The sequence below is a fragment of the Cynocephalus volans genome, chromosome 13 (genome assembly GCF_027409185.1).
Source record: "Cynocephalus volans isolate mCynVol1 chromosome 13, mCynVol1.pri, whole genome shotgun sequence".
NCBI lineage: Eukaryota > Metazoa > Chordata > Mammalia > Dermoptera > Cynocephalidae > Cynocephalus > Cynocephalus volans.
Genome location: NC_084472.1, coordinates 13,865,988 through 13,938,076, shown reverse-complemented (window position 1 = coordinate 13,938,076; position 72,089 = coordinate 13,865,988).

The window sequence follows — 72,089 nt, the reverse complement described above, 5'->3', positions numbered from 1 at the left end:
AGGCTTCCAGAGCTTTCTTTATAGGTGGAGTAAAATGTTCTCTTCCTGTTTAATAATTCTCCTGTATCATTATTGGCATGTTCTTTATCTTTGGTGCTTTGTTGATTAACATTTTGCAGAGAGAGAAAAATGCATCTAAGGTTTTGTTTCCCTTCTAATTACAGAAATCCTGCAGCTCAGAGATGGCATTCACTGTGGGGCTTTTTATGCAGCATTAATCTTGTGTCCAGTTTCTCCTGGGTCACTGTGTGTGGGCAGTGCCTGTTAACCTTAACAGGAACCAGGGGAGCTGTGGTTGCTGAGCAACGTCCTGGGGTTGGTGCTGCCAGCTGCAGATTAAAGACAAACGCAAGTGAGAGGGTCCTTGAAATCCTCACTTCTAATGTGCAATTGCCAAGACCTGGAGGTTTTAGATCTAAACTTCATTGAAAACATAGCAAGAGGAAATCTGGTGTCTGCATAAATGAAGTGATCACTTTCTGTGTTCAGAAAAGTTTCCTACTGGGTAGAAAGTCTTGGCTGTTTTAAGAGAGAGGTTTGAGAATTTAGTTTGAGTAAAAAGTGTTTTCACAGTTTTGTTTGTGTAAAGTTGAGAAAGCTCCCAGTTAGGAATAATAAGCCAACTGTTTTTATTAGAAAAGTAGTATGTTTCCGAATGCACCACTCAGGAGGATCAAAAAAGATGCAAGTGTTTATAAATACCTTAATTGGTCCCAACAACACAGCCAGACTGAGGCCTCTGAGGCCCTAAGCAGAAAAAGCATTTCTACACCCAACCCTAACACATGTAATTTAGGACGAAATCAATATTACATGGTAAAATAAGTGTAGGGAACTCAAATAATTTTTTTTTTCTAGAACAAGTATTTTAAAGTTTTTTTTTTTTTTAATCCAAAAGGTCAAATTATTTAAAAATAATTGGGAGAGGGATGTGGGGTTGTATTGCTTTGCTCGCACACATACACAGTCTGCGTTTTGGGTAATGTGGGACTAAGCGGAGAGCCTCTAGGAGAAAGGCATTTATTTTCATACTAGGCACACAGGCGGAATTGCCCGATGGCGAAATGGGTCCTTGGGAACTGTATCAAAATGAAGCACAATGCTGTCACCTGGTGACCACATCCTGAAATCACAGTAATATCATCTTCTGGGGCCGCTTCCCTCCCTTTCCCGCCTCTCTTCCCCAACATTAGGTGACATCGCAGAATTTTAGAGCTAGAGTGACATGAAAATGAGTCACATTTGACTTTTCCAGTTTAAAGATGGGAAATCAAGACTGTAAGAAGTTAAAGTGACACAGTGGGCAGGTGGCCCTGGGTATATGCCTAGTTGAAGGTGTGTTAGTGGGAAGAGAAGGCACCTGGAGCCAGCCGGGTTGGATTTAAATGGCAGCTCTGCAATTTACTGGCTGTAGATCATGGGCAAATTTTTGATCCTTGCTGATCTTCAGATTCCTCTTGTGTAAAATGAGAATTCCATCAGAGTATACCTCATGAGATTTGGGGGAAGAATGAATGACATAATACACATAATTTACCTGGCAAATAATTACATTTATTGTTGTTATGGCGGTGGTTGTCACAATTATTATTATTGTTTTCCTGGAACCTCCTGGCTTCTCGAGGACCATCTCTACATATCAAATTGCTCTCAAGGGACACGTGTGACTGGTCATAGCCTAGAAGCAGAGCCAGACTGGTGGGAGCTCTGTGGGACCACAGAATCTGGCCCCAGTTGGAAGGCAGCTGAGATAGCACTTTGGATTTGAGTTGAGGCTCTTTTCTCTGTGGGATCCTGAGCATATATGTGAGCTCAGGGTACCCCTGGCTGCTGTTGCTGCCTGAGCCCCTCTTGAAGGTACTCCCCAAATTAGGGGGTTATTGATGCCTGCATGGAGTGAGGAACCAGGAGGTCACAGGAGCTCAGAAACCATAATTTTCCCGGACTTCCACTCCACTAGGCTGGGGCTGGAGCTTTACCAGCCTTCGGGGTCTACCCTCATGACCATGTTATGTTTCCTTCAGAGCCGTTGGCCCTCCCACAGGGCTGGCTGTGGCTACCACAGAGAAGGGGAGACGTGTGGGGGAGAGAGACAGAGACAGAGAAAGAGAGACAGAGAGAGCCTAGTGAGAGGCAGAAGCAAATGGATCATTGGTTAAAAGCTCAGGTCTTGCGATATGCAACGTAGCAGATGTTGGCTGTGAGGTAATCTGGGCAAGTTACTTAATTTCTCTAAGACTTTGTTTCCTCATGCATAAAGTGGGATAAAAGGTATAATATTGCTTACCTTCTTGGAGAACTGTGAAAAGTAATTGAGATAATCCATGCAAAGCACATAGAACAGTGTCTTGAACATAATAAATACTCAAAAACTGTTGGCTCTCATTATATATATCTATATCACAGAGTGCTAAATCTATTTCTAACAGCCTCTAGGCAGTGCTAACATGGTTATAATCAAGGAATTATTCATGATACTCATGAATCTCACTTTTTCCATGATGTATTATCATTGGTGGGTGATCTTGGATGGCTTCATACACTGTCTGTATTTTCTGAGCCAAAACGATGACACAATATGCGTGTTCTTTTAGGGTAGGATGTTTGAAAATGGAACAGTGCCTTAAAATCTGGGATGCATGTTTTTTATATTTCATTCTGCCTACTTGCACTCAAATTATCAAGGTGGTAAATAAGATCAAGCAATAAACTAGAAAAGTCTCTGTATAATCCTACAAATATAGGACATTTGAAGTAAGAGTAGCAGAGTAATGGTTTCAGAGCATCTTTTCTTTCTAGCTTCCTCAGCTACAGTGAGCTTTCTTTTTTTTTTTTTCCCTGAATCAACTTTTCATAAAAACAGAAATCCTGAATCTTGTGGATTTCTGAAACTACCAGAGAAAGATATGTAGGCCTGAGTTAGAGCCATCGAGATACAGTAAACCTGGTATATCCCTAGGTTTCTGGGTGAACACAAGAGAAGCTAAATATGGGCAATTTAAGCAGCAATTTCTTCTTACCAAATCTACGGCAGGGGTGGAGAGCCAGCTCTGAACAGACAGACACAGACGAGGCTAGGCAGGAGGGGGATGGAGTTGGCCATGAGAACTGTCTGCTGCCATCCATGACACTGCGTCCTCCAAGCTCCAGCCATGCGGACCCTCAGTGATGCCACTAACCTATGCTTCCCACCACCCTCTCCAGAACCAAAGCTGTGGGTGGAATTTGTGATTGGGTGAGACAAGCTCACGTGCCACCCAATGGCAAAGACAGAGAAGCTGGTCCTTCCTTGGGAGAGGAAGCCTCTTACCAAGAAGACTAACACAATGCGGGGCTTTCCCTGTAATGCTCAGCAAATCCTTATAGATATTCCCCTCTCCTCATTAAAATAGATTCTGTTAACTCGTAATATATGACAATTCTCACTCGTGGTGAGTAAAAATCCACCACTATACCACAGAGAGTGATAAATATCTTAGCGAGGGGGTCTGTTGCTAGGTTACACAGTTGATACTAATGAACACTAATTTTTATATTTATGAAAATGAGGCCTCGACAACTTTCTTTAGAATCAAACTCCACACAAACAAGCTCTCTTCTGCTACATGTGCTCCCACATCTCCTCTTTAGTCCACATTCACAAGACAGATGAGAACACGAGCACAGAGTGTTGGGTTCTAATCATGCTCTGTGTGAAAGAGGGAGCCATTCACTCTCACAGAGACTCAGTGTCCTCAGTCAGCAAACGACACGATTGAGACATGCCCAGCAGAGGACAGAATGTGGTCAGACCAAGTGTGGTAATGAATTCAAAGTGCCTGGAAAGTTTATAGAACTGTATAAATATGGGATCATATGACTCATGAACAGTTGTAATCAATGATGTAAAATGAAAAAAAAAAAAAAACCAAAACGCTATTTCCTCCTTCCCCTTTAGGGAGACACCAAATTACTCTTGATTTCTGTCATTGCTCTACTTTACCATCTCTCTTTTAAGTTCTACATCTGAGCTTTGCAGAATTTCTTGGAGTCTCAGCACTTCAGGGCAGCTAAGGCGCTTGTAACTATTCTCTAAACTGAAGTACCTGTGAATTATTTTGTTTGGATTCAGAAGTGCCAAGACAGAGTGACCTGCTCACACTGACGTTAGTCGCTCACTCAGCAACATTAGCACCGACAAGTCCAACCAGGCACATTGTGACAACCTGCTTTAAGCCTCCTCTGCATTTTGTGAGCTTGTGCAAACATAGCCTGGAGAGGTCAAACATGGGAAATGTAATCTAACCATCTGAGCTTGACATGTACTGAGTTTCCGTTTGTGTCATGTTGGTTCAAAGGCTGTCCAGGAAAACAATCTAATGTGTTTGATCCTTTTTCTACTTGTCAAGGACCATAGAATATGCCAGGACTTATTTAAAGTTAAAACAATTTTTTCTATTTGTGGTTACTTTAAATGCCTGAAGATGAAAACTGTTTCACTCTGTAAGGAATGCTGGTAAAACTCAGGTTTGCAGGGGAATGCCCCTTTCATGCCAATTCTGTTCCAACTACATTTATAGAGCTCCTGTTATGTATTAGACCTGGGCTAGGTGCATCACATCTGTGAGTTGGCTGTTGGACAGAGCAGATGCTGTGGCTGGTTACAGCTGTATTGAGTTTGCTTGAGATAGGAAGAGTGTCTTAGTTCATGTTTTCCCGGAAGAAGACGCTGAGATGAGGATTTGATCAAGTGTCATTTATTTGGAAGGTGATTTCAGGAAGCAGCAGTAGGGGAGTGAAGAATTTAGACAGGGAAGGAAAGGAAGCTGATAAAGGATGTATAATCTAACAAGTTCCTACTGTGGGCAAATGGAGCTTAATCCTGCTGGGAATCTCTGGGAAACAGACGTGTGGCTCATAATGATTTCACCACCCATCACTGTTCCCTAGCGGCTGCTCCCAGGGATGGATATTTCTCCAACTTTGCCACCAGCAAAGATTGCAGGTGCTGGCAGTTCGAAGTAAGTCCAGCAAGCATGGAAAGGAAGCGCCTAGGTCACGTGGCATGCTACACAGCAGCAGGAAGACCAGAGCCACATCCTTTGGGGGTTCTCCAACTGTCCCAACCTAGAAATCAAGATTTGGTGGGAGAGGGGTATGCAGATATTTCAGCAGAGAATTAAATGAAAAACATTTTTGAATTAATTAATTTTATTTTAATTGGCATGTATCGATTGTACATATTTATGAGGTACAGAGTTATATCTCAGTACATGTATACAATAAATGATGATCAAATCAGGGTAATTAGCATATCCATCATCACAAAAAATTATCCTTTCTTTGTGATGAGAGCATTTGAGCTCCTCTCCACCAGCCATTTGAGAACATACAATAAATTATGGTTAGTTACAGATGCTCAGCACTACTGTACACCACTAGAACTTATTTTTCCTGTCTGGATGTAATTTAGAGTCCATTAGCCAACTTCTCCCTGTCCTCCCTTCCTCTCCCCTTCCCTGTTTCTAGTAACCGCAATTCTACTCTCTAGTTCTGTTAAGTTGAACTTTTTTTTTTTAGCTCCCACATATAAGTGAGAACATGCAGTATTTATATTTCTGTTGCTAACTTAATTCACTTAACATAATGTCTTCCCTAATTCATCCATGCCGTGGCAAATGACAGAGTTTCATTTCTTTTTTATAGCTAAGTAGTATCCCATTGTGTATATAGACCACATTTTCTTTATCAATTCATTTGTTAATGGACACCCAGGTGGCTTCCATATCTTGGCTATTGTGAATAGTGTTGCAACAAATGTGAGGGCTGAGATATCCCTTCGGTGTACTAATTTTCTTTCCTTTAGATAAACATCCAGCAGTGGGATTGCTGGATCATATGGTAATTCTATTTTTAGTTTTTTGAGGAACCTCCATATAGTTTTCTATAATGGCTGTACTAATTTACGTTCCCACCAGCAGCATATAAGAGTTCTCCTTTCTTTGTATACTCATCAGCATTTATTATTTTTGGTCTTTTTTAAAATAGACATTCCAACTGTGTTGAGATGATATCTCATTGTAGTTTGATTTTCATTTCTTTAATGTTGAGCATTTTTTCATATATCTGTTGGCCATTTGTATGTCTGCTTTTGAGAAATGTCTATTCAGGTTGTTTTCCCATTTTTTAATCAGATTTTCTTTTTTTTTTTTTTGCTCTTGAGTTATTTAAGTCCCTTGTATATTCAGGATATTAATTACTTTTTGAATGAATACTTTGCAAATATTTTTTCACATTCTGCTGATTGCCTCTTCATTCTGTTGTTTTGTTTTCTGTACAGAAGCTTTCTAGTTCTATCTAATAAATACCATTTGGCAATTTTTGTTTTTGTTGCCTGTGCTTTAGAAGTCTTCTTTATAAACCTTTTGCTCCTGGAAAGGGTACTTGGGAGCTCACATTTTTTTCTGCTGGAATGGATGGGATTGCTGGGGCCATGAGTGTGCCCTCAGGCCCCCGGGTAGAGTGCCAGGGTGCTCGAAGGCTCCCTACTAGACTGTGCAGGGTCATTGAGGGTTGTATGTAGGACGTTGGGCCTCCAGGAGGGGCACTGGAGCCTTAGATTCTTCTCTGGTATAGTGGGCAAGGTTGCCTGGGGCACCTGGGAGAAGGTTAGGGCACTCAGCAGCTTCTTCAGTGTAGCAGCAACCTGGGTGGGGTGGTCTGGGGGTTAGGCAGGACCTCGGGCCCCAGAAGAGGCACTGGATCAGTCAGCAGCTTTTCTGCTGGAGTGAGCAACCTTGGGCAGGGTCACCAGAGCCATGGGCAGGACCTGAGATCCACAAGAGAGGCAATAGGGCGATCAGGTGTTTCTTCACTGGAGTGGGCAGGATTGCCTAGGGGCAGAAGAGTCTTTGGGCCCCTGGATAAAGCACTAGGGCACTTGGCAGCTTGTTGCTGAAGTGGGTGACACTGGGCAGGGTTTATGGAGCTGTGCGTGAAACCTCAAGCCCCTAGGAGTTGCACTGATGCACTCAGTGCCTTCTCAGCTGACATGTGTGACCCTGGACAGGGTCACTGGGTTCGCAGATGTGCTGGGGCAATTTGGCTGTTTTTCTGTTGGAGTGAGAAGGGTTGCTGGGGAAATGGGTAGGCCACAGACCCCTAGAAGAGACACTGGTGTGCTCTGCAGCTCCTTAGCTATAGTTGGCAACACTGGAAGGGGTCACCAGGGAAATGGGTAAAATCTCAGGCCCCAGGAGAAGTGCTGGGGAATTCTGCAGATCCTCACCTTCAGTGGGTGACCTTGGGTGGGTTTGCTGGGTCTGCATTCAGGATCTCTAGAGAGAGTCAAAACAGCACTCTGCAGCTCCTGAAGAGAAAGAAGCAAGTTTAAGAAGGAAATGTAGAGTGTATGCAAACCTCTAGCTCCAGGATCAGTACATCTTAACCCTGAACCACTCTGTGGGGACAGGGAGAGAGGAAAAGTGGGCAGAGGGATGGAAAGTAAGAGGGGAAGGGGGGCTTTGAAGGGAAAAGGGGAAGAGAAAGGTTTGAGCTCCGCCTATAGGTTAGAATGTGCCAAGAAAAGTCTATTCTAATTTTTTTGTGTGTGTGTGGAAATTTTAACCCTAGATTTATAAAGTGGTGTAGAGGAGTTTTAAAAATTTTAACATGCTTTAAAATTTTTTTTTCATTGAGCTGTGGGTATCCTTTGATATGTACAGAGGTGGGATTGATTTCAATCTCTGTCAGATATATACAAAGATAGAATTTAAAAACTAGATAATATCTTCACATGGTTGAATGTGTATGTGCATGTAGATAAATACAGGTGTTCACTGAGAGGTGTTGCTTTCAATCTGTTCTCATCCTCTACTCCCCACCCCCACAGGTGGCCACTTTCATGAGTCTCATATATACTTGCAGAGTTTCGTTATGCAAATGCAAGTGAATATGAACACATTTTTTGATTTTAATCCCCCAAAATATGTTTAAAATGAATACTACTAATAGGTAATGTTTCATTAAATATTAGCCCTATACCAAGTATCCATTTTATATTTATCAGACTCATTTTACAGATAGGGAAATTGAGCACAGAGAGTTAAATAACTCCCAAGATCATAGATCAGGTAAGTAAAGGAGACAAAATTTGAAAACTGTTGGTGTCCAGAGTCTGGGCTTTAAGCCATGATACAATACCACCCCTTAGGAAACAATTAATGTTGATAGTGAGAATATTTCTGTTATCTCTGAAGGGATTTTCTAGTAACCGTCTGCCCAGAAGCTATTCCTTTACAACCAAAACTTTTAGTACCACATAAGTCGTTATTCCTAGTGTCTTAAAAATAAGTAAATTCAGTTCCTGGCCATAGAGTCACCTGCTGGCTGAGAGGCCCTTGCTCTCAGAGTTTTCTGAGGGATTTAGTGAGTTGGGCCAGAGATGTGCCAGTCTCTGTGTGAGACCATAACTAACCATGAGCTGTGTTCAACGCGTGGAAAGAGAGCTTTATAGTGTGGTTCTATTATCTTCCACAGGATGAAAGCCAAATTCCTTGACTAACTCTAATCACCTTTAACTGCATATTTTGCCAGCAGCACATTGCTAAACATCACATTTTGACTCTCACAAGCTATCACAGCAATGTTCTTATGACACCATCTAAATGTTCCTACCTTTCTATTTAACGTTTCAGAACTACCCAGGAATTACCATGTCTTGCTCGAGAGTTTTTTTTCAGGTGTGGTTGAGCAGAATCTTAGACCTCATGCTCTTGAAGCTGACAGCAATAGACAGTTACAGCCGAGAATTCAAGAGAGTTTGTAAGGCACTACCTGGGTCTGGTCAATCCCCTAAAGTACAGCAGCGTTACACTTGCTTCTGATCTGTTCACTCACACAATGCCCTGGCTTGCTGGCCTCTGCGAGCTATAGAGCTGAGCACTATAGGCTGGTTATGGAGAGGTCTGTACTTGAAAGTCTTCTCACACTGCCTTGATCCTAAGATTGTTAGTGAGTTTGGTGGGCAAGGAACTAGATTCACTGTTTCCATCTCCTCTCTTCCCATATCACCCCTAATCCTACTTTTGGCAACCATCAGAGTGCCCTGCTCAGATTTCCGTTCAAGAGAAAACCCACTGTGAGGAACATAGAGAGTTGATAGACTCCAGCTGATACACCTGTGAGATCCACGCACTGAGGCCACACGGGGCTCTGCTGCCAGTGTCTGGGCATGATGGGTACTGAGCTTTGGCAATTTCTGCCCCATGTGGGACTCTGACAGTTGGCACTCTTATTCTGGGGGTCCCAATGGCCTGGCTGAGGCTTTCCCAGAGCTGCAGGGCAGATTGAAGCTCTTCTTACTCCAAACTCCTTCCTTCCCCCTTTTTTCATGGGTGTCCTTCTGCGTCAGAGTCTGAGGCTCTCCTTGAGTCAGATACAGCAGGCTACCTGTTTTTGTAAATAAAGTTTTATTGGAACACAGCCATGCTCACTTATTTACATATTGTCAATGGCTGATCTTCTGCAGTTGAGTGATTGTAGCAAAGGCCATATGGCTGGCAAAACCTGAAATAGTTCATCTCTGGCCCTTTATAGAAAAAGTTTGTTGATCCCTGTTCCAGAAGAAAACAGAAGGCACACTCCAAGAGGTTTAGTGAAAATTATTCAGTGTTGAAACTATTTACAGAGGTGTGGACAGGTGTAAGGTACCATGAAGGAGTAAGGTACCAGAGGCTAATGACAGCAGGAAGCAGTTAGCACTCCCAGGCCTGCAGGCCAGGAGGAATCAGTGTTACCAGAGCCTGGCAGAGCTGCAGTCATGGAGGGAGGGCCTAGGAAGGGAGAAAAGAATATGTAACCCGACTCTGTCTTAGTCTGCTGCAGCTGCCATAACAAAATACCATATACTGGGTGGCTTAAAAAACAGAAATTTATTTTTTTCACATTTCTGGAGTCTAGAAGTCCAAAATCAAGGTCCAGCAGGGTTCAGCTTCTGGTGAGGCCTGTCTTTCTGGCTTGCAGATGGTTGCTTTATCCTCAAATGGCCTTTCCTCTGAGTGTGTGTGTGTGTGTGTGTGTGTGTGGAGAGAGAGAAAGACAGGAGAGAGAGCGAGAGAGAGATCTTCCTCTTCTCTTCTCACAAGGCCACCAATCCTATGGCATTAGGGCCCCACCCTGTGGCCTCACTTAATCTTAATTACTTCCTTACTCCAAATACAGCCACACTAGGGTGAGGGTTGCAACATATGAATTTTGAGGGAACACATATATTCAGTTCATAACACCTCTTTACCCCTCATCTCCTGAGGGTGTCTCCCTGTCTCAGACCAAGGAGCCCAGAGCATGCAGTCTACATAGATCAGCCTCCTGGCCACAGAGTGTGGAAGAGAGAGATGTACTATGGGTGGGAGGTGGGGAGGGAGAGAGGTGAACAGAGACCACCAGGACAAAGGGAGAGTGCAGAAAGTGTAGCTGAAGGAAGACAGGAAAAGTTGCCTGCAGAACATATGCCATAAGGAAAATGAGAATGTACCTTGTTTTAAAACTTTAAAGCACACTCTTACTTAGTGGAAATACATCTAGAAACCTCAAGCTTAAATTTCTCATAAAACTCATGGACCTAAAAATAGCCTTTTGGGATCTGATCTATTGGTAAGCAAAGGTTCCCAGCATTTCACTTGCAATTAACATTAATTGCCTCCAAATTAATTATAGGTCCATGGTTTGAACAGCGATTCTCAATTTTTCAGGACACTTATAAAGTGCTTGTGAAAAAGTATGGTGCTAAGTGTTCTGCAGGGCAGAGGGGTTTATATAAAATGTTTTATGAGAATGGTACCCAAATGCCTTCATCGGGGGCAGTACTTGGAATATAGAGTACTTGGATAGTATATAGGAATACAGAGGTGAGATAAATCCCTTTTGATTGAAACAACCAATAAAAGCATGTATTTTTCATGAAGGTAACAAAGTCCTTTGGTCCTTTGGTGATTATATGAGCCTAGACTCAGTGTAGTTACTATCTATATCCACCAGATGGCAGGCATGACTTGGGGAGAGCCTGCAGAAGCCACCACTGGATTTCCAGGTCTCTAGGCTCAGCCAACTGGGGAGGTCTCTGGAGTCAAAAGAGAGGTTAGTGGGTGATAGCTGAGAATCTGGGATTCAAAAGTAGATTTTCCTATGAGCAGACAAAAGCACCAGATCAGAGGACAGTAAAATAGCTAGGGACAGTCATGGGGGTCTGAGGATGGAGGTAAGCAAATTTAAGCAGAAAGTCTGGGGAGAGGATATAGGGTCATTTTAATATAGAATTGTGGCATGCAGAACAAACCACAGGGGTAAGGGGAGGGTCAGAGCAACCAGAACACCAGATTAAAAAAAGTGAAAGGCTAATAGATAAACCAGGCAGCAGAGTCTGGAGGAAGTGGAGGAGAGGGGAGAGCGTGCCAGGGCAGTGGGAAGAGCAGCTGGGTCTGAGTTTGCAATGCTCATCCTGGGCTCCTACCCGAGACACTGGGTGTTTCAAAGAGAAAGAGCTGCTAAGATGGATTCCCACCTGCTGGATCTTGAAAGAGGAGCAGGGGCTGGAAGAAAGAGAGTGAGCCTAACCCACGGTCAATTCAGGGAATGGCACATACTTCTGATGGGCTGGAGCAGAGCTTTGTGGAAGGAGGAGGGACATGAGGCTGAAAAGCTGGGGCTTGCCAGCTCTGTGAGAATCTCTGACTGCTGAACCATGCGGCACGGGTGACGTGACTGAGGAGACACAGGGCGGTCACTCAGGATGCTTCACAATAAGAAAAATGATATATCCGTGTGCCTTAGAAAGACCAAATTGAAGCTGCGTACAAAATCAACTTGAAGGAGTATGATCTGAGGCAGTAAGGCTGTGTACAAAGCTATGAAAATAATTTACAGGTAGGGAATTAAGAATACAGCATGGCAAGGCTATTTGAAGGGGGAAATATTAAAGAAATTAATGGCTTGTATGTAACAGTAACAGAAAAACATTTATAGAGTATCTTAACACCAATGAAAATATCTAAATATATATGTAGACATATATGTAATTAGATAATCCTCATATAAATTTACAGCAAGAGTTAAAGAAATGCTAATGTTTAGACACATTTAGGTAGTTTACTTTTACTTATTCTCTACCATTGGTTTTCCCTGAGGCGTGGACATAAGTACCTCTCTCCAAATGTTTTATTTTATAATCAACCTCCAGGAGTGTGTACATGACCTTGGTTTACCTCAGCCTCTCAATGTACCTTAGAGGTTTTTGCATCATTAGAATTCCCTGGACATCCTAGACATCTGTCTGTACTTACCCCTGATTCAGACAGAAGTATAAGAGCCTGCCTCCAACCACATGTGACCCACCCTTGCCAGCCCTCCCCTGGACACTTTAAAGAATGTAGTGAAAAGAAAACATTGGGCGGTGTGAAAGATAAACACAGCTGGACATTAGGGAAAATGATGAAATTTTATTGAGTCACTGTTGATGAAATTAGCATGTTTCCTACTCAGAAGCATGCCATCACGGTTCTCTCTATTAAAAGATGACCAATATTGAGTAGGGGTGGGGCAGGCTAGTCACAGTCATTTCTAGAGTTATAAAAATCCATCAGGACGTAGTTTTAGAAGTACATTTAGAATCTATATGATGTTAAATCTCTAAGGCACCTTTGGGATATTCTACTGTTGTCCAGTTTCCTACAGATAGCTCTGGCTTGCCCAAGGGCACACATCTATTGCGTGGAGAGCTGGGTGCGATGGCAATCTGGTCTCGATATCCACCTTGACATGACGCACACAGTCCAACAAGGGGACTGCTCTTTAGTAGTGGACATGAAGAGCAAGAATGCAGGTGTTTTGTCATGTTGGCCAGAGCAATTTACCACTTCATCCCACTGTGGGTAGGAGTTTGAAACATCCACTGCCGCACATGAGGTTTTGAAATTAGAATAAAAAACTGTTTTCTATTGGAGAATATCCGTTTTCATGCTTCTAAGTCTCTGTTTCATCCTTATTCCCTTTGAGGTTTGCTCTTTTTGGCTCTTTACATTTCTGCCATGTCCTTCCCACTGTGTTAGCCAGTGAGTATTCATACCAGTCTGCTTTCCACTGAGCTTAGGGCTGCAATTTATTCTGACCTTTCTCTTCTCCCAGGCTGTTTCTATCTTGCTTGATGTTCAATGCCATGTGTTATATTTGCTATTTTTTCCCTCTTAGCATAAGGAATCCTTTCCTTCATGTCCAATTATTGGCAGAGTATAGACATATTATAACGAGTCTGTTTTATAGTCAACAAAATAGAAATAACTAGAAAAACATAGATGGAGACCCGGTTTTAGGTCAGCCCACGGGAGCTATGTTTTGCATAGCAGTGGCTGCTCTCAACCCTTCTAGTGGCTGCTAAATCTCTATTTTCTTCTGTTTTAACCTTCCTGATACTAACATTTCCTTTTAGGATGTATGTAGCAGATCGGGAGATTAGGGCAGGATGGTTATCTTGCATAATGCACAAAGGGAGAGAATGAATAACAGCAATGTTCAGTATTCTGAAACTAGGCATTGGTCATTTATTTTTATGAGGCTAATTAATTTCCATGGGGAGTTTTTTATGATACCTGAAAGAAAAACAAAGATTAAAACTTGAGAAAGTCTATTAATAATTTAGCTACAGGAAAACCAAAAAAGAAGCACTGGTCAGACAGTAAAACTTTAGGTTCAGGCTCCACTCCTTCTAATTTTGTGATAATTTCCATAGGATTTGGCTGAGCTCCTTTTACATTATCAATTTGCTTAAGCAGATCCATTCATTGCTGACAAAGGCTCAGGGCTGTTCACATGCAGGGTCATTTATGTACATAATTGGCAAGTACTAATCATAAAGGACTAATTGGCTATTGAGGGAGATTACCTAAAGATCTATGGCAGCAGAATTTGGCTAGTTTAGCTCCAATTGCTGTGTGTGCTTGAAAACAGTAGTCGCTTTTCCTTGAAGATATTTTGTTTGTTTCTTTGTTTATTATTTCATTAAACAAACATTTGACTACATACAAATAAATGTATTTATCATATTAATTTAGTGTTTTCTTATTAAGCAATATTTTGTAAGGTTTACTGAGTTTAGAAAAATGTCATCACAAGGAATATGTTAATTAGCTGTAGGGAATTAAAAATCAGGTTACCTGAGTTCTTGTATTGAATACTCTCCTTGTTAGTTGGGGGAGTGTGGGCAAGTCATCTAATTAGTTTCAGCCTTGGTTTACTTACTTGTAAAATGAGAATATTATCTACTTGCTTGCCATCATAGGATTTTGGCAAGGGTAAAGGAAATGATCTGTGTAGAAATGTTTTGCTAAGTAGTAATGTTATGTAATTGAAAAGACATTGACATTGGCTCCTGGTAGCTAAGTTGGATAATATAATGGTGAATTTCTTTTCTAACTTCTATGATTTTAAGCTTATTTGTTCAGTACATTAAGAAAATGCATTTGTCAGCAAAATTATCCATTTGCATTTTAAAAACAGCACCTGGAAAAATATCTTATGCCCAAGTTGACCATAACGAGGCAATGAGGCTCCCAGCACTTTTCCACTGTCAACAGTCACACCTCATGGGCAGAACCAGGGCAAATGGCTTCCCCGGCCCCTTCAGAGATCTGTGAGACTGGTAAGTGTCATGCCTTGTATCCCAGCACCCAGGATGTATCCAGTCTTCAAGAGGCTTAGTTATTGCTACTTACCGACCCATGTTATTGCTCTCACATGAAAGATTTTTTAAAAAATATTTTAACTTGTTTTGTGCAATAAAAAATGCGATCAGCATGATTTTAAAAACGGAATAGACATCTATTATGACCCTGTTGAAAGACTAAATTGATGTCCGAGTGTAGACTTTTACTGTCTTTCTGACAGAAAATGACAGTTGTGGCTACATTCACAGAAGTCATGAATTTACCTATAAAATGATCACATTTATGGCACTTGTAGATTTTTTTAAAGCAGGTGGAGTGAGCAAACCAAGTAAAGGACCGTCCTTCTCACCCACCCTAGCTGAAACTTGCAGGGGCTGCAGTATTTATATGGCTGGAAGGTCACTGAATCCCCAGGGGCTGCTGGGCTGCTGGGCTGCCCCACAGGTAAGGGCTGGGAGACTGAGGTATTGTATTAGTCACAATTCTCCACAGAAACAGGATCAGTAGGATGTGTGTATATATGTGTATGCATACTGGTATTTATTTTAAAAAATAAGCTCACATGATTATGGAGGTGCAAGTCAAAACGCAAAATCTGCAGGGCAGGCGGCCGGGAGACTGGAGACCCAGGGAAGAGCTGATTTTGAAGCTCAGCTCCAAAGGCCGTCCACGGGCAGAATTCCTCCTGCTCTGGGAAGTCAGTCTGCTCTATTCAGGCCTTCAACTGATGGCATGTGGCCTACCCACATCATGGAGGGCAACCTGCTTTCCTCAAAGTCCACTGATTTAAACGTTAATCTCATTCAAAAAACACCTTCACCGAAACATCCAGAATAATGTTTAGCCAAATATCTGGCCCAGCCAAATGAACACATAAAATTAACCATCACAGGTATAATGTTGAAACATTTATGTTGTAGTCCCTTTGGCTTATAATCTGTGACAGTCACTCTGAGGTAGGTGTTGGCTGAACAGTGTCAAGGTTAACAATAAGAAGGCAATGGCTGTGACCATGGGTGACAATCACTTGTCTTCTGACTGTGTGGTGAGGATGAGACATGCACATGATGTGAGGACAAGACTGCCAGGCGGATGCTGAGTCATGAGCAATGACTACAGGTAGATCCTAGATAAAGAGGTATTGCTTGAAAATAATGAGGTGAAATTTCAAACTGTGGCTATAGTAATTTACATTCTCCAAAGCAATTCATGAGTTCCCCTTTCTCTGCATCCTGGCCAGCATTTGCTCTTTTTCTGTCTTTTTGATAACAGCCAGTCTGACTGGGGTGAGATAATATCTCACTGTGGTTTTGATTTGCATTTCCCTGATGCTGACTGACATTGAACATTTTTTCATGTACCTGTTGTTCATTTGTGTGTCGTCTTATGAGAATTGTCTATTTGGCTCATTTGCCCATTTTTAAATCACACCTTTTTTTTTAAATTAAATTTTTTGTGTATTCTGGATATACATTTGTATATTTTGAATATACATTAATCCCTTGTTGGGTGCATAATTTGTAAATATTTTCTCCTATTTTTGGATTGTCACTTCACTCTGTTGCTTGTTTCCTTTTCTGTGCAGAAGCCTTTTAGTTTGCTGTAATCCCATTTGTTTATTTTTGCTTTTGTTGCCTATACATTAGAAGTCTTATGCATAAAATCTTTGTCCAGTCCTATGTCCTGAAGCATTTCCCTTTTGTTTTCTACTAGAAGTTTTGAAGTTTTTGGTCTGACATTTAAGTCTTTAATCCATTTTGAGATGACTTTAGTATATGGTGAGAGATAGAGGTCTAATTTCATTCTTCTGCATATGAATGCCCAGTTTCCCAGCAGCATTTATTGAAGAGACTGTCCTTTTTCCAACTTATGTTCTTGGCTCCTTTGTTGAAAATCAATAGGCTGTACATACATGGATTTATTTCTGTATTCTCTATTGCATTCCTTTGGTCTTCGTGTCTGTTTTTGTTCCAGTACCATGCTGTTTTGGTTACTATTGCTTTACAGTATATTTGAAGGCAGGGAGTGTGATGCCCCTCACTTCATACTTTTGGCTCAGGATTGTTTCAACTATTGGGGGTCTTTTGTTGTCCCATATGAATCTTAGGATTGTTTTTTCTATTTCTGTGAAGTATATCATTGGTAGTTTGATAGTGATTATGTTGAATATGCTGATCACTTTAGGTAGTACAGCCATTTTGACAATATTGATTCTTCCAATCCATGGACATGGGATGTCTTTCTACTTTTTTGTTTCTTCTTTAATTTCTTTTATCAGTGTTTTATAGTTTTCCTTGCAGAGATCTTTTACATCCTTGGTTAAATTTATTCCTAGGTATTTTATTTTATTTTGTTTTTGTTGCTATTGTAAATGGGATTGCTTTCTTGATTCCTCTTTCTGCTAGATCAATGTTGATGCATAGAAATGCTACTGATTTTTTAAAAAATTTCATTTTATTTTATTTTACTTCTCAAAATACAGCACACTTGATTTTCATGCCCCTTTACCTGTTCCTCTCCACCCCCTTCCATGCCCCTCCCCATCGTATCTGTGCACTTGGCTTAAATAGTTAAAGGAATTTTTGTGGTTATTCTGTATTCTTCCCCCCACCCTTTATTTGTTTGTGAGTTTATTCGTTTATTAATTTTTGGCTCCAAATAAGTGAGAGCATGTGCTGTTTCTCATTCTGTGCCTGACTTGTTTCACTTAATATAATTTTCTCTAAGTCCATCCATGTTGTTCTGAATGGTAGTATTTCATTCTTTTTTATAGCAGAGTAGTATACCATTGTATAGATGTACCACAGTTTCCTTATCCACTCATCAGATGATGGACATTTGGGCTGATTCCAGGTCTTGGCTATTGTATATAGAGCTGCAATAAACACTAGAGTACAGGTATGCCTTTGGCATGATGATTTTCACTCTTCTGGGTATATTCCAAGCAGTGGATTGCAGCCCCACGAAGAGTGGATAAGAGTTCCTTTTTCTCCACAACCTCTACAGTACTTATCATTCTCAGTCTTTAGGATGCTAGCTATCCTTACTGGAGTGAGATGGTAATTCAGTGTGGTTTTGGTTTGCACCCGGATGCTGAGTGATATTGAACACTTTTTATGTGTTTGGTGGCCATTTGTATACCTTCCTTTGAGAGATGTCTGTTCAGCTCCTTTGCCCATTTTTTAATTGGGTTATTTGTTTTTTGTTGTAAAGTTGTTTGAGTTCCTTGTATATTCTGGATATCAATCCTTTGCCAGATGTATATTTAGCTAATATTTTCTCCCACTCTGTTGTTTTTTTTTTTTTAAACTCTGTTGATTGTTCTTTTTGCAGTGCAGAAGCTTTTTAGTTTAATATAATCCCATTTGTTTATTTTACCTTTAGTTGCCTTTGCTTTTTGGGTCCTATTCATGAATTCTATTTCCTGGAGTGTTTCCCCTATGTTTTCTTTAAGAAGTTTTATTGGTTCAGGGTGTATATTTAATTCTTTAATCCATTTTGAGTTGATTTTGGTATATGGTGAAAGATATGGGTCTAGATTCATTTGCCTACCTATGATTATCCAGTTTTCCAGCACCATTTGTTGAAAAGGCAGTCTCTTCCCCAGTATGTAGACTTGCTGCCTTTGTTAAAGATCAGATGGCTGTAGGCATATGGGTTAATTTCTGGGTTCTCTATTCTGTTCCATTGATCCATGTGCCTGTTTTTATGCCAGTACCATGCTGTTTTGGTTATTATAGCTTTGTAATATAGTTTAAAGTCAGGTAGTGTTATGCCACCAGCTTTGTTTTTTTTGCTCAGGATTGCTTTGGCTATGCGTGGTCTTTTGTTGTTACTTATAAATGTCTGGATAGCTTTTCCCCTCTCAGAGAAAAATGTCATTGGAATTTTGATGGGGATTGCATTGAATTTGTATATCACTTTGGGTAATATGGACATTTTCACAAAGTTAATTCTTCCAATCCAAGAGCATGGGATATCTTTCCATCTTCTTGTGTCCTCTTTAATTTCTCTCAATAGTGGTTTGTAGTTCTCTTCATAGAGGTTTTTCACATCTTTGGTCAGCTTTATTCCTAAATATTTTATTTTTTGATGGCTATTGTAAATGGGCTAGTTTTCTTGATTTCTTTTTCTGCATGTTCACTGGTGGAGTATAGAAGTGCTGCTTATTTTTATGTGTTGATTTTGTACCTTGCAACTTTGCTGAAATTGTTTATCAACTCTAGGAATTTTTTTATAGAAGCTTTAGGCTGTTCAATATATAGGATCATGTCATCTGCAAAAAGGGACATCTTGACTTCATCCTTTCCAGTCTAGATGCCCTTTATTTCCTTCTCTTCTCTGCTTGCTCTGGCTAGTACTTCCAACACTATGCTGAATAAGAGTGGTGAGAGGGGGTATCCTTGTCTAGTTCCTGTTTTTAAGAAAAAAGCTTTCAGCTTTTCTCCATTCAGGATGATATTTGCAGTGGGCCTATTGTATATGGCTTTAATTATGTTGAGATATTTTCCATCTACACCTAACTTGTAGAGAGTCTTTAACATGAAAGGATGTTGAATTCTGTCAAATGCATTTTCAGCATCAATAGAGATGATCATGTGCTTTTTGTCTTTCCTTTTATTAAGTGGTGTATCACATTTATTGATTTGTGTATGTTGAACCAACCTTGCATCCCTGGGATGAATCCCACTTGATCGTGGTGTATAATTTTGTGTATGTGTTGCTGTATTTTGTTAGCTTGTATTTACTGAGGATTTTCACATCTATATTCATGAAGGATATTGGCCTGTAGTTTTCTATTTTTGATGCATCTTTGTCTGGTTTTGGTATCAGGGTGATATTTGCCTCATAGAATGAGTTTGGGAGAATGGTCCCTGTTTCAATCTCTTGGAACAGTTTGTAGGGAATTTGTATCAGTTCCTCTTTGAAGATTTGGTAGAACTCTGCAGTGAACCCATCTGGTCCTGGGCTTTTCTTTGTTGGCAGCCTTTTGATAACAGCTTCAGTCTCTTTTATTGTTATTGGTCTGTTTGGGTTTTCTATATCTTCTTGGCTCAGCTTTGGTAATTTTCATGCATCCAGAAATTTATCCATTTCCTCCAGATTTTCAAGTTTGTTGGCATAGAGATGTTTATAGTAGTCTCTAATGACTCCTTATATTGCTGAGGTGTCAGTTGTAATATCACCTTTTTCATTTCTAATTTTTGTTATTTGAGTCTTCTCTCTTCTTTTCTTAGTTAGTCTTGCTAAAGGTTTGTCAATTTTATTAATCTTTTCAAAGAACCAACTTTTGTTTCATTGATCTTTAGTATTGTTTTTCATATTTCTATTTCACTTAGTTCTGCTCTGATCTTAACAGTTTATTTCCATCTACTAACTTTCAGTTTGGATTGTTCTTGTTTTTCTAGATCTTTAAGGTAAAGTGTTAGTTTATTCATTTGCCATCTTTCCATTTGTCTGAAGTAAGCATTTAATGCAGTAAATTTTCCCCGTAATACTGCTTTTGCAGTATCCCACAGGTTTTGGTATGATGTGTCACTATTTTCATTAGTTTCAAGAAATGTTTTGATTTCCTGTTTAATTTTCTCTTGGCTCCACATGTCATTAAGTAGAACATTGTTTAATTTCCATGTTTGTATAGTTTTCAGAGTTTTATTTATTACTGATTTCTAATTTTAATCCATTGTGATCAGAAAAAATACATGGAATAATTCCAATTTTTTTGAATTTGTTAAGACTTGCTTTGTGACCTAACATGTAGTCTCTCCTGGAGAATATTCTATGTGCTGATGAGAAGAATGAATATTCTGAGGTTGTTGGGTGGAATGTTCTGTAGATATCTGCCAAATCCAATTGGTCTAAAGTATTGTTTAGATCTTGTGTTTCTCTGTTGAATTTTTGCCTAGATGATCTGTCCAATGATGAGAGTGGGGTGTTTAGTTACCCCACTATTATGGTGTTAGTGTCTATTTCTTTCTTTAGATCTAATAGTGTTTGTTTCACTTAATGCACAGAAAGAGAAATACCACATGTTCTCACTTATTGGAGGGAGCTAAAAATTAATATATAAATTCACACACACACATACACACACACACACACACACAAACCGGGGGGGGGGGGAAGAAGATATAACAACCACAATTATTTGAAGTTGATACAACAAGCAAACAGAAAGGACATTGTTGGGGGGGCGGGGGGGAGGGAGAAGTGAGGGAGGTTTTGGTGATGGGGAGCAATAATCAGCTACAATGTATATCGACAAAATAAAATTTAAAAAAAATAATAATAAAAAATAAATAAAATAAAAAAAAAAAAAAAAAAAAAATAGATCTAATAGTGTTTGCTTTGTAAATCTGGCTGCTCGGACATTAGGTGCATACAAATTTATGATTGTTATTTCTTCTTGATGGATAGATCCTTTCATCATTAAATATTGGCCATCTTTATCTCTTTTAATGGCTTTTGCTTTAAAGTTTATTTTATCTGTTATAAGAATAGCTACTCCAACTCGTTTTTCCTTTCTACTTGCACAATTTGGATATTTGAGTGCTTCAGTTTGTCAGTTGTCTCCCTTAAATTTTCTTCAATTTTTTTGATTCTTTTTTCTTTTTTCTGGTCTGCCTGTGATAATTCAAACAGCCTGTCTTCAAGATCAGAAATCCTCTCTTCTGCTTGTTCAAGTCTGCTAGTTAAACTCTTGCTGTATTTTTTATTTTGTTGAATGAATCCTTCAGCTCCAGAAGCTCAGCTACATTCTTTTTCAAGGCATTGATTTCTTCGTACATTTCTTCTTTCAGATCCTGTATGTTTTTACTCATTTCATTGTGTTGTTTCACTGAGTTTTCTTGAATATCATTTAGTTTCCTTAGAATAGTTACTGTAAATTCTTGGTCTATCATTTCAAAGACCTCCTGTTCTATAGTATCTAGCACTTGTAAGTTATTGATTTCCCTTGGTGGTGATGCACTTTCTTGATTTTTCATATTTCTGGTTTCTTTCCTTTGGTGTTTTGTCATTGTGGCCAGTGGTATCAAAGTCCACTCATTTCACCCTGATGTCTGGCTTGGATCCTGAAGGGTCTGCTGCTTCTGGACAGCAGAAACTAGACTGGATTGGAAGTCCCACCCCACCTGCCTTCACCAGCTGGTCAGATAGCATGTGAGTCCAGAGCCTCTCAAGTTGCCCATGGAGACAGACGGCCTGGGCCAGAAGTCCGCCCCACCTGCCTTCACCTGCTTGTCAGGCTTGGGGCTTGGGAACCCAGAGCCTCTCAGGTCACCCACAGAGACAGGATGGCCTGGGCCAAAATTCCTACTCCATCAGCCTTCACCGGCTCATCTGGCTCAGGGCTTGGGAACCTGTGTCTCTCCGATCACTCAAAACTGAGATGGAACAGCCCGTGCCTGAAGTCCCACCCTGGCCCTGCTTGTCTTCTCTGGCTGGCAGGCTCAGGGCATGTGGGTCCCAAAGCTCTAAAATCTCTCTACAAAATGGGGAGCAACCTGAACTGGGGTCCCATGGCGGGTGACTCCTGTCCATTTCAGCACATATTTTGGATCCTCTGTCACTGCTCCTCAAAAGCTGCAAATTGGTTGCTCTGTGAGAGAGAGTGACACCAGGAACTGACTACTCTGCCATCTTGACCCCTCCTCATCAAAATGCTACTGATTTTGGTATCCTGATTTTGTATCCTGAAACTTTATGAAAGTTGTTTATTAGGTCTAGGAGTTTTTTGGTGAAAGCTTTAGGTTTCTCTCTGTATAAAATCATGTCATCTGCAGACAGGGACAATTTGACCTCCTCTTTCCAATTAGAATGACCTTTATTTCTTTCTTTTGCTTAATTGCTCTGGCTAGGACTTCCAGTACTATGTAGAATAAAAGTGGTAAGAGTGGGCATCCTTGTCTTGTTAGAGTTCCTGTTCCACGATGATGTTAGCTGTGTGTTTGTCATACATAGGCTTTGTTGTAGTAAAACACTTTCCTTCTATACTTAATTTTTTGAGAGTTTGTATCATGAAGGAATGTTAAATTTTATCAACTTCTTTTTCTGCATTTATTGAGATGATCATATGATTTTTTTTCCTTTCATTCTGTTGATGTGATGTATTATGTTTATTAATTTGGATGTGTTGAACCATTCTCACATCTTTGGGATAAATTGCACATGATCATGGTGGATAATTCTTTTTGATGTGCCATTGAATTTGGTTTGCTGGTATTTTACTGAGGAGTTTTGTAGCCATGTTCATCAGGGTTATTGGCCTGTAGTTTTCTTTTTTTGTTTTTTCGTTGCCTGGCTTTGTTATCAGGTTAATGCTAGCCTCATAGTACGAGTTTGGTAGAATTCTGTCCACTTCAATTTTTTGAAATTGTTTAAGAAGTATTGGTATTACTTCTTCTTTAAGTGTTTGGTAAAATTCAGCAGTAAAGCTATCTGGTCCTGGGCTTTTCTTTGTTGAAAGACTTTTTATTACTTATTCAATCTTGTTACTTGTTCTTGGACTATTCAGGATTTCTGTTTCTTTTTGGTTTAGTCTTGGTAGGTCGTATGTGTCCAGGAATTTAACCATTTTCTCTAGGTTTCCAATTTTATTGGCATATAATTGTTCATAACAGTATCTACTGATCCTTTGTATTTCAGTGGTATCAGTTATAATATCTCTTTTTTGCATACCTGATTTTATTTAGTTGAGTCTTTTCCCTTTTTTCCTTAGTTAGTCTGCTTAATGGTTTGTCAATTTTGTTTGTCTTTTCAAAAAACCAACTTTTCATTAGATTAATTTTTTGTACTTTATTTTTAGTTTTAACTTCATTTATTTCTTCTCCAATTTGTATTATTTCTTCTACTTATTTTGGGCTTTTTTTCTTGATTTTCTAGTTCCTTGAGGTGCATCTTTAGAAATCTTTCTGTTTTATTTCTATAAACTTCCCTCTCAATACTGCCTTGGGTGTATCACACAAGTTTGGGTATGTTGTGTTTCTGTCTTCATTTGTTTCAAGAAAAAATGTTTTATTTCCTTCTTAATCTCTTCTTTGACCCGTTGGTTGTTCAGGAGCATATTGATTAATTTTCATGTATTTGTTTAGTTTCAAAAGTTCCTCTAATTATTGGTTTCTGGTTTTATTTCATTACGGTCAGAAAAAATACTTGATATGGTTTTGATTTTTTTGAGCTTGTTGAGACTTGTTTAGTGGCATATTACATGGTCAATCCTGGAGAATGTTCCATGTGCTAACGGAAAGAATATGTCTTCTGCAGCTGTTGGATGAAATGTTCTGTAAATGTTTGGTAGGTCCATCTGGTCTATGGAACTGTTTAAATCTGATAATTCTTTGTTGATTTTCTGTCTCAATAATCTGTTCAATGCTGAGAGTGAGGGGTTAAAGTTCCCTACTATTATTGTATTGGCATCTATGTCTCCCTTTAGATCTGATAATATTTACTATATATATCTGGGTGTTCTAGTGTTGGGTGTATATTTATTTATAATTATTATATCTTCTTGCTGTATTGATTTCTTTGTCATTATATAATGTCCTTCTTTGTCTCAGTACAGATTTTGATTTAAAGTCTGTTTTATCTGATATAACCACTCTTGCTCACTTTTGTTCTCCACTTGTTTGGTATATCTTTTTCCATCCCTTCACTTTTAGTCTATGTGTGTCTTTGTAGGTAAGATATGTTTCTGTACATATCATATGAATGGGTCATGTTATTTTTATCCACTCAACCAGTCTACGTCTTTTTATTGGGGCATTTAATTTGTTTACATTCAAGGTTATTAGTGATATGTGAAGTCCTACTTTTGTCATTTTGTTGGTTGTCACCTGATTGTTTTGTGCATCTTTTTTTCTTCCTTTCTCTCTTATTGTTTATCCTTGTGGTTTGGAGGTTTTCTGTATTGGTAAGATTTGATTCCTTTCTCTTTCTTACTTGTATATGTTTCTACAAGTAATTTTATATTTTTAGGTATTTTCATAATGGTTATTGTTCATTCTCTTCTGGATGTAGGACTCCCTTAAGCATTTCTTGTAAGACTGGACTGATGGTGATGTATTTCCTTAAGTTTTGCTTGTCTGAGAAAGACTGAAAGACTTTATTTCTCCTTCATTTCTGAAGAATGGCTTTACTAGGCATAATATTCCTGCTGGCAGTATTTTTCTTTCAGTACTTTAAAGATATCATCCCATTCTCTTGTGGCCTATAGGGTTTCTGTTGAGAAGTCTGTAGTTAGTCTAATGAGGATTCCTTATAAGGGACTTGATGCTTTTCTTTCAGTATTTTAAAATTTCTCTGTTTTTCTTTAAATATTGACAGCTTGACTACAGTTTGCCTTGGAAAGTAACTTTTTGGGTTCAATCTACTTGGGGATCTTTGAGCTTCCTGGATTTGGATGTTTGTGTCTTTCCCAAGACTAGAGAAGTTTTCAGCTATAATTTCATTAAATACATTTTCAATAACTTTTTTTGTTTTCTTCTTCTCAAATGCCCATAATTCAAATATTTGTTCGCTTAGTAGTTCCCCATAAATCTTTTAGGCTTTGTTTATTCTTTCTCATTCTTTTTTCTTTTTTTCCCTGGATTATTACAAAATATCTGTCTTTAAGATCAGAAGTTATTTCTTCTGTTGATCTAGTCTGTTGTTGAGACTCTTGGATGTATTTTTTATTTTGTTCAATGAATTCTTCAAGTCTAAGATTTCTATTTGAATTTTTAAATGATATCTATCTCTTTGTTAAATTTTTCACTCAGGCTATGAATGGTTTTTCTTTTTTTGTTGAATTGTTTGTCTCTATCCTCTTGTATCTCAATGAGTTTTTTAAAGATTAATTTGAATTCCTTTTCCAGTAAGTCAGCAATTTCCAATATTGTGGGATTTGTTACTGGAGCATTATTGTGTTTCTTTGGTGATGTCATGTTTTCTTGTTCTTTCATGTTTCTTGTTTCCCAGTGTTGACATCTCTGTATCTGTGGAACAGTCGCCTCTTTGAGTTTTGTAGAATGGCTTCCTAGGGGAAGGAATTTCACCTGCAATTATGTCTTTGGACGTCAATTGAGTAGGGTATAATGGCTTTGTTCTGGATGGATGAGATAATGTAGACTCTGTAGTTTCTTCAGCTGTAATCCACTTTTGCTATGTCTGTGTATGCCTCCATGGTCTATGCTTGTGGCAGTTGTGATACAGCTCTGCCAGGAGTAGGTTTGCTGTTTTGGTTCTCAGGCTGGAGGTTTGTGCATGTTCACTGTGAGTCAGATGTCACAAGAGGTAGTGCTCTGGGGATGGGGTTGCTAGAGTGATTTTCAAGCTGGCGGTGTCGGCTTGTGGTGTGTCAAGGATTGTAGGGCTGGTTTGCCAGTGGCTGGGTTACCACACTGATTTTGTGACTGAGGGCAAGCCTGACAGGGGTGCATAAGCCAGGCTGTTTCTCACTCAAATGTGTGTGTGTGCAATGGCTCAAAGACTCAGGGGTGGTCCATGAGGACACAACACTGGGCTGTTGCTCAGAGTCAGGGCATGGGCCTGCTTTGGCTTAGCTAGCTGGGTGTGAGTTTGCCAGGAGCTGGTCCACAAAGCCAGTTCACAGGGCCAGGTGCAGGGTCATGCTTCCCTTGGTGGTTTGGGAGCAGGTCTGCCAAGGGCGGGGCTGCTGAGTCACATCTCAGGTGGTAGACTAGACCACTAGGCTGGGCTCCAGAGAGGGGACACTCCGAATTGCTTCTTGGGCCATGGGCAAGAGCACTAAGTGAGACTGTTGAGGGCAAAACTACCTGGTAGCTTCTTCAGGAGGGTGTGGATGTGCTTACTTTCTGTTGACCCAAGGGCGTGCTCATTAGGGTAGCGACCCATGAGCTGTTTTACCAAGCTCGGAGCTTGGGCACACATAACTCAACCCACTGCTAGTGTGGGGGGCTGATGGCTTGTCTGATCTCTAGCCAGGGACATGTGGGTGTGTCAGTTTTGTAGGCCTTGGTTTGGCTTCCCAGACATGCAGGGCTGGAGTCACAGCCACTCCTGGGATGCAGTGTGTGTATTCTAGGCTGCTCCCCACCCTTGGCTCTGGGCTGGCAAGGGCTGTGAATAGGGGTTGGTGTGGACCCTCATCCTACCTTTTCCCTGCAAAGGAAGGTCCCTGCTCTACCATCCTAGTGGTGGAGACTTGGCATCTTAGGCTGTGTGCCTCTCTCTCCTCTCAATGCTGCCATCCTGGGCTTTTGTGCTCCACAGGGATCTCACCAATCTTTTGCTGCACTCCTGTGCTCTCCACAGATGCTCCCATGAATATTTAGCTGTCTGTTACTTGTTCTGGTCCTTTTGTGTGAGAAGGATGTGTACCAGGCACCTCTAGTCCACCATTTCATTTCCCTGATATCTTACTCAAGGAAGTAGATAGAATTTTTATGGCTTGGTATGTTTTGCTCCTGCTTGTAATAGACTAGTTACTTAGAGATGGTTTTATACTAGGTTTACATACAATCTAACTGCTGTAGAGGGTTAAAAATATTGATTCTTGTTTGATTTTTAAACAGGGCTCTTGATAGAGTTTGGATGTGTTCTTCCCACCAAAACTCATGTGGAAATCTGATCCCCAGTGTGGCAGTGTTGGGAGTTGAGTCATGGGGACAGATCCCTCATGAATGGATTAATGCTCTCCCTGGGGGAGGAGGGGTAGGGAGTGAGATGTCACTCTGTTAGTTCCTGTGAGAGCTGGTTGCTTAAAAGACCCTGGCACCTCCTCTGTCTCTCTTGCTTCCTCTCACCATGTGATCTGCTTGTACTCATCAGCTGCCTGCTGCTTCCTGCCATGAGTAGAAGCAGCCTGAGGCCTGTGCCAGATGCAGCTGTCCCAGAATCCTAAGCCAAATAAATGTCTGTTCTTTATAAATTACTCAGTCTCAGGTATTTCTGTTATAGCAACACAAATGGACTAATACAGCTCTTTAGGTAAAAAACTTATGGGACAAAAGGCCACAACTAGCAGGGCAAAAAGCCTATCTAATCAATTCTAATCAAGTATGTGTTGATTCTCAATTGATTTTTATTATAGGGTTTTTTAGGTAATGCATGTATGGAACAAAAGTCCTCAGTTAGTGTGCTAAAGCTCACAGCTAGTGGGCAACAGCCCATCTAATCAATTCTAATCACTGTTTAGGGATGGGATTATGTACTTTGATTATTTTCCATACTGATTATTGTTAAAAGATGTTGAAAGAATTGCTGTAGGAAAAAATGCGAAAAATGTTTGCTAAGGACAAGCTGTTTATTGGTGGAAACTTTAGAGACTATTGTACTTAGATTTAATCATAAGAATGTAACTTTGCTTAAATCATTTGAGGAGAGGTTATATTTTGGATTAGATAATCATTGCAGTTTGATCAATTTAGCTTTTGACAAATTGTACTTTGGAATGTCACGTTGTTAATTTAAATGATGACTAGTTTCTATCTTTTAAACTATACTTAGCCATAGATAACTTTTGTCAGGTTGCCCATGTCTTGTGTCCTTTTGAAATGATTGAATCAACTGATTTTTCTTGTGAAACTTCCTTGTCTTTACAGTAAAAACAGAAGCTAACTTTGAATTGGGGCTGTACCCAGTTTTCTCCTAACAGAGGAGCTGCTGAGGTGCAGTCCCTTTGGGCTTCTCATTGCATTCGTGTTGCTTTGAGTAATCCTTTTTTGTGTCTCCGTTACATGGTAAGAAGTGTAACAAACTGCTTTTACTCAAACACATGTAAATGTTCTGAACTGGATGCTGTAATGAACAATTGAAATGCTAAATACATCCAAGCAGTTAAAAGCAAGCACTTAATTCTGTTATTTGGCTGCCAGCTGTCTAAAGTAATGCTTTCCCATAATACTTTTTCTTTTGTCAAACTGTTGATGAAAACCCCACCATATTTTCTACTTTCAGAATGTTTGATTTGGAGAGACCCAGTGGAGATGTGCACAGGGACTCATCAAATGAACTGCTGAGCATATTTGTATTTCTCTTTCAGTCAAGTCCCAGAAGAGAAATATGCTCAGCAGCCCATAAATGTCTATTAATCTTGTTCCCTTGGTGCTATTTATATCTCTAATCTGACTTTGAGTCCTTTATTGACCATATGTATATATGGTACTAATTTGCCACATTATATGTTGATGACATTGCTGGATATTCCCAATGCAGTAATTTGGCAGAAGATACATATTATTCAATAAAATATCACATTTTGAAAAACAAAAAAATTGTCAGAGCACAGACAGAATACTGACACCATGTTCCAAACTAAAAGTCACATCTACAGTGGTTATTTGGAGTTGAGAATCCTGGGTCTTCCAAAGGTTTCATACTCATTTGGATATTATTATAATTGGCAGATAGCAATTATATGTGAATTATATGCAAAGTCATCTTGCAACTATCAGTTTCCTGAACATCATAAATAGAGCAATGATAAAGATTTGCCACAAGACTACATCAGTATTATAGTCAAACATGGGAGCTCAGCCACAAATTGCTGGAAAAGCCAGAACATATATGACTCATATGTCACAAAAATGGCATTAGGATGTTTGTAATTTATTTCTAAGTGCTTCAGCAGAGACAGTATGACATAAATGAGTGTCTTAGTTAATTTTAACTGACCACTCCAGTAACCCAGCATTTTGTCAAAGGCCACACTCTAGAGATGACTAGAAGTGCTTGAGCTCTTTTATCTACGTCAACACAGGAGGCTTTTCTCAACAGTACATTTTTATTGTCAAAATAAGTGATTGGTTAACTCACATTATGGGTGTTAGAAATAAGCACCCCTTGCTGTTCTAGATTATGTGGCTAAGTTACATTATTGCAAAGATTCTCTTTACCCCTTGCATTAAATAGATACAAGAATTTGGTGATACTTCATCTAAGTTACTCTACTGAGACAGTGGACCTGGGTCCAGATACCAGAAGAATCAGGTGGCCAGATGCAGGTTGTGAGGGTATCAGAACATTCTCTAAAGAACATGTGGCACCTGTCTTGAGTAAACCTGTGTGATCAGATCATCTAAAGTGATGTTCATTGAGCTTACAAAACATGTAATAAACATGCATGCCTATAAATGTTTCTTAAATAAGTGTTGGGGTATGTGCTCAGAGGCTTGCTTTCATTATAACCTAGTAGCAAAGTTGTGGAGAAGTAGCTAACCCTCACCCACCTCCAAACTTTGTGGGCAACCAGTATCTATTAAACCTACGTAAGGTATCTGTCATCACCTGAGGGGATACTACACTGTAAACTTCAGGCCAAGTGACCGATAAAAGTCACAGTAATCCTGTGCGTAGCATGGACCCTAAGGATTTCGTTCTTGAGGTTAAACCTCAAGGGGAACATCCTTAAGTCAGGGGCAGAAGGATCCTTGAAAGTGTTTAAATAAACATTTCAGAACTCAGACATATGTTTCAGAAAATGATAAGGTGGGATTAAATCTAACACAAGTAGTTCTTCCCCTAATATCTGTGAGGCCCACATACCATATGTTTGAATGTTTACAAGATATCAACTGAGCTAACAACTTTTCAAACAAAATATTCGTACATGTTCCTTCCACCTTGACAAATGGACTTTCAAAGCAGTTGAACGACCTTGGACTCACTGGAGTTCTGGGAGTTGGGGTGACAGTGAGGGGGGCTGTGCTGCTGCCTGGCCCCTCATCTTCCACCCCGGCTCCGTCTCTCAACTGCAAAGGGTCTTACGTGACTGTGGACACCCAGCTCACACATTGCAGCCCCCTCCACACCTCCTCTTTGTTCCTGGACATGCACCTGCCTTTGGGGCTTTTGGGAAAGTGTCAAGGTTGGGTTCTCCAGGAGCCAACTCTGAGATGGAGATTAGCATGCATGAGACTTATTAGGGGCTTCTTTGGGGATCATGCCCTGTGGAAACAAAGGAGAGAAAGCAGAGTTGGGCACAGGGAGAAGCGGGGCTGCAATGCAGTCTCAGTAGAGACCTCGGCTGCACCCCCCACCTCCTGCCCAATTAAGCTCTGTAGTTGGGATATCCCTTCAGTATTGTCCCATTAGGGGAGGAGGCTGGGCCTTGGTACTTCTGTGTTTACCAGCCACTAGATGTAGGCTGCTCCAGGAAGGGTGTGACTTGACTGAGGCCATTTATTTCAGCAAAGGGTTGAGAGCTAAAGACAGTCCTTTAAAGTGGAAGCACTCACAGCCACTGGGGAGGCCAGTCCTCAGCCTGAGGGCATCTGGGTGGGGATCACAGCATCTACACGGCAGGTGTCTCTGGAGTCCTGAGCACCTGCAGTAGGACCAGAAGTAGTAGTAGAGGTTCTAGCTGGGCATTACACTTTGGCCCCCAGGACTCTTTATCCAAGGAGAGGGGACAGTTGAAGAAGAACCACAACAGTGTTTTCTAAAGAGTGGGGCTGTCTTAGTCTGGTAGGGCTGTCATAACAAAGTACCATAGACTGGGAGGATTAAACGATAGACATTTATTTTCTCACAGTTCTGGAGGGTGGAAGCCTGAGGTCAGGTTGAAGCATGGTTGGGTTCTGGTGAGGGTCTTTTTCATGGCTTAAAGAGAGCTCTGGTACCTTCTTCTTAAAAGGGCACTAATCTCATTGTGGGGTCTCTACCCTCGTGGCCTATCTAATGCTGGTTAGATGAGAGGTCTTCCAAAGACCTCCTCTTCCAAATACCATCACATTGGGGGTTAAAGTTTCAACATATGCATTTTTGGGGAGACACAAATATTTAGTCTGTAGCAGGGGCTCCTCTTGCTTATGTCTAAAGTTGGTAATGAACACATTGGAAGGATGTTGCTATGGACTGAATGTTTGTGTCCCCTTAGATGGGGCCTTTGGGAAGTAATTATATCATGAGGGTGGAGTCCTCATGATGGGATTCGTGTCCTTATAAGAAGACACAAGAGAGAAGTTGCTTTGTTCTCTCTCTGCCATGTGAGGATCCAGCAAGAATACAACTGTCTGTAAAGCAGGAAGACGGTCCTTGTGAGAACTTGACCATGCTGGCACCCTGACCTCAGACTTCCAGCTTCCAGGATTGTGAGAAACAAATGTTTGTTGGTTAAGCCACCCAGTCTATTTGTATAGCAGCCCAAGCAGACTAGGATAGATGTTATGGGATGTAGCCTGTCGAAATCCATTTCTGTTTCACTATAGGAAAAATATAGAAGATATTGTATAGCGTTCTTTTTATGAGAATAGGTAGAAGAAATTTCTTTTGGGTCTTATTTCCAGGAATAATAGTTGTTCCTAGGCAATTGGTTTATTTACACTGCATGACCACTGTAACTCACATACTCGACCCTTTCCTCTTTCTGTTTGGCTACTAGAAAAGCCCAAATCCAAATCTATGGAACACCTGTAGAAAATACACAGGACCTCAGGGGATAAGTTTAGTTTGTAGACTTTAATCCTGGCTTCATCTTATCTTTCCAGTCCTCATTTTCCCTTTGTCCTAATTCCTTCACCTATTAATTGAAGTAAACAATATTGGTAATAATAATGTTAATAATAATAATATATATATATGTTTCATATATTTATATAAGCAAATAAATCATTTCTGGGAAAAGGTGAGCATCAGAAAAACCATAACACATATTTTTTTTCAAACAATCACTTTTCTCCCCTTTCTGGGACTCCAATGACATGATACTACACATTTTGATATTATCTTACAGATCCATACGTTTCCATTCATGTTTTCCCCAATAATTTTTCTCTCTGCTCTCTCTGTTCTTCTGATTAAAGAATTTCAATTGATCAATATTCAAGTTTACTGATTTTTCTACCATCTCCTTGCTATTAAGCCCATTTAGCAAACTTTTCATTTCAAGTACGGCGTTTTTCAGTTTTGCGTTTTCCATTTGGTTCTTTTTTATAGTCCTATTCCTCTGTGAGAACATCTTGCATTCAAGACAGTTTATTTTGTGGCATATAGTTATGGCATATACCTTGATGTCTTTTGTCTGGTAATTCTAACATCTGGGTTCTCTGGGTTTACCATCAATTAATTGTCTTTTCACTTGTGAATTTGTCATGTTTCCCTGGGCCTTTATATGCTGAGGGATTTTGAATTGTATCCTGGACATTATGTTGTAAAAGTCTGAGTTCTGTTATAATCCTCTGAAAAATGTTGATTTTTTTTTTTTGTGTGTGTGTGGTTTTAGAGACAATGAAACCAGTTAGGTTGAGACTACAGGTTCTGTCTACCCTTCTGTGGGTGGTAGTTAACGTCAGTTTGGTTTCAAAGCCTTTGCTGTGAAAGCTTGGTCCACTAAAGAGGTGGTCTAAACTTGGATGGTGGTTTGTATTGTAGTTCTAGTCTCAAAGTCTTTGCTGTGCTACTTTGGGCCTTTTCCACACATGTGTATCTCAGGAGTAAGTCTAGCACTTGTGCTAATTTATACATGGAATTTAGGAATGTGTTTCTTCAGCTCTCCTCTCTGTGGTATTTCTCCTACACATTTTTGGCACTCAGGGGCCCCTTCTCCCAGTTACTTGGGTAGGAAGTAAGGGTTCCTCTAAGTGTAAACTGCCCACTGCTTTGTAGTTTAGTGCAACTGGAGTCACCCTTAACACAAAGTAGCAAGAGAAAAGAAATTTCCTTTATACTCTGTGGACCACAGGGCCTCTTTGCCCTTGTTCCACAGGTCAGAAAGATGGGCTGAAAGTTTTGCTGTCACCCCTGTTATGTAATTTCAAGACTGGGACTACGCTCTGTTCAAAGCACAGAAGAGAGACAGAAAAAATAAATACTGCTTAACTTACCTGCACATGGATTGCTTCCTCAAGTTTTGACTCCCTTCTTCAATTTGCCTGCCATTAGTTACTTTTCTGAATCTTCACTTTGTTGCTTTTTCTGTCGAGGGTTTTAGTTGTAATCAGAGGGGCAGTGGGCTTATTCCACCTTGGCTGGCATTAGAAGCCCCCAACAGAATGTTGATGTTTCTCATTGCTAAGAATATCAGGAGATCCTTTTAACATCTTGATTTGGGGGACCCAGAAGTTCTATTAGATAAATTATCAGTTAAACACACAGACAGAGATGAGTATAGCGTCATATTTTTACTTGCATGCTTGTAAGAGAAATCGTTATTTAGAGCACTGGCTCCCAGCTTGAAATATGCATTGGATTTAAAGGCAAATATCACAAATGTGTGGTGAGTCTGTTCATTATTCTTTTTGGTAAAAGAACAGTAGTTCTTCTTTGTGGTAAAAGTCAGCAATAAATTTATTTTTCCCTAGGGAGTTAGAAACTTACAGGAAATGAACCTAATTTCTCTTGCATTTCAGGGAAATAGGGCAAAGCAGAAATATTAGTCAGTTAAAAACACCAAAAAGAAATATTCCTGTTTTTCATGGTTTTTCTTGAAATCCAAATCTTTCTGCTATGCCTTGTGGAGCTGTAATGGTGGTCATGATTAAGGAGTAGAGGCAATTTTTCTTTCTAAGTTTTGGTGGAAAGAGCAACAATTATCAAGAATGTCTCACACAAAAACATTTTAGAAAATACATTGTAAAAAAATCCAGAGCTAGGCAACAGAAGAATAATAGAAATAATATGTGAGGAAACATTTATTGAGCGATTACTAGCTTCTAAGTACTGTCTATGCACTATACATGCTCACAATAATTCTGTGAAGTGGTTATTACTACCCTCACTGTGTGAAGAAGGAAACTGAACCATACAGAGCCTGCCATTTAACCAAGTTCTCCTAGCTGGTAAGCATCAGAACTGGAATTTGAAAAAAGGCAGTCTGAGGCCAGAGCTTGTGCTTTTAACTGCTCTGCTATATTTAAGTGTGCCATCATATGAGTAGAAAGTCAAAGTCAGTCTGACTTAATGACACCTAGAGGTCAGGAAGTAGAAGAAGTCATGTTATCCTTTTGGTCCTCAGTTTCCTCATTTGGATGATTTCTAAGGTACTTTCCCACTAGAGGAAATTATAGGAGTATCAAATCTTGGAAGGGTTAATGAGTTTAAGCATAAAAAGTATTCATTTGTCCAGCATTTAGTATGGTTATGTACTCTTTTGGGGAATTGAGGATAGAAAAATCACATGGAGCTTTCATTTGAGGGCAGAAGACAAACATAAATACATAATAAATATTCATTATAGTCATGTAGTGATAAATGCTGTGACTGAAAATAAAGTAGTGTTGGGGAGTAGGGCATGATGGTTCTATTTTAGAGAGGGTGTTCAGAGAAGTTTTCTCTGACAAAGCAAAATTTAAGAAGAGATCTGGAAAGAGTGAGAGAGCAAGCCATGTGGATATTTGGCAAAGAAAACTCAGTGTACAAGTATCTTGTACAAGAATCACAGTATATTTGGGCAAGTACATCTGGAATATAGATTTATAAGTGGAATTATATTTATAAATATAAATTCTAACAGAAATTGATGGGTTTATGCATGTTTCTGAAAAAAATTGCATGATTTGAAATAATTTATTTCATTACTTTCAAACATTTCATTAGCCAAAGATTTCAAAGTTTATTTTTATTTCAAACATTATATATGAGGCTGTTAGCTATGGGTCAGAAATATTTGTTCTTCCTTTTTGGTAAAACTAGTTGAATCAGGCAGTTCTCCATCAAAGTGGGAACCCTCCAGCCTCCAATTTCTGAGTGAAATTGAGAAGGGAAATATATTTGGAAAGCAAAATAGATTTCATTCAGAAGTAGTTTAATTCACCTCTTGAATGATTGATACAAACTAACTTAAAGTTATTCAGTAAGAAAACAAGAGTTTGAAATATATGAGCTAAATCAACAAAACTTCTGTTCAAGTCAAAACCAAGAAAAGCCTTAAATATCAATTAATGTTCTGTTATATTCTACTCTGATTTATCCAAAACCTGAATTTGGGAGTGATATTTTCCTATTGACTTAGGAGAATTCCTCATCCCATAGAGGGGGATTAGGAATTCCTGGGAGAGTGGGAATAGGGAATGTTCAATCATTGTTGGCTCCTGGGGGGCATATAAAGTGTTTGGGAAGATGCTGTGGTGAAGGCTTCCATGTTCTTGGCATTCTTGGTGCTTAATATTTTGCTTAAGAAAATTCTCATAGGCTGACTTGAAGCCCCTGGAATTTTTTTGGGCAATTTATTAAGAATGCAATGTAGGGCTGGCTGGTTAGCTCAGTTGGTTGCAGCACAGTGCTGATAACATGAAGGTCCAGAGTTCGATCCCTGTGCTGGCCAGCACCAAGAAAAAAAAAAAAAAAAAAAGAATGCCATATAATATAGCAATTTTTAGACTTCATAAATTTTGCTACTATATTTGCATTTTTTTCTCATGCTTTCTGTTTAAATGAAATAGATTTGCTACACAAACTTTTTTGTACACAATAGCCCTTCATATATAATATACTTCCACATGCTTTATATCATTTGATCCTCACAATTCTCTTTAATTTCCATGTGATAATATAAATAAGAATATTTACTGAATGCATTATTTCATTCTATCTTTACCTATTATTGTTCCAATTTTATAGATGAAGAAACAGATTCTTAGCAAAGTTGAGTAACTCTCAGCTGTTTTGGACAATTAACATGACAAAATTCCCTGTGATCATGTGATTTTTAAGGAACCTAAAATAAAGTACCACTACCCCCATAAAAAGTGTGTCAAAATCCAAGAGCAAGGAGATAGACCAAGATTAGATAGCAATGTTGGTCGTCCATTTCCAGGCTGTAAAAACAGTATAGTTTAAAGAGGCTTGGAGAGGAGCCTCTTAGAGGATGGATGCCTGATGGTTATAGCATGTCCTCTATTTGTTTGCTATGGAGGCAGGAACTTATTTCTTTTTATTTCAAGCCAAATGAGAGGGGCTTTAAGGGAATCACTCAGAAAATGTGATATATATCCCCTGTAGTTTGGAGGATACAGGGGAACTGAGGTTTGACATATGGCTTACAAAAATCTGAACACAGTGGTTTTGGTAATTGGCTTGAGAAGCATAAACAGAGAAAGAAGGGCTATATCAGAAGTAATGTACATGTGGATCAAAGGTGTTCCTATGGGCCAAATCTGACCAGCCTTGTTCCTTAAAGAACTTTGCCCAAGAGGATTGCCTGGCTGTTAAAGAGACCAAGGAAAAAGGCAGACAAAAACAACCTGCTAGAGGAGGGGCATCACCTGCATCTTGGGAGTTGGCTTGTGAAAGAGCCCCAGGTGAGAAAGAATTGGTTTCAGTAATCTGCCAGACCGAAAGGGCAACAATGCAAGATTGCAACCATCCCAGTTAAGTGTAAACTTTCCTATTGGTATTGGTCAAAGTAGAATTATTTATGCTGCAGTAATAAATTAAACCCAAATCACATCAGCTTAACACAATAAAACCTCTTTCCTTGCCCACTGAAGATGGATGGGGTTTGGGTGTGCTGGTCTATCTTGTGATATCATCTGGAACATGTGCTCTCTAAGGCTGCACAGCAGCAGGGCCATGAGAGAGAGGGGCAGGCACAGAGGCCATCATTACCTTGGTCTGGAAGTGACATTTCATTCTCTGCAGCTAGTCACATGGCTCCAAAATATCTGCAAAGAGAACTGTGAACTGCAGTGTATCTGGAAGGAAGTGGAAGCAGCAGAATGAACACATAGCATTCTCTTTGCCAACTGTTCCTCAACTCTCCATATTCTCTGCTGTAGTGCTGGAGGAGCTACAGGTAGCTTAGTGAGCAGAAGGATGAGTAGAGAGAATGCACCAGAACTCCTAGAACTGAAACATCCACTCAATGAAATAAAAAACAGAACAGAAACCTTGAGCAGAATGATAGAACAAGCAGAAGAAAGAATTTCAGACATTGAACATGGTGTTTTTGAAATAACCCAGGCAGACAAAAAAAAAAAAAAAAATTAAAAAAAGAAGAAAATCCGAGAGCTAGAAGACAACCTCAAGCACACAATCATCCAAGTCATGGATATTCTAGGAATGGAGGAGAAAGGAAAAAGTATTGAAAACCTACTCAAAGAAATAATAGCAGAAAACTTCTCAGGTATAGGGAGAGACACAGACATTCAGATCCAGGAAGCCCAAAGATCCCCAGACAGATTCAGTCCAAAAGATTTTTTCCAAGACACATTGTTGTCAAAATGGCAAAACTCAAAGACAAAGAGAGAATTCTAAAAGCAGCAAGAGAAAAGCATCAAGTCAACTATAAGGAAGTCCCCATCAGAATAACAGCAGACATCTCAAATGAAACCTTACAGGTCAGAAGAAAATGGGATAATATATTCAAAATATTAAAAGAAAAAAACTGTTAGTCCCAAATCCTATACCCAACAAGATAATGCTTCAGAGATGAGGGAAGAATAGTATATATCCCAGACAAACAAAAATTATGGGAGTTCACTACCACACAACCAGCCCTGCAAGAAATTCTTAAAGAAGTCCTGCATCCAGAATCTGAAAAATGATAATCACTATCACAGATTCTCAGGAAAAAGCTAAACCTACCATTAAAACCAAAATGCAAATAAGAAAGAAAAAGAAGCTAAATCAAGTCATCTCAAAAATCCAACTAACATTGAAGATGAAAAATAATAGGGGAAGAAGGGAACAAGTGATATTTAAAACATCTAAACAAAAAGCACTATAATGACAAGAGTAAAGCAATACTTGTCAATAACTACCCTAAATGTAAATAGATTAAACTCCCCATTCAAAAGACACAGACTGACTGATTGGATTAAAAAGGTAGATGCAACTATATGCTGTCTTCAAGAGACCCACCTCACCTATAAAGACAAATACAGACTAAAAATGAAGGGATGGAAAAAGATATACAATGCAAATGAAAACCAAAATGAGCAGGAGTAGCTATTCTTATAGCAGATAAAATAGACTTTAAACTAAAAACCATATAAAGAGACAAAGAAGTCCATTATATAATGATAAAGGGATCTGTCAGTTAGAAGACATAACGATCATAAATATGTATGCACCCAACATTGGAGCACCCAGGTATGTAAAGAAAACACCCTTAGGCCTAAAAAAATGATAGATCCTCATACAATAATAGTGGGTGACCTGAACACCCCTTTCTCAGCATTGGACAGATCTTCAAGGCAACAAATCAACAAAGAAACATGGGATTTATACTGTGCCTTAGACAAATTCGACCTGGCAGACATATATAGAACATTTCATTTAACAGCTAAAGAATATTCTTTTTTCTCATCAGTACATGGAACATTCTCCAAAATAGCCCACATGTTAGGTCACAAATTAAGTCTCAGCAAATTTTAAAAAACTGCAGTCATTCCAAATATCTTTTTAGACCACAATGGATTAAAATTGGAAATCAATAACAAGCAAAACTCTGGAAACTCTACAAATAGATGGCAATTAAGCAACAGGCTCCTGAATGACATATAGGTCCGAGAAGAAATTAAATAGGAAATCAAAAAAATTCTTGAAACTAACAAAAATAAAGATACATCATACCCAAATCTGTGAGATACTGTAAAAGCAGTACAAAGAGGGAAGCTTATTGCAATAAAAAATTACATCAAAGGAATGGAAAGACTTCAAATAAATGACCTAACACCATTCCTCAAAGAACTAGAAAAACAACAATAATCCTATCCTAAAAGTAGTATACAGAAAGAAATAATTAAGATCAGAACAAAACTAAATGAAATAGAGACCCCCAAAATGATACAAAAGATCAATGAAACAAAAAGTTGCTTTTTTTGAGAAGATAAATAAAATAGAAAACCATTAGCTAGGCTAACAAAACGAAATAAAACAACAACAACAACAACAAAAGGAGAGAGAAGACCCAAATAACAAAAATCAGAAATGAAAAGGGAAACATTATAAACAACTGTATGCCAACAAATATAAAAATCTGGAGGAAACTGATAAATTTCTGAACACATACAAACTACCAAGACTGAACCAAGAAGAAACAGAAAACCTGAACTGACCAGTAACTAGCAATGAGATTGAAGCAGACATCAGCAATATTCCAACAAAGTAAAGCCCAGGACTGGATGGCTTTACAGCTGTATTCTATCAAACTTTTAAAGAAGAACCAATACCACTTCTCCTCAAACTATTCCAAAAAATTGAAACAGAAGCCATTCTTCCAAAGTCATTCTACGATGACAGCATCACCCTGATACCAAAACCAGATAAAGATCAAAGAAAGAAAGAAAATTGCAGGTGAATATCCTCAATGAGCATAGATGCAAAAATTCTCAGCAAAATAGCAGTCAGAATACAGCAATACATCAAAAAAATTATACATCATGAGATTCATCCTGGGGATGCAAGGATGGTTTAACCAACACAAATCAATAAATGTGATAAACCACATTAACAAAATCAAGGACAAAACCCATGTGATTATCTCACAAGATGGAGAAAAATCCTTCAACAAAATTCAATATCACTACATGATAATGAAGCTCAACAAATTAGGTATAGAAGAAAATTATCTCAACACAATAAGAGCCATTTATAACAAACCAATTGCCAATATCATCCTGAATGGGGAAAAGCTTCTAGCTTTTCCCTTGTGAACACACTCTTACCACTCATATTTAACATAGTATTGGTAGTATTAGCCAGAATAATCAGGCAGGAGGAAGAAATAAAGGGCATCCAGATTGTAAAAGAAGTCAAACTGTCCCTGTTTGCAGACAACATGATTTTATATATACAGAAACCAAAAGACTGTACCAAAAACTCTTAGAGCTGATTAACAATTTCAGTAATATTTTAGGATACGAAATCAACACTCCAAAATCAGTAGAATTTTAATACTCCAGTAACAAACTAGCAGAAAAAGAAATCAAGAAAATAAGCCCACTTACAAGAGTCACACACAATAAAGTACCTAGGAATCAATTAAACCAAAGAGGTGAAAGATCTCTACAATGAGAACTATAAAACACTACTGAAAGAAATTAAAGAGGACACAAAAGGGTAGAAAGACATAGCATGCTTTTGCATTGGAAGAATTAACATCATGAAAACATCATGTCCATTCCACCCAAAGCAATCTACAGATTCAATGCAATACCCATCAAAATACCAATGATATTCTTCACAGAAAAAGAAAAATCAATCCTAACATTCATAGGGAACAACAGAAGACCCTGAATAGCTAAAGCAATCCTGAGCAAATAAATAAATAAATAAATAAAGCCAGAGGCATAACACTACCTGAGTTCAAATTATATTACAAAGTTATTGTAACCAAAACAGCATGGTACTAGCACAAAAATAGACACTCGGACAAGTGGAACAGGATAGAGAACACTTTCCTTTACTAGTTTATAGTTTCAGATCTTATACTTAAGTCTTTAAACTATTTTGAGTTGATTTTGGTATATGGCAAGAGGTGCAGATCTGGTTTCATTCTTTTGCCTATGCATGTCCAATTTTCTCAGTACCATTTATTGAAGAGGCAGTCTTTTCCCCAATGTATGTTCTTGTTGCCTTTGTCAAAGATCAGTTGGCTGTGAGATTGTGGGCTGATTTCTGGGTTCTCTATTCTGTTCTGTTTATCCAAGTGTCTATTTTTATGCCAGTACCATGCTGCTTTGGTTACTATAGCTTTGTAATAAAATTTGAAGTCTGGTAGTATTATGCCTCTGGCTTTATTTTTTTGGCTCATGATTACTTTGGCTATTCAGGGTCTTTTGTTGTTCCATATGATTATTAGGATTGTTTTTTCTGTTTCTGTGAGGAATGTCATTTTTACTTTGATGGGGATTGCTTTGGACATTTTCACAATGTTTCACAATGTTGATTCTTCCAATCCAAGAGCATGGTATGTCTTTCCACCTTTTCGTGTCTTTAATTTCTTTCAGCAGTGATTCGTAGTTCTCTTTGTAGAGATCTTTCACCTCTTCAGTTAAATTGATTGATTTAGGGTTGTTATGACTGGTGTTATCTTACTTCTGGTATTTTAATGTTTTCAGTTTAGATGTTTTAAATATCTTTTGTTCCTTTTTCCCCCCTTTAGTTATTCATCTTCAATGTTTGTTGGTTTTTTGAGGTGGTAAGATTTAATTTCTTTCTATTTCTCATTTGCATTTTTGTTTTACCAGTGGGTTTTTTTCTTTCTTATGTATTCATGATTGTGATTATTGTTTTTTCATTACTCCAGATGCAGGACCCCTTTGAGAATTTCGTTCAGGGCTGGTTGTGTGGTGGTGAATGCCTGCAGTTTTTGTTCATCCAGGAAATATGCTCTCTCTCCTCCTTTTATGAAGGGTAGCCTTAACAGGTATAGTATTCTTGGATGACAATTTTTTTCTTTTATTATTTTGAATATGTAATTCCACTTTCTTCTCACCTATAGTGTTTCTGTTAAGAAGTCTACTGTCAGTCAGACGGGGACTCCCTTAACAGTGACCTGGCATTTTCTTCTGCTTTTAGGATTCCTTCTTTGTCTTTGAGATTTGCCACTTTGACTATAATGTGTCTCTGAGAGTATCTTTTTGGATTGAATTTGTTTAGGGATCTTTGAACTTCCTGCATCTGAAGGTCTCTCCCTAAACCTGGGCAGTTTTTCATTATTACTTCATTGAATAGGTTTTTAATGCCATTATCTTTCTTCTCCCCTTCTGGAACACCCATGAATCAGATGTTGTGCAGTTAAGGTTGTCTGCTACCTCTCTTAGATTTTCTTCATTTTTAAAAATTCTTATTTCCTTTTTTTTTTTTTTTTTGACTGCCTGGGTTATTTATTTCCTTTTTTTTTGACTGCCTGGGTTATTTTGTCTTTGAGATCAGAAATTCTTTCTTCTGCTTGTTCTAATCTGTTGCTTAAACTCGCAGTTGTGTTTTTTATTTCTTTGAGTGAATTCTTCAGTTCTAGGAGTTCTGGTACCTTCTTTTTAAAGGTATTAATCTCTTTGTAAATTTCCTCTTTCATATCCTGGATATTTTTTCATGTTTCATTGTGTTATTCAACTGTCTTTTCTTATCTCATTGAGCTTGCTTAAGCTCATTACTCAGAATTCCTTTTCAGTCATTTCAAGGGTTTCCTATTCTGTACGGTCTGGTACTTGCAAATTTCTGAATTCCTTTGGCGCTGTCATATTTTCTTGTTTTTGTTGTTGTTTTTCTTTTTCTTTTTTTGGATTTCTAGTATCAGTTGCTTCTTCTATTACTCTAGAATAGACTTAGAGGAAAAAGAGTTCCTCCTCTTTTTTCAGGGTCCTCTGGTGATTCTCCTTGTGTCAATGCAATTAAATATGTGGTGTGCCACCTGCACAGTGGTCATGGCTGCTACTGTGGAGGCGAGTTGTCCTTGCAGCATGAGAAGCTGTGGTGGTGGCTGTTGTGGGCCACCTTTGTGGAAGAGGTGTGGGGCCTCCCCAGTCATAGTGATATACTGCCTTCTGTGCAGGTGAGGTGAGGCTACCCATGGCTTTTCCTGCTTGGGCTTCCCCAGTCCGCAGTGGTGCTGCTCCTGCCTTTTGTGCTGGTAGAGTGAGAGCTTCCCAGGACCTTTTCCCTGCCTCAGCCTCCATGGTCATGGCCCCACTGGCTCCTGTCTTCTGTGCAGGCAGGGTGAGTGACAGCCTTTGTTTTCTTTGACCTTGGGAATGGTCTGGATCTTGGTGGGGAGAAATCCATTTTTGATACCTCTTTGGAGACTTAGTCTCATACATGCTTATTTGTTCAGATTTTGAGTCATTTATTATACTTAAATGACTCAAAATCATATTTTGTTTTGTTTTTGTTGTTTGTCTCTTAAACTAAACGAATAGGTCCATTTTCGAGTAGCATACTGGCTGTTGCCAGCTTTCATAGCACTGTCTTTAAAAGAGGCTCTGGATGAGGGCTTCTTTGGGCCTCTCTGGTTTTGTTTGAGTATATTTTCCTTTAGGCCTTTCTTTCTGTGGATTTTTGCAGCTCCCTAAAGAAAGTAGTGAACTGAAACCCTTTTTCTTGAACCTCTATTCTCATTTTGGTGTTTTTGCCAAAGACTCTGAGGCCTCATGAGAAATGCAGTCAGGGCACACCAGCTGACCTCTTTTGGGGTCTGCTGCCTTCCTCCAGGAGACTCAAGAGTTAAATGGCTTTGGTTCTCTTTGTTAATTGGCCCTTAGTTCAGTAATCCAGTTAACAAAACAAAAACTAGATGAAAAGAAATCTGTCTTAACTAGATTGTTTCCAAAGTATGACTTTCTGGCATTCAACTGATTGTTTTGAACAGGCTTCTGAATTTTCTAGGCTCATCTATGTTTCTCCTTCTAAAATCCTATGACGAAATTCTATGATTTTATTTTGTCTTGGCATCTGTTTTTTAAATCTTTCTCTGTGTCTCCTTTGACACCCCCAAACTCCTTGGAAAAAGCTTGGATTCTTTCTCCGTGCTTTGAGATGTAAATTTGCTACCTGGCTTCCTGTAAAACATGGTGAGGGATTTGGCCACGTGGGGCGGAAAAGCTTTCACTTGTTTCACTTAGAGACATGACTTAAATTCAACTGACCTTTTTAAATTAGTGGCTTTTATATTACATCTTTATTTGTTTTGTACTTTTTATGTATACATGTATACGTGTGTGAGCTGTATGTTGTGTCTTCCTGTTTATGTTTATGCACGTGTTTGTGTATTGTCTACATGGTACCAAATTGGCTTATAAATAATGCACACTCATAAGTAAATAAGCCTAAGTGCTTTTAAAGTTCACATGATTTTAATTTTTGGCAAGTAAAACTAGTTTTAAACGTTTTAGCAAAATATAGGCTGGATGGTTAGCTCACTTGGGAGAGCATGGTGCTGATAATACCAAGGTCAAGGATTCAGTTTGCTGGATAGGCCACACACCAAAAAAATAAAAATAAAATTATTAGTAAAATAGATATGTTTTCAAAGTTTACTTTAGACATTTCTGCCTAGGCCTGTCTACTGTAAACAGACTTATACTGCCTCTAACTGATGTTTTTAAGGTAATAATATTGTTGCTTTTGTGATATGTTTGATACTTGCTTGATTTGTTTACGAACTATAATCTTTTAGAGAAGTGGGTGCTGGGTTTCCTCCAAAGCCTTGCAAATCTTGTTGTTAGCTTGTCTTTCGTTCTAAGCCTCTAAATTCTGGGGTCTGGACAGCTAGCCATGGTGAGGCCTGGGGACATATGTGTCCACAGCACCTGGGCCACCAGATGTGATACAAAGCCAAGCCCAATATAGTCTCCTCCTTGTCTCAGCTCTGCCTCTTGGCCATGCCAAAAGGGACAATATCCTTTAGACATCATCTTTGTGGCCTCTTTCTTCAGCTTGGGATCTGCATGGCTGCCTTAGATGCCATGTGGATACTTGGGACCCAGGATGGCTAGGGGAAGGGTACCTAGATGTTGATAAAGATTTAGCTTGGTTTTGTTTTGGTTTTTATAAAAAAAAAAAAATGAGTAAATTATACAAATGTGAATGTGTTAAATGCTTATAAATAAAATTGTCATTGTTTCAAAATTCTTTTCAATAATTTAAAATCTTTTTTTTGGAGGCTAGCCAGTATGGGGTTCTGAACCCTTGAACTTGCTGTTATTAGAGTGTGCTCTAACCAATCGAGCTAACCAGCCAGCCCCAGTAATTTAAAATCTTAAAGTTGTGTTATATTAAAGTAAGTAATATGTAACCATAAATGTCTAAGTCATTTCTAGGTAAGTTAAAATACAAAAATATTAGTTACTGTACATGTTTAATTTAATATACTTTAGTGTTTTGTTTTTATGTGATATAAAAAGAATCCTAAATATATTTAGGTCTGATAAAAAATACTGAAAACATGTCTCTTCAAAAATTAGAAAATAGTTTCATCTACAAATGTTGATATAAAGCAGTTCAAAATTACTTGCTTCCTAGGTTTTTCACTGGAAATTAGGTCTACCAAGAATTATAGCTAATATATAATTTAAACTGCTAGGTAAAAACTTTTTATATGCAAAATGCTTTAAAAAGTTAAATGTGAGGAAAATAAAATACGATTTTTTTGGTAAAGAAGGTTATAAAAAAGAACATGAAGACGTGGTGTGGATTTTATTAAAGGAAAAAATTTGTCTGTTTTAATGGGTATTTAAAGGTTGTTTCAAGCTTTACAATGTTATAGACAAAATTAAATATAATTTTTAAATTGTAAGGTTATAAAAGATTTATAAAAATTTTGTCTTATTTGCTCAAAGCCGACTAAAATTTGATAAATTTGTTTAAGGTTTTATTAAAATTGGCTTTGGTATTAACTGTATACTGGCACAAAGTAAAATTTGGTTTTTTCTTTTAAACAAGATGCCTATGTAGTATTGATGTATAAACTGCAAAAAAAAAAAGAGAGAGAAAGAGAGGGGAGAGAGTGAGAAAAAGATCCTGTGACCTTATTAGTTTGTTTGATTTACTTAAAAAAAATTGAGTTAAGAAATTAAGGTTTTTTAAAACAATACATAACTTTATATTTGTGTGAATGTTATTAATATACGTTCCAAAATTGCATGAAATTCCTAAAATACTGATTATGTCTTGGTATATGTTATCAGTCATCATTATGGCTATTATGTAAAATTGTTGTAGGCCACAGAAATAACCAAATTTGTTTTTTAATTGTGTCTTGATTGCCCACAATAAATTGCTTTATTTTGATGCTTTTCTTTCTGAAAGTTCTCTGGAAGTCCTAGATGTTGTGTCTTCAAGGAGGTTCATGGAAAGCATTAAAAATATCTAACAGATATTCTGAAACACAAATCTCTGCTGATGACTTTGAGATTATTCAATTGGAGTAGGAGAAAAAAAAAAAACTCTAGAACTGTAATGAAAAAAAGCTGGACTCATAAAATTCCTAACCTAACATCAAAAAGAACAAGAATTAATTACATGGAATTGAACTAAATAAGATTGAAATGATTGTCTTTGACTTTTTGTTTGAAATGTTGGTTATCTTTTTGTTTTCTTTTGTTTTCCAGATATAAGAAAAATAATTTCTTTTGGGGCTATTTATAGCTTTCCAACAACTTGGTAAAGTATACTTTCATGAGAAAAATGGAAACATTTACTTTTCTCTCTACATGATCTCTCCAGGATTTTAAAACTATCTCTGAGTATTCTTATTTTATGGCAATATAGCTAAGTGCATGAGTTCAGTAAGAATATGGATTTTTCTTGTAACAGGACAAAATTGGAAATGCTGGTTATTTCACCAAGGCTTTGATTGAAACGTCATATTTCCAGATATAAACGGACTGCTTTAAGGAATTGAGGTTGACTTTTTTATGGAGCTAATTAAAGCCTCTTGAAAAGATTGACCTGATACCTTGCCTACAAAATTACAGGGTCCCCGGCCTTGTGGTAAGTAAAAAATGTCCTTTATTTACAGACCCAAGACACATGGCATTTTGGGGACCTCCAGAAAGGAGGAATTTACCCAATTCACACAGGTAACAGTCAGAGCCTTGCCTTGGCTTCCCAAGCCTCAGGAGGCATTTTTTTTTGTGTGTGGGGGGATGTATTTTATTTTTTTCACATTTAAAAACTCAATGATTATTCTTTAATACAACCAATCATTAAACATGTTTAAATTTCTCTAATCTCTTCACCTCTCTCTTTCTTTCCTACAATTGATTTGTTTACATCAGGATCCAAACAAGTTCTGCTTGTTGCATTGGTTGCTAACGTCAGCTGTCTCTTAAGTTTCTTTTAATCTATATGTTTCCCCTTCATCAAATTTTTCTCCTTTACCCCATGTTTCCCAAGATCTGGATTTGCTGGCTCCATCCCAGTAGTGTCATTTAACATGTTCCACCATCCCCTGTATTTCCTGATGACTGGTGGCTGGATCCTGAGGTTTGGTCTCACCCAGGTAAGATTTGGCTTCAGAGGAATATGCTGTTACTGCAAGAGGCCCATTATGTCTGATCATCTCTCTGTGACTTTAGCAGACATTGATGATTATTTGCTAGATCCATTCTTTCAATAAAAGTTTGCAAAATACCATATTCTAATTATTTTATTCACTCTTTATTTACTAGCTGGGACACTTCAATAGACAGAAATGTTCCATCCTAAGATAATAATTATGGTTACCCTAGGAAAGATTCATATAAGAAAGACAGGATAGATGCTTGACTGTTCCCTTTTACTTATTAGTTTTAGAAAAATGAATTGTTTCCCTATTATCTTCCAAAGAGACTTGAGAGTTTGTTTGCTTTTGTTTCATTGTCATTATGGTTTTTTTGTGCTGGTAAGATTTTGTTTCTTTCTTATTTGCATTTTTGTTCTACCAGTGGGTTTTGTTCTTTCTTGTGCATTCGTGGTATTGATTTTTATTTTTTGGATTCTGAATGCGGGATGCCATTCAGGATTTCTTGCAGGGCTTGTCATGTGGTGGTGAGCTCCTGCAATTTTTGTTTGTCTGGAAAATACACTATTTCTCCCTCATTTCTGAAGGACAGACTTGATGGTTACAGTATTCTTGGCTGGCAGTTTTTTTCTTTTAGTATTTTGAATATATCATCCCATTTTGTTCTGGCTGTGGAGTTTCTGTTGAGAAGTCTGCTGTTAGTCTGATACGGGCTCCCGTATAGGTGACTTGATGCTTTTCTCTTGCTTCCTTTAAGATTCCCTCTTTATCTTTGAGCTTTGCCAGTTTGACTATAATGTGTCTTGGAGAGGATCTTTTCGGGTTGAATCTGTTTGGGGATATTTGAGCCTCCTGGATCCAAAGGTCTGTGTCTCTCCCTATACCTGGGAAGTTTTCCATTGCTATTTTATTGAATAGGTTTTCCATGCCTTTTTTTTTTTCTCCTCCCTTCTGGAAGACCCATGATTCAAATGTCCATGTGCTTAAGATTGTCTGCTCTCTCTCTTAGATTTTCTTCATTTTTAAAGATTCTTTTTTCCTTTTTTTATTTTGGTCCACCTGGGTTATTTCAAACAGACCATCTTAAAGATCAGAAATCCTTTCATCTGCTTGTTTTAACCTGCTGCTTAAGCTATTGGTTATGTTTTTTGTTTTGTTGAGTGAAGCTTTCACTTCCAAGTGTTCTGCTACATTTCTTTTAAAGGTATTAATCTCTTTGTAAATTTTCTCCTTCATGTTCTGGATATTTTTTCCTCTCATTTCATTATGTTGTGTAACTGAGTCTTCTCATATCTCAGTGAGTTTCTTTAAGATTGTTGCTCAGAATTCCTCTTCAGTCATTTTAATGGTTTCCTGCTCTACAAGGTCTGGTATTTAAGAATTACTGTATTCTTTTGGTGGTATCATATTTTCTTGGGTTTTGTATTTCTAGTATCTCTACTTTGATATCTGCTCATCTGGTGGAGCAGTTGTTGCTTCTTTAACTCTGGCGTGGCTTTGAGGAGAGAGACTTTCTCTTGTTTTCCCAGTCTCTGCTGGCGGCTCTCCTTGTGTCAATGCAGTTGAGTATGTGGAGGACCACCTGCACAGTGGCTCTGGCTACTGCTGTGGTGGTCAGCTACTTTTTGGCAGCTGTGGCTGTGGCAGTGGCTGTGATGGGACAACAGTGTTGAAGTGGTGTATTCAGAATGTTCCCAGCCTGCTTCCAGGCAGGACGTACTGCCCTCAACTCCTTCCTAGGTCCCTAGGCATGCTCCTTGCCTGCTTCTGGGTGGTCTTGAGAGGCTTTTAAGAATCTAATCTAAGATTCCTTATAAAAATCCCAGCAAAGCCAATTTAAAAAGATCATATATGATAAATCACTATTCTTTTTGCACTTTATGCGAATAATCCAGCCAGATACTAAACTTATTTTGTAAATAAATTAATCTCGTCATAATTCTCTTTGGTAAAAATGGGGAACTTAAACAGAAAGTTATATTTCAGAAAAAAAAAAAAAAAACTATAGTACACCTGTTAAGTTCTAGCCCCATCCATTATTTTTGAGTTTTTATTTCCTGGACTGAATCCTGAATTTTTAATTCCTTCAATATCTGGCTGTGACTCTCCAAGAGTAAGGTTTTAACTTATATATAAACCACCTTTGTGCCTGTTACTTGGTTGAATACTCATAAAGTTCATTGGGACACCTAATACAAAGTATAAACCAGAAAAATCTGTCAGATTGCCACTGTCTCCTCTCATCCCAACTGAAGATACTTTGAGCCTGATATCTAAAACCTTCCTGACTGGCTGTCCTTCATACTCAAAAATTAAGTTTATAGTTTGTTCTAACCATTAACATTTGTTTTCTCTTTTTTTCTGTAGAAATGCCTCTTCTTAAATATCTGATTTCTCACACTATATAGAGGCCTGACTTTGATGGAAGCCCATGTGTAGCACCACTGCCTAAAATGAAACATAGCTTTTAACTATTTAACTGGACTGGCCTTTCTTGTTTTTGTTTTTTTATTAGTTGGAATATAATTAATTGCATATATCTGTGTGGTACCACCATGTTGAATATCAATATCTGTGTGCAATATGTGATGCTTAAATCAGAATAATTAGTATATTCAACCTTAAACATTGTAATCATTTTTTGTGGCCCTTTACCAATTTCTCACTAACCCCTACCTCTTCCTCCTTTTCCCACCTCTGTGGGTCTCAGTTCTGTTCTCTTCTTTTGAAATTTTAATGAATTATTGTGATGTATCTTTCTTTCCTTTTTTAAAAAATTTTTTAGCTCCCACTTATGAGTGAGGACATGTGTTATTTCTCTTTCTGTGCCTGGTTTATTTCACTGAACATAATTTTCTCCAAGCTCATCCATGTTGCTGTGAATGACAGAATTTCATTCCTTTTTATGGCTGAGTCTTATTCCATTGTGTATATAGACCACATTTTCCTTATCCAGTCATCCATCAATGGACATTTAGGTTGGTTCTAATCTTAATTATTGTAAATAGAGCTATGATAAACATGGAAGTACAGATATCCCTTCAAAAGGATGATTTCCATTCCTTTGGGTATTGTATTAGTCCATTTGTGTTGCTTATAACAAAATACCTGAAACTGGGTGATTTATAAAGAAAAATGACATTTATTTCTTACAGTTTCTGAGCTGGGAAGTCCAAAGTCCATCTGGTAGTAGTGACAGTGACCCTGGGATCTCACATTGCGAGAAGGTGGAAGCAGTGAGAACAGAGAGAGTCAGACTTTCCTCTTCTTTTAAAGCCCTCAGAACCACACCCTTGACCACCATTTTTAATCCATTCATTAGGGCATGGTCCTACAATCCAATCACCTAGTTAAGGCTCCACCTTTCAATGACAGGAATAGGAGTTCTCACCCTCTTAACAGTCACAGTGGGGCTAAGATTCTAATATATAAACTTGGGGGACACAACTCAAGCTTCAGTGAGTTTTTGTAGGACATAATTCAGTCCACTACAGGTATATACCCAGCAGTGGGATTGCCTGATTGTATGGCAGTTCTACCTGTAGTTGTTTGAGGGAACTCCATACTGTTTTCCATAGTGGCTGCATGAATTTACAGTCCCAGCAGCAGTGTAGGAGGGTTTCCCTTTCTCTGCATCCTGACCAGCATTTGTTATTCTCTGTCTTTTTGATAATGGCCAGTCTATTGGGGATGAGATGATATCTCACTGTGGTTTCGATTTGCATTTCCTTATGCTTACTGATGTTGAGCATTATTTCATGCGTTTAGTGGTGGACCAGCCTTTCGTGGAACTGAGAGACTAATTCAATGGCTTTATGAAACAATTTACCATGCCAATTTCTGGACTGTGAAACTTCTTGGGGAAGTTTCAGAGCCAAGAACATTGTGACCTAGAAAGCAGTACCTCAAAGTGGAGGCCTCAGAGGCAGCCTCAAAAGCAGCTAAGTCTTCTGACCTCATACCCTTCTATCTCTCAACCTCATTCTCCACTGAGGCAAGCCATAGAAAATAGAATCCCTCTTCCCCAAGGCAGGTCATAGATGTACTCTAATCTTCCCCACTGTCTCTCTCTCTTGAACATGGCCGTAAAGAAATTCCCAGGCCTACCTTGTCTGATTGTAGATCATAAGACCCCCATTCCAGAAAGGGTCCTGTCCCATACCCTGGAGGAAAGAATACTACACAGAGAAGCCAAGAAGAATCTGAACAGAAAGGACTTGCTGGGTTTCCCACTCAGTCTATTATTAGCATTAGATTATATGTTTCTCATCCAATCACATTTCTACATGGCTGTGCCTGCTTCCTAGAACCTATGCATAAATATGGGCAATTTTCCCTATATCTTTGGGTTTTTCATTCTGAAGTTTCCTGTGTTATGTAAAACTATGATCAAATAAAATTTGCTACACCTTTTCATATTAATGTGTGTTTTTCATGTGATTTTTCAGAGAACCTTCAGGGGGTTGAAGGCAATGTCTTCCCTTGGCCCCTACAATATGAACCTTCCATTATTTCTTTGAATTGTCACTATGTCATGAATAATCAGTATATACTTTGAAAAGAAAGATCCCTAGGAACAGTGTATAAAGTTGCATCCTCATGTAGAATTGACTCTAATGTGAATATGCAAAAGAATGCACAAAAGGACTTTTATTGCAGAAACACTAGTCCGGTCTTTCTTGGTGACAATTTAGTTGTGAATTCACATGTCTGAAAGGCTTTTGGTTGATTGTTAAACCTTGTTTATTTAGCAATGATTTTCTGAGTGCCTACTGAATACCATGCTAGGTGCTATTTACTACAGATATGGGCAGTACACAACACAGAAAAGGACCTGCGTAGTGAGCTCGGCTCTCTCAGAGACACCCAAACTAGCAACCACAATAAAAGACCAAGAGGGATGGATAAGGGATATTGGTATAGAAGGGGCTATGGATAGGATCATTTAGCATGCAAATCAGAATAATTCTGAGAATGAAGGGGAACATTCTTACCAATTGTGTTAGGATAGCTATGTAAACTAGAAACGTTCTGTGGTCCCCAATGGGGGAAGAATCAGGGGGTCTGTCCAGAAGGAGCAATATATTTCAGCTGGGGACTGATGGAGGAGTAGGAGTGAGCCTATTGAGGGGAGTGGAATGGGGTGTCCTTGCTCAGAGAACATGCACCCAGGCTTAGAGGTGATTAAATAAAAAGACACCCTGTTGTTGGAGAGGAGAGGGCAAGAGGAAAATGCATGAATGGAGGCTGGAAAGGAAAGAAATCTGAATCTATTGTGGGTCAATTCCAATTTCTGCCTATTTCTCATGATATCCCATTGTCAAGTGTTTCAGTGTGTTTGGGTTCTACTTTCTTCACCTATAACTAGGGATTATAATATTTAACTCACAGAGTTGCTGTGAGACTAAGTGTGATAATTTATAGAAGATGCTTGACATAGAATAGGAGATCAAAAAATGTTCACTCTTGTATTTCTATACAGTAGCAGTGAACAGCCCCAAAAGGACATTAAAAAACAATTTCATTTACAATAGCCTCAAGAAATACTTTGGAATAAATCTAAACAAAGGAGTAAAAGACCTGTACACTGAAAACTGTAAAATGTGGCTGAAAGAAGTTTAAGACCTAAATAAGTGTAAAGACATCTCGTGTTCATGGATTGGAAGACAGTATCATTAAGAAGGCAATACATTCCAAAGTGGTCTACAGATTCAATATAATTACTGCTAAAATCCCATGGCCTTTTTTTTCTTTGCAGAAATGGAAAAACCACTCCTAAAATTCTTAAGGAATTTCAATAGCCAAAACACTCTTGAAAAAGAACACAATTAGATGACTTAGCTTCCTGATTTCACAAGTTACTACAAACTTACAGTGATCCTAACAGTATGATACTGGCATACACATAGACATATGGTTTAATAGAATAAACTTGAGAGCCCCAGAAACAAACCCATGTGTCTATGGTCAATTGATTTTCAACAAGAGAGCCATTTATAAGGGAAAGAATAGTTTCTTCAAAAAATGGTGCTACGACACTGGATTTCCACATGCAAAAGAATGAAATTGGTCCTTCACCTTAAACAATATGTAAAAATTAACTTAAAATTATTCAAAGTTCTAAATATAAAGACTAAAACTTTAAACTCAAAGAAGAAAATGAGTAAATCTTCATAACTGTAGATTTGGCTTGGAATGGTTTCATAGGTATAACATCAAAGTGCAAGCAGCAACCACAAAAGGTAGCTAAATTGGACTTCATCAAAATTAAAAACTTTTTTTTGTAACAAAGGATACTTTGACCATTAAGAGAGTGAAAAAAAAAAAAAACCCACAGATGGAAGTAGCATATGTCTGCAAGGTATCTGATAAAGGCTTAATATCTGGAATATGTAAATAATTCCTATAAATCAACAACAAAAAAGACAAACAACTCAGTTGAAACATGGGTAAAAGATTTGCATAGACATTTCTCCAAAGAAAGTATACACATGGCCAACAAGCCAGGAAAATATGCTAAACACGCTAATCATTAGGGAAATGCCAATCGAAAATACAATAAGATATCACTTCCTGTCTATTAGGATGGCTATACTCAAAAAGAAAGGAAAATAAGCGCTGATGAGAAAGTGGGGAAATTGGAATGCTTGTACAGTGCTGATGGGAATGTAAAATGGTGCAGCAGCTGTAGAAAATAGTTTGCTGGTTCCTCAAAAAGCTAAACAGAGAATTATCATATGACCTAGCAATTCCACTCTTAGGTATATACCCAAAAGAACTGAAAACAGGTTTTCAAAAAAATTTGCACAGGAATGTTCATAGCCAAAGTCACAATAGCCAAAAGGTGGAAACAATTCAAATATCTATCAACTGATGAATGGATAAACAAAATGTGGTTTACCATACAATGGAATATTATTCAGCTATAAAACGAAGTAATGATACATATTACAATATGAATGAATCTTGAAAACATTATGCTAAGTGAAAGAGGCCAGACACAAAAGTCATAAATTGCATGATTTCATTTATATGAAATATTCAGAATAGATAAATCCATGGAGACAGAAAGCAGATTAGTTTTTTCCAGGGAGGGAGAAATGGGGGTTGACTGCTTAATGAGTTTGGTTAATGGTTTCTGTTTGGGATGATGAAAATGTTCTGGAACTAGACAGTGGTAGTGATTGAACAACACTGTACATGTACTTAATGCTATGGAATTATATACTTCAAAATGGTTAAAATGGTAAACCTAGGTTATGTATATTTTACCACGATTGAAAAAAAACAAAGAATTGCAGGAAAAAAAAGTCTAGCTAGTCTTATTAAGGGTGGACCCTTGTTTCCCTATCAGCTAGAGTTAGGATTAGCAGGAAAATGCTTCCTCTCCTCTGCATGAAAGTATCTGGGCATTCTCTATCAGCCCTGTTTTTTAAAAATTAATAGTATTAATTGACAAATTATAAATGTATCCATTTACTGGGTACAGTGTGATGTTTTGATATGTGTATATACAGGGACCAAAGGAAAACTTCACCCCTAAATGTTCATTAATAAAAATCACTGACAAATTTAGATGAATAGGAAGAAAAGGCATAACTAATTTTATTTATTAATGTGTTGGGAGAAGGCAAAGCATGGGGAATCACAGGATAGTGAGGCAGGAAACTAGATAGAGATAAGACCAGGAGCAGGAAATATGGTTATTGGCAAGTGGGAAAGCTGGTTCCCTGAGGACACAGACATGCACATGCACAGAAGCAAACACAGGTGACAAAGACAATTCCAGACAGGCAGCCCCTACCTTTAGTGTCATTCAGTTAGACCAATGAGTTCCCACCAGCTAGGGCACCATTCTCTTTAACCAATATGACAGAGATCACATTCAGGGCTCAACCAATGACCAAATGGCACGAATCCAGCTAAGAGGACTTAAAACCCCAGGAACGTAACCGTCTGCACTCTTGAGCACTCCCTTCTCTTGCTCGAGCCCGCACCATTTTCTCCGGAGGGAGTGTACTCTTTCTTTGCTAAATAAAACTGCTTTTACTTTTCATTTCTGGTGTGTCTCATCCAATTCTTTGTTCAAGACACCAAGAACCGGATCTAGCCAGCAGGACCTGGAATTTTCCTGTAACAATAGTAATGTCTCAAATTCCAATGGGAGTAACAAAGCTTATATATGAGTGTTCAGGAGAGAGAGAAGGCGGGGGAGGTAGAAGCTCCAGAACAAGGGCCTGAGATCAGGTTTCTCTGAAGTTCTGGGGGGAAGTGTTGTCACAGGTGAAAGAAGGATGTCAGAAGTTAAAGTTAGGTAGAAACATGTAGTGTGCAAATGAAAATACTTCAGATTGTCTCACAGCTGCCCCCATGGACAATGCAGAATGGTAAAATCAAGCCAATTGACGTTTTCATCACCTCACTTGCTTATAATTATTTTGTGGTGAGACATTTGAAAGAGGGATCATGTGGTATTTTCTTTCTATGCCTGGCTTAGCATAATGTCCTCCAGGTTCATCCACATTGTCACAAATGACAGAATTTACAATTCCACCTTAGAGAATTTATTCTTGGGAAGATGCAGCAAGATGAATAAGTGATGAGATTATCTCTAAAGTACCTTCCAACTGTAGGACTTCCTGTTTCTATGTGGACTTCCTGTCTTCCATTTCCCCACAAGAATAACATCAGTCTTGATCCAATAAAAGAAGCAAACAAACATACACCCTCAAACCCCCATATACAAAAACTGAAAAGAGGACCCTTGCTAGAAACTTCAAGAAGATTGATAGGCTGGGCCAAAGGAACAGTTTTGAGGAGGCTGGTGATGAAGGAGATACTTTGTCACCTGGAATTCAAAGTAGATGGTCCCATTCTGGAATGCATGGCTGGGCTTGCTGGGTTAAGTTGGTGACCCACAGCCTGTAGGAGCAGACAGGTGAGAGAGATAAAACAAATAATGTGGTGTAAGTTCTCACAGTTGTGGCTGACACCCCATGACATGCCTGTCACTAACGCTGTCAGATGCTGCAAACTAAATGAGTAGGGGATAATTTCCTGGCACAGCCAACCTGAAGGTACCATTCTGAGCAGCTTATTACTGTGACTGAAGATATACTACCAAGTTTCTATGAAGACAGATTCAAACAGAAAACTGATGAAATTTGCAGGGCTGTGGTGCACTTTATCCACTATCAGTCAGCTTGGTGTCAGCTGTCCAAATTTAAGTCAAGCAAAGCCAAATTCTATTAATATTTAGTATAGCATTTCCTTTAAAAATTAGAAAAGTCTCAAAACAGGTTAATATTTTTCACATGAGAGATTTATATTTTAGGCAATTTTGTTTATTCTGGGAAATTCATTCTTCTTTGACACATGAGGTAAGAGGATAGAAAAAAAGAGGATTACGGGGAGAGTCACAGATTAAATAATTCACTTGACTGTACCACTCAGATCTTCAAGTTCTACTTCAATAGGTATCAGTGTTTTCTTTTTCTTTCAAAGTAATGTGGATTCAAAGTGTAACTAATAATTAAGATTGCTATGAGAGCATTGATATGCTCCCTGGAATCCGCTGCTTCTCCCAGCTCAAGATCGAAAAGACTCTTCTGGATGGTGCATTGGTTCATACTTAATCTGAACATATGGCAAGAAAGTGTGTGCTAGTGCGTGTTTGGTGGCACATTCACACACAACACACATACACACATACACGCTGATATTCTGTAACATAAAAATTAAGCTGAGTGGTGGTGGTTGTCATAGATGCTAAAGTTAAAATTTGGAGTTAGTGCTATTGTATGTGCCCACAGTCATCAATCTAAACAGGCATCAGAAGTGAAGAGAGGTCCCTCAAGCAAAGCATACACATCATTCCTATTGTTAGAAAGGATTGTCAAAAGGAAAAAGAAAAAAATAAAAATAAAATAAAAGAGGGATTGCTCAAGCACCTGTCTGTCCTTATTCAGGAAAATGTTTGGCATTTTTTAAGACCCTCACATTTCCCCAAAACTTGTTGTTTAAAACATAGAAGGCTTATGTAGGTCAGTCCTCATAAACACCAGTGGAGAAAGAAACCAGCTGATTAGAAGTCGTTTGGGTATTACTGAACACAGGACAGCACAGTCTGGTGGGTGCTTGTTGGCCATTTTCAGAATGCCTTTTCTGGGAAGGGCCCTACATACATGTCTGGGGTACCCCTGACATGCTTCCAGTTTTAGAGCTTATTTGTTCACATTCATATACCCAGACATCGTTCCAAATATGACCTTTAGGCCAGGGTAGCTGCATCCAGGGGGCCTTTTGATCTCAATCATATGCTGCACAAGAATTAATCCTTCCTCTCCTCACCTTGAGGTATTTATGCTGAGCTACAAAATAGGTTTTGAGGGCCGAGCCCGTGGCGCACTTGGTAGAGTGCTGCGCTGGGAGCGCAGCGGCCCGCCGTGGGTTCGGATCCTATATAGGACTGACCGGTGCACTCACTGGCTGAGTGCTGGTCACGAAAAAACGACAAAAAAAAAAAAAAAAAAAAAAAAAAAAGATTTTGAGAAGCCACAAGTTTACATTGGTGTTGATACTTCCAATTCAAATTTGATATTCACTTGTTTTCTTATTTGCTTTATTTTGCAACCATCTTAGTGTCACCAGACCAGATATTCTAGGTCCTTGGGACTCAGAGACATAGAAGTGAACACTGAATCCAGTACACAGTTGGACAAGTGAGGATTATTGAGAAATAGCTCATGCACAAGGGAGCCAACATGAAAGGGCCCTGTTGCTCTCCGAGCATTTAGTGTGAGGGATTTTTAAAGGCAAAAAGGCACAGTGAGGGGCTTGTGAAAGAGGGTGAGATCTCAGGCCTCATGACGGGGGGCCTTTGTCAGTTGGTCACAAGGTGTTCTATTTTCAGCCTCAGCCGAGGGAGACTGATGGTTATCCTTGTTTGCCAAAGCCTCATTCTTCCCTTGAGGCCTGTAAAAGAATTTTTGCACAAGGGGATTAAGCAACCTCGGGTAGCGACCTGTTTGTGGGAAAGGAACATGCTGGCATTTTTAGGGCTTATCTTTAATTATGGCCCTCCCTGGTGTTTCCTGTTGCCCTTGAGCCTCTGCTGCATTTCCACCACGTAAATGGGGCTCTTGGTGTGGACCGTGAGCCTTATCCTTACTCCTGCCTCATTAGTTCGTTTGGTCTGTTATAAAGAAATACCTTAGACTAGGTAATTTATAAAGAGCAGAAAATTATATCTTACAGTTCTGGAGGTTGGGAAGTTCAAGATCAAGGTGCCAGAAATTTTGCTGTCTGGTAAGGACCGATCTCTTTCCGAGAGGGCCTGGTTGCTTCATCCTCTGGAGGAAGGGAACTGCATCCTCACATGGTGGAAGGGCTGCAGGGCAAAGGGCCTAGGTGGTTCCCTGGAGCCTTTTAGAAAGATGCTAATTGCATGCATGAGGGTAGAACCCTCATGCTCTAATCACCTCCTAAAGGCCCCACTTCTTTATACTGTTGAAACAGTATTAAGTTTTAATGTAAATTTTGGAGAGAACTCATACATTCCTACCATGGCAGCAACATGCATTTAAACATTCGGAAACTGAAATTTTAATATTACTTTTAACGATATAACTACTGAGTGAAGATTAGGATTTCTTTGAAACTTGTTTTGTTCTTATAATATACCCCATAAAGGAAGTATGGTCAAAGTATGAGGTTCAAAAACCATCTCTAACATTATCTGTTAGGTCTATTTGTTTCAGCGAGTTTCTAGTTTTGGGGCTTGCTTTTGAAAATCTTTAAATTGGAATTTTGAATATATAAAACATTTACATGATTCAAAGTAAAAATGTATTTAAAAGATTTTCTCTAAGAGGTCTGATTTTTATTCTTATTCTCTCCATCTTCTCCCCTTTCACCCAAGGCCCTTAAAGATAACTTTTCATTTGTCCTTTCAGTATTTCTCTTTGGAACACACCCACACACACACATTCATAGTCTTGTTTTCTTGCCTTTCTGACACAAAAGATAGCCTACTATATACTGTTCTTCATCTTTTTTAAAAAATGAAAATCTTGGAGATCAGTTCAATCAGCGCAAAGCGATTCTTTTTCTTTCTTTTTTTTTTTTCATGACTGTATATAGTACTTTGTTGTGTGGATGTCCCATAGGCTTTCCAACCAATCCTGTACTGATGGAGATTTGGGTTGTTTCCAATATTTTGCTATTAAATCTAACGCCTCAGTGAATAACCCTGTACATATGTTTCATACTTGTGGAGGTGTGTTTTCAGGGAAAATAGAAGTGTGATTGCTGAAGAAAGGGCCAATGCATATGTCATTATGTTACATACTGGCAAGCTCCCCTTCAGGAAAGTCACAACATTCTGCATTCTCACCAATAATGGATAAGAGTTTCAGTTTCCCCATGGCCTAACCTACAGAGTATGTTGTCAAGCATTTGGATTTTTTGCCCAAAATTTTTGAATTTATTTTTACTTCTACTAGCTTTGCCCAGAGTCAGCAGGAGAAACAACACATCTGAATTCAGGGGCTTGCTGGAGCTGGCCCAAACTGTCTTACCAAGATCTATTATAAAAATTTCAGAAATTTTATAGTGGTAGGTAAACAGTCATCATTAAAATTAAACCATATAAACTTATAATAATTAAATATTAAAAACAAAATCAATAAATAATTAAAAAGTCATGACTTCTTAATGATTTTGCTCCATTTACTGCCATCTGTGCCCATGAGGTAATTGCCTATGTCTGTAAGGTGGGAATACAGAGTGAGAGACTGCACAGCTCTTCTCGGTGGTGCTGTTAAGTGGGAATCTCAGATCCTTCTGCCCCATCCTGTGCAGGTTGTGAGTCAGGTAGTTGAAAGAAGATTTGAGGAGCTTTCAGGCATGGTAGACAGACTTGATTCTTCAGATGTGAACCTCACAGACACAAACTCCACAGACATGTTTTATTCCTCTAATACAAGCTCAAACTCCACTCTGTCTCCACTCTGCTGACCTTCCATGATCTGCCAACCAGTGGTTCAGAGCAGTTACTTTTATATTCTCTGTACACAATAGGGGCGACAAGCCAAATGCATAACATAACTACAACAAACATGCTGAAGCAGTAAGCGGGCACCCGTATGCAATTACATTACTTTATTATAACTTGTTTCTAATGAATGTGCTGAATCTTGCCTATCGGTAACAGATATGAGCCGAGTGAGTCAGACTAAGCTGTTCTTTACATTGGTTTTAGTTTCCTTACAGGTGCACTCAGTAACTTCACATTGGTGGTCTGAACACAGCCATGGTGGGAGTAATTACCCCATGAAAACCAGCAAACACAACAAATCAAGACCTTATTTGCTTTCTCAGAGAGTTGGTTGTTAGTTTACCAACATACCACTCAACACACCACTGAAGAAGTTCCCAAGAAGAAAACCTAGCTTTTACATTTCTCATACAAAACAAACCTAAACCACCTTTTTTTCCTGGGTTCTTTTATCTCACTCAGGGTCATCTTGCAATAACATTGACCCACAGGCATTAGTTTCCCCATGCTTTTTTCTTTTATCATCATGTCATTAAACATGGGGACTGGTCTGTTATCTCAGCCTACTTTGTTTGATGTCTTGGCAGACTTTCCTTGGTGACAACCATAATATTAGTCAATTGTCTTTCAAGTTGATGCATGTCATACTATGCTTATGAGTTTCAAACTATGTAAGAACTAGATAATTATATCTCGCTGATGTCAGTTAGTATAAACTGACCAATCTGTTTTCCACTATAAGTGCATTTTTTTACCCCTCTGGCAGAGGCCAGTTAATCTTTACTGATGTTACTAGAGCACTGTGAGACCATTTTTGTATCTTAATTTAATCTTCATTCCTTTTCAGAAATAAATTTTCTTTTCCTTGGGTCTTCACAATATTTAATAATAAACACTTCCCATAGGATTTATGGGCTCCCACTGTTCTCATTTCTCTTTTACCCAGAATTAAACCTAATGTTTGCAGGACATTCAGGTCTCTTCAAGCAAATGGAAACAGCCTCATTCTAGTGACTAAGATGTCTATTCCCACATAACCCACACACTTGTACCTATCATTTGAAGGTGAGTCTTCTCCCTCCCCCTGGCCTGGACTTAGCTTAGTGCATGTGCAAGGTCTCTGGTTGGATAGGGAGACTCCATAAGCTTCTCCTTTCTTTACCTACCTCTGTTCCTACTGCACTAGTGTTGCATGCAAGTAGAAGTAAAGGAAAGAGATGAAAAATTCTTATTTGGTCCCTCTTCCATGACCTGGCATCAATATTCTATATACTTGGCGGATGTTCGAGGCCAAGGCAGCTGCCCTCTCAGACAAGACTGAACACTGGTTCTCCCATGAGTGCCCCACCTCTAATTCTCAAACACACATTCTTTGCTTTTAAAAAGTCATTTAATGCAAGACATCCAAGATCCAGTCTTTCTTTTTTTAAAATTTTGTCATCAAAGCTTATCTCTTATACCTTTGGTCTTCTGGGCAGGAAAAAGACACCAGTTGACCATGTTTTCCAAGTTAGGAGACACATAAAGCCCCTTTCTCTTGACCTGAGGTGAGGAGAAATACATTTTTTTCTCTTCACTCTTGGAGGAGGGCTCTCTACAAAGATCCTCTGTCTCCAAATAACCCATGAAAACAAAAAAACAAATATCTTCAATATCCAACACTTGATTGTTTTATACAATTAATATGGATGGGGGATGAGGCTCGTAAACTGTTTCCAGACATCTTCTTTAAGAATTCTGTATTGCATCTAGCACTTCCTTTGGAAGGCAGTCTGTTTTCCCTTAGGTCCTTTGGTGTAACTCATTTAACATTTGTTACAAGAAGAGGATGACATATGGTGTTGTGTTCATGTTTCATAGTATGAATAATTTTAATTTGCATGTTTAATTCTATACAGAATTAGCATAATCTGAGTCAACGAACATTAGAACTATGGGAACTGCTCACTATTAATCCATTTTATATGTGGATTCAACTTAAAATGCTCACACAGTTCAATTCTAAACATCTTGACGGTATTGACCAAACCTAAGTGTTCTGAATTTATTAAACCCAACCATACGTAGATATGAGTGCATTTTCATGGGATTTAAAGGCATTGATTCAACTTTCAAAATTCAATTCAATTCAAGTATGCCAAAATCTAGTTGCGGGAGTCCATGTTTAGAGGAATATTTTGTATATATTATAATAGCAGTATCATGCTGTTATGGAGCGGATATTAGCCACTTCTACAGATAAAAGCCATTTAAAACTTAGAACATGGACTTGGGAAGCAAGAAGCATATTACCTAATAATTAAAAATTTTAATAAAATTTTAATAAAATGACCCAAACCAGTGGACATTGTAGAAAGAATGAGGTCTACAGAAAGATGAAATTAGAGTGGGAAGAAGCATGTAAATATTAATTAAAAAGGAATAGACATACCAAGAGTTAGTTTGAAGTTCCTACCCTGGACTTCATGGAATAGCTGAGGGTCAGTTTTTAGGCTTTAGGGAGCTTCCTGAAATTGTTGTAAATATTTGTGATAATATGAATTTTTCAGAAAAGAGTTCTTAGCTTTCATCAGATTCTCAGAGGGACCCCAATGACCTCCAAATGGAAAGAGAAATTATTTACTACCAATAGCATTACATTGGACTTTGGAAATCTGAACTTCATAAATCATTCTTTATGGCACATAAAATTGAGCTAGTCACTCCAGCCTCTTGGGCACCATTATTGTCACTTATGACTCAGGGTGCATTAGTCCATTTCTGTTGTTTATAACAGAATACCTGGAACTAGGTAAATAAAGAAAAAATATTTACTGCTTACAATATCAGGGACTGGGAAGTTCACAGTCCATGGGGCACATCTGCTAAAGGCCTTGCTGATGGTGGCTCTACAGGAATGTGGGGTATTACATGATAAATGGCTTGAGCAAGAGAAGGCTAACCTGCTCACTCACCCTCTTATAAAGCCATCAGAACCATGCCCATTACCACCCATTAAACCGCCAACTTATTACTCTATGAATGGATCAGTCCATTCACTAGGGCATGGTCCTTACTATATAATAACCTTGTAAAGGCCCCACCTTTCAGTTGTCATGTAGGATTTCCCACCCTCAACACTGTTACAGTGGGGATAAATACATGAACCTTTGGGGGACATGATTCAACCCACAGCTCAGGGTGAGCTCTAAGTGAGTGGTCCTGTTCTATGCACAGGTTGGGGCTTGAGGAGAAAACTAAGTAACACTATTCTTCCCTTCAGAATTTGGAACCATATGGAAAGTAAAACAGTGATTAAAACAGATGGAGACCAAATTTTAATTTTATAAATTTCAATTTTGTAAAAGCTAGATTGAAGAATATGGAATGAAAGCAGGCAAAGCACCACCCCTGAGAAGCCCACCCCACCACCACAGAGACCCTGAGGGAGTAGCCCTGACCTGGCAGCCCCTGCAGGAACCCAGGTAGGTGAGGTCCACCCCCAAGAGGTTCATCCCGCCTCTGCAGAGGACCAAACAAAGTGACAGGCAGCTGTGCATCAGCAAAATTCCCTGCCACTGCTGGAGACACCAGTGAGGAGCAAGAGGACTGTGACAGTCTCTGCTGCAGCAACTGCTACCATAAGGATGGCTTGCTGCTAAAACAGTAGCCACTGCTACCTCATAGGTTTCTTGGTGCCTACTCATCAGCATACACAGAAGAAGCATCAACAGTGGAGCCCAGGAAAGAGGAGAGATAAATAGAAAACCCATGCAGAGTCACCCATTCAAATTGAGGAGCACTAGTGTACCCCAGTGCACCCAAGAGCGTCAGGGTGAGCTAGCCATGGGGCCAACAGTCCTGTCCAGGAACACCCACTATAATCTAAGAGTGGTGAGACTCCAAGGAGCTATCCCACAAAATTTGAGATCTTGTCTGTGTTCTGATGAACCAATGTAGTGTCACCAACCTCAGTGAAGAAATAAATGTCCTAGGGAATAGGTCACAGAGGCACTATCATGCAATTCCCACACCACATTCAGCCAAAATACCTTCACAGGGTCTACACTACAGCATTTACCTGGAACCAATACTAAAACACCCCATTCAACCATCATTATAAAACACACCTGCAAGAGGAATTCCCTCTCTGCTAACCCCACTCCAGAGTAACTTCTCTTCCAGATGACTAAACACCAAGAGAGAGATACTAAAAATATGAAAAAAAAAACCCAAGAAAATATGACACCAAAAAAGGAATATAATAACTCTCAAGTACCAGATCTTATAAAACAGAAAGTCTTTGAAATGACTGACAAGGGATTTCAAGCGACAATTCTAAGGAAACTAAATGAGATACAAGAAGACTCAGCCAGACAACACAACGAAATGAGAAAAAGTATACAGGACCTGAAAGAGGAAATGTACAAAGAAATCAATGCCCTGAAAAAGAATGTAGCAGAGCTTGTGGAGCTGAAGGATTCATTCAATGAAATAAAAAACACAACAGAGAGCTTAAATAGCAGGTTAGAACAAACAGGAGTGAGAATTTCTGATCTTAAAGATGCCCTGTTCAAAATAACACAAGTGAACAAAAACAGAATTTTAAAAATTGAAGAAAATCTAAGAAAGATAATAGACAACCTCAGGCACTCAAACATCTGAATCATGGGTATTCCAGAAGGGGAGGAAAAAAGAAAAGGCATTGAAAACATATTCAACAAAATAATAGTGGAAAACTTCCCAAGTATGGAGCGAGATACAGATCTTCAGATTCAGGAGGCTCAAAGATCCCCAAACTTATTCAAACCAAAAAGTCCTTCTTTTATAGTCAAATTGGCAAAACTCAAAGACAAAAAGAGAATATTAAAACCTGCAAAGGAGAAGTGTCAAGTCACCTGAGAGCCCCTATCAGGCTAACATTAGATCTTTCATCAGAAACCCTAAAAGCCAGAAGAGAATGGGATGATATAATCAAAATACTAAAAGACAAAAATTGCCAGCCTAGCAAGGCTATCCTTCTGAAATGAAGGACAAATATTATATTTCCCAGACAAACAAAAACTGCAGTAGTTTACTGCCACATGACCAGCCTTACAAGAAATTCTCAAGGGAGTACTTTGGTACCTGAGAAACAACCATCACTACTGTGAATACTCAAGAAAGAACAAAACCCACCAGTAAAACAAAAATACAAACAATAAAGAGAAAGGAAGTTTATCTCCTATCTCAAGAAACCAACAAACACAGAAGAAAAACAGTAAATCAGAAAGAAAGGAACAAAAGATATCTAAAACAACCAAATAAAAATCAATAAAATGCCAGGAGTAAATCAACACCTTTCAATAATAAATCTTAACGTAAAAAAATTAAATTCCCCACTCAAAAGATACAACTGACTGATTGGATTAAAAAGATGGACCCAACAATATGCTGTCTTCAAGAGACTCACCTCACCTGTAAAGACACACATATACTAAGAGTGAAAGTATGGAAAAAGATATACCACACAAATAGAAATGAAAAACGGCTGGAGTAGCTATTCTTAAAACATAAAAAAATAGACTTTAAACCAAAAACCATAAAAAAAAAAATAGAGAAGGCCACTATATAATGATAGAGGGAACTATCCAGCAAGAAGACATAGCTATCATAAATATATATGCATCCAACATTGGAACAGCCAGATATGTAAAGCAAACACTATTAGACCCAAGGAAGGTATAGACATTAATACCATAATAGCAGGAGACTTGAACACCCCATTCTCAACATTCAACAGATCATCTAGACAAAAAGTCAACCGAGAAACATAAGATCTAGACAACAGGTTAGGTCAATTGGACATGGCAGACATCTATAGAACATTTCATCCAGCAACCTCAGAATATTCATTCTTCTCATCAGCACATGGAACATTCCCCAGAATAGCCCACATGTTAGGTCACAAATCAAGTCTCAACAAATGCAAAAAAAATTGGAATTATTCCATGCATTTTTTCAGACCACAATGGATTAATACTAGAAATCAATAACAAATGAAACTCTGGAAACTATACAAATACATGGAAATTAAACAACATTCTACTTAATGACATATGGGTCCAAGAAGAAATTAAACAGGACATCACAAAATTTCTTGAAACTAATGAAAATTATGACACATCGTACCAAAACCTGTGGGATACCATGAAAGCAGTACTAAGGGGAAAGTTTATTACAATAAGTTCTTACTTCGAAAGAATGGAAAAATGGCAAGTGAGCAACCTAACACTTCACCTTAAAGAACTAGAAAAAAAAGAATAATCCAAACCAAAAGTTAGTAGATGAACAAAAAAAATTAAGATGAAAGAAGAACTAAATAAAATAGAAATCCAAGAAATGATATAAAAGATCAATGAAACAAAAAATTGGTTTTTTGAGAAGATAAATAAAATTGAGAAGCCATTCGCTAGGCTAACCAAAAAAAAAAAAAAAAGAAGAGAAGACACTAATAACAAGAATTAGAAATGAATAAGGAGATATTACAAATGATACCTCAGAAATAAAAGGAATCATTATAGACTACTATAAACAACTATATGCCAACAAATTTGAAAACCAGGAATAAACTAAGAAGACATAGAAAATCTGAACAAACCAATAACAACCAAAGACATTCAAGCTGTAATCAGCAGTCTTCCAACAAAGAAAAGCCCAGGACTGGATGTCTTCACTGCAGAGTTCTACCAAACCTTTAAAGAAGAATTAATACCAATTCTCTACAAAACATTCCAAAAAATTAAAACAGAGGCCATTCACTCAAACTCATTCCATGAGGCAAACATCACCTTGATACCAAAACCAAACAAACAACAAAAAGGAAAACTACAGGCAAATAACTTTGATGAATATAGATGGAAAAGTTCTCAATAAAATACTAGCTAATAGAATACAGCAACACATACATGAAATTATACACCATGACCAAGTGGGATTCATTCCAAAGATGCAAAGTTGGTTCAACATATGCCAGTCAATAAGTGTTATACACCACATCAGGAAAAACAAAGACAAAAACTATATGATCATCTCTATAGATGCTGAAAAAGCATTTGACAAAATTCAACATTCATACATGACAAAGACACTATAAATTATGTATAGAAGGAAAGTATCTCAACAAAATTAAAGCCATGTATGACAAACCCACTGCCAATATCATCCTGAAAGGGGAGAAGTTGAAAGCTTTTCCCTTAAGAACAAGAACAAGACCACGATGCCCATTCTCACCACTCCTCATAGTGTTGGAAGTACTAGCCAGAGCAATCAGGGAAGAGAAGGAAATAAAGGGCATCCAGATTGGAAAAGATGAAGTCAAATTGTCACTGTTTTCAGATGATATGACCCTATATATAGAACAGCATATAGACTCAATAAAAAATTTCTTATAGTTGATAAATGATTTCATCAAAGTTACAGGATATAAAATCAACATGCAAAAATCAGTAGCATTTTAAAACTCTAACAATGAACTAGCAGAAAAAGAAATCAAGAAAGCTAGCCCATTTACAATAGCCACCCCAAAAATAAAATACCTAGGAATAAAATTAACTGAGTATGTAAAATATCTCTATGATGAAAACTACAAATCACTGTTGAGAGAAATTAAAGAAGACACAAGAAGATGGAAAGATATCTCATGCTCTTGGATTGGAAGAATTAACATTGTCAAAATGTTCATACTACCCAAAGTGATCTACAGATTCAACACAATCCCTGTCAAAATTTCAATCACATTTTTCTCAGAAATGGAAAAAACTATTCTATCATTCATATGGAATAACAAAAGATCACTAATAGCCAAAGCAATCCTGAGCAAAAAAAAAAAAAAAAAAAAAAAACAAGGCTGGAGGCATAACATTACCTGACTTTAAACTACGCTACAAAGCTATAGTAATAAAAACAGCATGATACTGGCATAAAAACAGACACATGGACCAATGGAACAGAATAGACAGCACAGAAATCAACCCATACACCTATAGCCATTTTATATTCAGCAAAGGCACCAAGAACACAAATTGGGGAAGAGACTGCCTCTTTAGTAAATGGTGCTGGGAAAATTGGATATCCATATGTAGAAGAATGAAACTAGACCCATACCTTTTGCCATACACAAAAATCAAATCAGAATGGATTAAAGAATTAAATATACATCCTGAAACAATAAAACTCACAAGAAAACATAAGGCTAACACTTCAGGACATAGGATTGGGTATAGACTTTATGAATACAACTCCAAAAGCACAGGCATCCAAAGGAAAAATAAACAAATGCAATTATGTCAAGCTAAACATCTTCTCCACCACAAAAGAAACAATTAACAGACTGAAAAGTCAACCAACAGAGTGGGAGAAATATTTGCAAAATATTCATCTGACAAGGGATATTGGGCCTTAAAAACTAATGCCACCTTAAGTGACATTACAAATGGCGCCATTATGGGCCCACAAGGGCGTATTAACGTGGCAGCCTAAGACAGCACTGGGAGGAAGTAGGTTGGGAGTGTCTGCAGGAACCTTGCCTTAGCCCTTATTGGCCAAATACGTGCTTCCACACTCATGAACACTGTGTGATTGCAATAGCTAGGATTTGAGACAGGATGCATGCTCTCGTAACCTTTAAGCTGATTGGAGGATGTAAAAACCTCCCTTCCCCATTTGCCTTTAAAAGCAAGTGCTTGTGTGATAATAAATGGAACTGCTCGACTGAACCCCCGCCGCATCTGAGTGTGCTTTAACCCGGCTGGTTGGAGCCGGTGGCTGTGCTTACCTCTCTTCACAGCTCTCTTCCCCCGTCTCCTTCCAAATGGGACCGGAGGGAAAGAGGAATCCAGGCCATTCGCTCGCCCACCAAAAGGAACGAGGCTAGGGCTGTTCAGGTCAGCCGGCGGCAGACCCAACAAAGGGATAAATATCTAGAATATACAAGAAACTCAAACAGCTTAACAGAAAAAAAAGGTAACCTGATTAAAAAATGGGCAAAGGAGCTGAATAGGCATTTCCCAAAGGAAGATATATGAAAGGCCAACAGATAAGAAAAAATGCTCAACATCACTCAGCATTTGGGAAATGCAAATCAAACCCACTTTGAAATATCATCTAACTCCAATTAGGATGGCTAATATCCAAAAGACAGAATAATAAATGCTGATGATGATGTGGAGAAAAAGGAACTCTCCTACATTGTTGGTGGGACTGCAAAATGGTGCAGCCTTTATGGAAAATGGTATGGAGTTTCCTCAAACAATTACAGACAGATCTGCCATATGACCCAGGTATCCCACTGCTGGTATGTACCCAGAGGAATGGAAATCATCACCTCAAAGGGATACCTGTATTCCCACATTTATTGCAGCACTATTTACAATAGCCAAGAGTTGGAACCAGCCTAAATGTCCATCATCAGATGAGTGGATACAGAAAATGTGGTACATCTACACAATGGAATACTACTCTACTGTAAAAATCTATGAAATACTACCACTCATAGCAACCTGGATGGACTTAGAGAAAATTATATTAGGTGAAATAAGCCAGGCACAGAAAGAGAAATATCATATGTTCTTACTTATATGTGGGAGCTAATAAAAATAAGTAAATATACAAACAAATAAATGGGGGGAAGAAACAACAATCACAATAATTCCTTGTACTTGTTATGATAAGTGAACAGATATGATGTTGATGGGGAGGAGAGAGACAGAGGTAAAGGAGGAATCAGTAAAGGGACTCAAAAATCAACCACATTGTATATTTATAAATTTAAAAAATAAAAGAAAATAATAAAAAAATCAAACTGTGTTACATTTTTATAAAATCCTTGAGGGAAATAAAAGCCTTGGTGATATATATATATATACCCATGTATATAAAGAAGAATATAGTTTAGATGTGCAGCCTGATGTACTTCTTTATCTTTCATTTTATTGCTTTTCTGCTTGGTATACTAATATACCCACCAGAATAGAAATTTTACCCCTCTATAAACTTACTGTCTGGAGGAACAGAGAATATTTGCATCCCGAGGGCACATTTTTCTAAAAAAGTATCAAGAAAGTACTGAACCAAGTGTTTTCAGTTCCTTTTTTTTTCAATGACACCAAAAAGATGAGTGAGAAAGTTGATAGAGACTTTTCCCTTCTTAAGGGGTAAGCCATCAGTTCATTGCTTTATGAGACAGTGTGGGAATGCTGGAAGGAGTAGGAAAGCACTCTTCTTTAGAGAGTTGCAACTTGATCATACGAACACAAATGGCTGTTTAACAAGAGAGTTTGAAAATGTCATTTGGGGTCAATGGATGTAGAACATTTTGGGTAAGTTTAAGAAAGTTTAATTTGATCAAATATAACATGGTAACACAGATATGTTTTGAAAGAAAAGTTGAGGTAACAAGAAGTGTTTTGGGTAGATTAAATGTAGCAATGTATTACAGTGGGGAAAAAGGAACGACAGAAACATGAACCAGAAAGCTATAATAAAAATCAGTTTTAGGTGCTAAGTCCCTAAATCGTTGGCAGTAGAAATTAAGATAAACAACTCTGTGGTGATTTATTGAATGCTGGGAGTAGGGTGGTTATGGAATGGGAAGAATAAAGAGCAACTTTAACGCTTCGATTTTTAGAGGATGAAAGTTGAATAAATGAGGAAGGAAGCTTTGGGCTTGTGACAAATAATAAATTTTAATTTTGACATTTTCATTTGTTAAATTCAATTGGTGAATTGGGGTGAGCAACACCATATTTTGCAAATAATGAAACTGAGGCTAATATTAGTTATTAACTACCCAAGATTTTACCTTAATCGAGGCTTTCCTAGTTATCTCAGGACTGTGTGATTGGTTTTAGTTCATTATTTATAGGGGCATCTTTTCGAGTTTATGATGTTTTATTAGACATTATGCCAGTTACTAATTTATTACCCCTCAGCTCCACATCCACCCTTCATCACCTTCTCCACCATAATGGAGCATTTCTTCTTTGCACCAAGTACAATATTAGGCTTTGCCAGTAGAGGGAGTTGTAAGGACATTGTAAGAGGAAGCGACTTCCTGGTTCTGCTGCTCTTCCTCAGCTGTGTGCCCAGAGTGCACAGTCATTTTGAAAGACCACGGCTTGACTCTGGTCTGGTGACCAGCCTACATGGACATGGACACCATGCACCCAGGACCTCTCAGTGATGCGCTGCTGGTGAGTGGGGTTTTTATTCCCTGACATATTTGGGCATCTGCCTGCCAGCCAAAGCCCCTGTTCAGTCCCTTCAGTGCTGGGCTCCTGCAGACTATGCTTTCACCCGAGCTCAACTCCTGCAGAAGTGTGGTTTTCTCGAACTCTGGGCTCCTTTAGGGTACACAGTCTTCAGTACTCATATCCCGTAGTAGCACAGCTTTCTCCCTTTCTGCAGTTATGGCTTTTTATTGTAGAAGGCAGGGCATGATTCCTTCAGTTCCCAATTCCAGCAGTGCCCAGAAGCCAAG